Source organism: Eptesicus fuscus, chromosome 1 (assembly GCF_027574615.1).
Source record: "Eptesicus fuscus isolate TK198812 chromosome 1, DD_ASM_mEF_20220401, whole genome shotgun sequence".
Lineage (NCBI taxonomy): Eukaryota > Metazoa > Chordata > Mammalia > Chiroptera > Vespertilionidae > Eptesicus > Eptesicus fuscus.
In genome coordinates this window covers 59,234,708-59,306,796 of record NC_072473.1, presented here as the reverse complement: position 1 = coordinate 59,306,796, position 72,089 = coordinate 59,234,708, and the positions used below count along the sequence as shown (strand labels likewise).

At 39.6% G+C, this 72,089-nt stretch overlaps 2 protein-coding genes across 2 annotated transcripts; both read right to left on the bottom strand.

Moving 5' to 3' along the window:
• Window positions 1–12,109: 12,109 nt before the first annotated feature.
• Window positions 12,110–13,406, bottom strand: LOC103303060 (glycerophosphocholine cholinephosphodiesterase ENPP6-like). The gene is given in 4 exon segments (XM_054716723.1): window positions 12,110–12,407; window positions 12,409–12,902; window positions 12,904–13,238; window positions 13,241–13,406. Coding segments are annotated over 4 exon segments (1,284 nt in total). The 5' UTR covers window positions 13,398–13,406.
• Window positions 13,407–22,722: 9,316 nt separating this feature from the next.
• On the bottom strand, window positions 22,723–40,350 carry RSC1A1 (regulator of solute carriers 1). Its single transcript, XM_054719040.1, is given in 4 exon segments — window positions 22,723–22,931; window positions 22,934–23,990; window positions 39,798–39,941; window positions 40,153–40,350. Coding segments are annotated over 4 exon segments (1,608 nt in total).
• Window positions 40,351–72,089: the final 31,739 nt, after the last annotated feature.

Sequence of the window (72,089 nt, the reverse complement as noted above, 5' to 3'; positions counted from 1 at the left end):
ATCCACAAGCCTGTTTTCAAGCAGTCGGGAGCTCTTTGTTTCTCAGCCTGCCTTTAGTTTTATTTACACAAGAGTAAATTTCTGATATAACGCCTGGGTGGCAGTGTTTCTGTATTGATATCCTGTGCTAAAAGGCCCCTCCCCTACCCAGTGTTTAGACTGCTTTCCTTGTAGCACTCAATACTGGGTTGGAGGGATAGACTGCCCTAGAGCTGGTTTTCTGCTGGTCTCTCCCTGCTCTGAACCCCAGGTTCCACAAAAACAGCTTTCCCCTGCAGTCTCGGTGAGTGTTTTTTTAATTTAAAGATCCTATGTACTGAACTTAGCAATCAAAAGGAAGGATTTAAAAACAAAAAGAAGAAAAAAAAAATCCACAGGACTCACACAGACGCGTGTCTTTTTCTCCTGGCACTCCTCCGCTGGTATACTGGTAGAATTTCAGGCCGCCTTTCTGGGCCCAGCCCTGCTATGGGTTAATTTCTGTAGTCTCTTTCTATCAGCATCCCTGTGCACCCCCTTCCACATTTGAGGGCTACACTGACCCCAGCAGCCGCGGATTTTGTGGGGCATAGTCTTCCTCTGAGACTTTAGTTCCAGCTGCACGCTTTTGGAGAATGTTTCGCCCTCGCTTCTCCCTCTAGCCTGGATGGTCAGAGAGACTGGAGTCTTGGTGTCCCTGGGGGTTGTGGTTGTAGTGTCCCGGAAGGTAACCGAGGTCCCTGGTTGAAGGTAAGTCTGGGCTTCAGATCACCGCCACTCTCCCCTTCAAGATGGCGCCGTCTCTGAGGCAGAGCTGGCCACTGCGGGAGATATTTCAGCCCAGTCCAGCAGTTCCCAACAATTCCTTGGAATATAACTGTCCCTCACTCACAAATACAGACACTCCCCTCACATCCACGCACTCTCCTTTCACTCACACACTATCTTGCAGCTTGCCATCCCATCAGCAGCCATCTTGGATCCCCTTTACTTTTATTTTTAAACTAAATTTATTGGGGTGACATACTTTAATAAAATTATATAGGTTTCAGATATATGATTCTTCAATACATCATCTGTATATTATATTTTGGTTTTTTTCTACACCAAGTCAAGTCTCATTCCAGCTGTTTTCTTTTCTTTTTTTTGAATGTTCTTCCTCTAATCTTTATATGGCTCAATCTTTCTTGCTATTAGATGTCATCTTTTTCAAAATTGTAGTCAACAATACTATCTTATAAATTTCAGTGTTGCTTAGGGATTAAATCTTAATTCTTCCCAACACAAAAATGAAAAATAATAATTATATTATGTGACAGTGGTATTAGTTAACCTTATGGTAATAATCATATTGCACTATATAAAGGTATCAAATAAACATATTATTTACCTTAAACTTATGCAATGTATAGGTCAGCTATATTTCAGTGGGAAAATAAAAGGTAACAGAGCATTGAGTCCTGTGCATCCTGGACTCAAAACTTTGCTGTGACACTTGCTTAGCTATATGACCTTGGGAAGGTCAATTCGGTTCCATACATTTCAGTTTTTTAATCTATAAAATTTTCACAGTCCTATGTACCACATGAAAATGTTTAAGTGTTTTACATTTGTTAACTTAGGATGCAGTGAATGCATATATATATGGTTGATATTTTTAAATGTCAGTTTATAAATGAGGTCTTCTTTGACCACCCAATCTGGAGTAGTTACTCATTCAACCCTTAACATTTATTTTATTATCAGCATACTACTTACTATTATCAACATATTTTGTATACCTGTCTATACATTTCTGTCTGCTGGTCTCTTTCCTTAGTAGAATCTAAACTCCATGAAGTTATTGACAATGTATCTTTCATTCATTACTACAACTCCAGTGCTCCTAAATTGCCTGATAAATAATTGGTGCTCAACAAATTTATGGCTGAATTCATGACTCTTCTAAACTGTCTTCACCCTACTTTTATGCTTGAGTCTCAAAGAAAATAAGTAACTTAGCTAAAGGTAATAGGGTTAGTTAATGTCAGAACTGAGTTTTCTTGATTCATTGCCCAAGCTCAGGGACAATGAATAAAAAACAAATTAAAAATCCCCTCTCCTTTAAAACTTGGTTTATATCAATTGTAATGTCTTGATAGTCATACAATCCCAGAAAACAATAGCATGTATAATTTCAAACAATAGGCAAAAAAAATGTGGTTTAGTCTAATTAGTGTGGTAAATAGTATACAATAATAACTGGATTCATAAAAATAGTTTAAAGTGATTGTTGAGATTTGAAAGCATCATAAAAATGATAAAAGGCATTTTTAAATTAGTACAGCTGCTAGGGATGTAGCAAGAAATACGAAATGTATATATAAATGTTCTATATAATAACTGAGAAGCATAAAATGCATTTTTGTTGAGCTGTCCAGCTGTCCATGCTTTTTCAAACCAAAGGTCATTTAATTACAAATGGTGGGAGTGGTGTCTAATACAATAAGTATTTAAGGCTTAACTAAAATCTTTCCTTTTTAAATATGGAGTAAGAAAGAACAGTGAACACATGAATGTTTGGTCTATTAAACGCATACTTTCTAACCTCATTTTGCACAGTGTACACATGGCTTGAAACATATTATTCCTTTTAAACATTAGTTTTAATATATGAGTTATTTAACAGTGATAAAAGGATTAATACATCATGTATATGTTGAATTATCTGTCCAGTTTATATTTTTGTTTTATCTTTAGGTCATCTACATGTTTGGTACAGTCATTGTTTCCTATCATGGAGTGTAATACATTTGGTTGGTCTGTGAGAGGAATGAGCCCTTAAAAAAAACTCACCAGAGGATATTTTCATTGATTTTTTTTAGACAGAGGGAAAGGGAGGGAGGGATGGAGGGAGGGAGGGAAAGAGAGAGAGAGAGAGAGAGAGAGAGAGAGAGAGAGAGAGAGAGAGAGAAATCGATGTGATGGTGCGTTGCCTCCAGGGATCAAACCCACCACCTGGGCATGTGCCCTGGCCAGGAATCCAACTCATAACCTTTAGGTGTACAGGACAAAACTCCTATTGACTAAACCACACCTACCAGGGCAGGAATGAGGTCTTTTTGATGATTATCTTTATTTCCTTCTCTATAGAGCTTACAACCCATTGCATTTAGGTATTGTGTAAATTAAAGTGGAAAGGAGTGTTTAGAAAGAAAATTATACATTTTATTCAACAATCTGCATGCTGAAGGAAACAAATCTATAAATTAAAAAAAAATTAAACTGCATAGCTGTGGGTTTTTTCCTTCCTGTTCTCAGTATCAGAAACATTTCCTACCTATGCTCAAAGTTAAAATTCACATTTCCAAATAGAGAAATAAAAGTTGAGGAACTTCCTGCTTCTGCAAGAAATATAAAACTCATGTGCTCTTGGATAGCATTAAACTCAGGCCATGTCTGTGTGTTTGGCAGTAACAGGGGTTTTACCATCACCTTGGGTCATACTGAATTACACAGTAAAAGGAGATATCTGTCCAAAACACCTGGTCAGAATAAGTCCTGGAACAAATCTCAAAATCATTTGGCCTCCATATTAGTATTGCCTTGTTCTAAACAAGAGGAAACCAGGCTACTAGGTGAGCATGTTAGGGAATCATCTCAAACGCTGGAACAGTGTTATAAAATATTGAAAGAATTAAGCCTTCTCTTGTGTTGGGCATTCTTGTCAAGCACGGGTTGGTTTCTTTTACTTGCATTAGACACAGCAACATATTTTAGAATGACAATGAATTGTGAGGCTAGTGGTACACAGCAAGAGAAATGACTTGGAATTCTTGAATGCTGATTATTTTGTGCTCATTGAGACAGGTGATGCATTAACATATTGACTTATTATTTTTAATGAAGATTTCACAGATTGCAAAAGCCAACTGGAGAAATGCAGATTAAGTGGAAATATGTTTTTTTAATAAATGAAAGAAATAATAATTGATTTTCACTTTTCAATTGTAACCATTAGAAGATAAAGATAGGCACTAGAGGAATTATAATAAAAATGTGGCAAATTTCCTAGTACTTTGGCAGTAATGGAGTAAACACATGAAAAAAACTGAACCATCTACAATAGTACAGAATAAAAATTATTTATGACATTGAGATGAAAATCAGACAATATATGAGTGTATATATGAAATATATTTAAATAGATTCATATATAAAGCATACATAAATTTTTAAAACAGTAAACCATAAAAAATTTTTAAATGACTATCTGATAAACACTGGAGAACCATTAACAAATATTATATAAGTAAATTCCTGCTACTACCCATTCTTCAGTAGTAGCAGGCATTAACAAGCACTTTAAATTGACATAGAATATAACAGTCTCTTGCTTTGAAATCTGCCATCAGGAGTCCCATAGGAATCCAAAATATATTTGGGAAGATTTGGTGAAATTATATAGTTTTATTAAAAAGATGCAGCATAAGAAAAAATTGCAACATAAATAGAACATTCATTTTTTTTTAAATTAAATAATAAGGTCTAATTTCTACTGTTCTGGAACTTCTTGTGGGAGCTTAACTTTGGGGGAGAAAATTCTGAGAATCTGATGAAAACAAATGTTCACATCTCTAGAAAAATTAGATACATATACATATACTTTTGCATATATTTTCAATTATCTGTGTGGGGCCCTCTTAAAACTATTCCATGGATTCCTAGGGCAGAGATAGACCCAAGTTAAGAAATCCTGGAGTAAAGTGACCAGATACCCTTATCTAGTTAGGATTGCAATCATTTTTGAAAATCTGTATCAAGTGAAAATTTGTCCTGGGTAATGCCTTCTGCAGGGCAGGTTGAGCTTTAGTTCCCACTATGGTTCAGTAGTGAGATGTAGAAAATGCTCTGTAAATTATCTGTGATACTTTGAGAGACAGTAATTGTCAAAGTCATCCCTAATCCACAGTCTACAACTTGATATTGCAGCTCAAATCTTTTTTTAGCCTAGAGGCTGATGTGCTCCAAGTTTGTTTGTTTTAACTGCGAAGTGAATTTTTAGGGACTAAATGGAAGTAAGGAAACTCCTTGGGAAGATGTTTCTCAGCCTCCCTTCACCATGCTGCAGTGACAAGGACACAAAATGGTAATGTGGAGAGGATCCTGCCTTAAGTGTTAACAGACCTCAAGTCCTCAATTTACCTTGGGTAAGTATTTAATATTGCTGAGGCTTTTTTTTTTCCTTTGGTAAACTAGAAATAACAATACCTGTCATCATTTTACAGGACATTTTGAGAATCAGAGAAAATAGCATATGTTACTTTTTATGTAAATCTATTGATTGAAAGATAGAGGGAAACATAACGTATTAGCTTTGACAAAACCGAACCTTCATTCATTCACCATGCATTTATTCTTTAGCAAATACCTATAATTTAACTTGAAAGGGCATCTTTGGTTTTCTTATGCTTCTGGTTGGAAATATGGCTATTTTATCTCTCAAATACCTTTTAGAATTTTTTCATCTTGTACAGGAAAAAAAGAGACTTGAAAGGCATTTAGTTATAGAGAATGAGGAAGTCAAATTATTTCTGTAGTATTTAAGTTGAAAAAATCAGTAATTGAGTAGTTCATATTAGCTCTGAAAATGATATTCAAAGGAAGCAAGATAATTTTAAGCTCATCTTAAAATATTGAGATCTTATCCTGCCCCACATCCTCTCCTGGAGATGATTTGTTATGGGGAAATGATGATAGCTGTCATCTTCTGACAGCTTTCCTCTCTTTAAATATGTCTTATCTCATTTAATTATCACTTGCCCAAGGTCACACCAAGGTTTCTCCAAGAGCTGAAATTCCAACCCTGGTCCTTTTACCTGCATAGTCCATGTTCATAGCTACTTAGAAACAGAAAAGTGGGATGATTTAAAATGAGCTGAATTGGCATTTGCCTTTTCTAAGGCTCATAGGCATCAATGTTAACTCACATTCTTTAATCTTGAAAGCTCAGAATAAATCTTTGAGCATGCTCTTCAGAATTTAAAGGAAGTGGTAATTGCCATCTGAAATCAGGGTGACGCTCAGATAGAATCAAGTTTTAGGTCTAAGAAACAAGGTTTTCATACCTAACATTTTTAAAGTGAAAATTTTTAAATAGAAAGTTTATAGTAAGGAACTTATTCCTATGGCATGGGATACAAATTTTGGGAAGTTGGTGATCAAATAAGGTATACCACTCTTGAAACTGTTTTCATAGTACATAACACTGAATACATATTTTAGTTGAATCCAAAATGGCCAAGGATTAAAATCAGTATTTGGTCAATGTTGAAATTCATCATCATTGAATGAAATTCTGAAATACAACAATAAAACAGTTTTATGTTTTAAAATATGAAGTATTACTAATGGCCCAGAATTCTGTTATAATATTATTCTTTAATTAGGTTCTGAATACATAACTGAAGGGTGCAAATAAAAATTATAAGTTTAGCCGAAACCGGTTTGGCTCAGTGGATAGACCATCGGCCTGCGGACTGGAAGGTCCCGGGTTCGATTCCGGTCAAGGGCATATACCTTGGTTGCGGGCACATCCCCAGTGGGGGGTGTGCAGGAGGCAGCTGGTCGATGTTTCTCTCTCATCGACGTTTCTAGCTCTCTATCCCTCTCCCTTCCTCCCTGTAAAAGTCAATAAAATATATTTTAAAAAAATTATAAGTTTAAAATATCTTAATTACTAAAGTTTTCACAATGTTTACCATCAATGGTAATTGCATAACTATTTTAAAACTTGGCATTCCATTCTATAAACATTTCTTACTATACTGATGCTTGTGGCAAAAACAAAACTGAAGTCACAGGTTAAACATATGCTAGTGATCTCTTTAGAAGAAAAAGGCTGTGTGCTTTCTTTTGGGCTCTTTTGCTATCATCTATTTCTTTCTTTCTTTCTTTCTTTCTTTCTTTCTTTCTTTCTTTCTTTCTTTCTTTCTTCCTTCCTTCCTTCCTTCCTTCCTTTCTTTCTTTCTTTCTTTCTTTCTTTCTTTCTTTCTTTCTTTCTTTCTTTCTATCATCTCCTCCCCTCTCCCTATAGTAATAATATAGGAATAATATAATTTAGTGTTATTCATATTTTGGTATGATCACTTATACTAAACCAAACTGAAATCAAAGGGTCGAAGATATTCCTAAATTAGTGCTGAAGTTTAAATTGTGTGAGAGGTAACAGTCATATTACACACATACACATGCACACAGAAAACAAATGAATATTCATATAACCCTTCTCATAATGGAATCACTAACATGCAGAAAGAAAACCAGTTTGCTAATGATAGCCCTGCATTTAATGAAGAAGAAAAATATGATGGTGACTTTCATGAGAGAATAAAATTTCAACTCTAAAAACATTTTACTTAAACTAATAACTTATTATAATGTACTTCATTCTAAAATGTAGTTATATTATAGTTGAAGATTAATAGGAGATAGTAACTTGATGCTAGTCATTAGTAATATGTCTAAGAAAAACAGTTTCAATGTATATATTGTTCAACTTCCAAAAAGAATTTTCTCAATGAAAAATACATATAGAAGAGCTAAAGTTAAGTGACAAGAGCACATTTCAGAAAGTGAGTTAGAAAAAGTAATTTTAAAAAGTACATAGAACCAAAAAGGGAAATATATTAAGACTTACTGAAAAAGAGTACATGACATTGTCTTTCAAGTTGATAATTTGTGACATACGCAAAATACAATAAATGAAAACATATTTTAAATAAAAGCTAGAAATGTGTTTGTTTTGGCATGGAAAGTGCTCCAAGTTTAAGAAAAATTGAAATAGAAAGCAATACAAATTTAGATCTAGGTTCATAATGAGTAAATTTTATTTTATTTCTATTAAGAGAGGAAAGAAGTACATAGGGGAGGGGCGAATGCCTGCATTGAAGCTGTTAGAAAAATTTTCCTAAGTATTCTAAAGACAAAATTTGTTGGTAAAATTGGAGTGTGAGTGGGTATCCCAAATTGAGAGAGGACAAGACTGCCCTATTCTAATCATAATTTTGCTTTCAGTTTTGTAGATGTATATAATCCCAGCCTCATCATGTAGCCTTCATGGCACTATTAACTCTTTTGAGATGTAAGAAACTGCTTACATAACAAATTAAACAAAAAAAAAAAAACACTGAAAGAATAAAAAAGTAATAGAACTCTAAATATATACTTGTCAGATCTAATTCTTCATTTACAAATTATTAAATAATTTTTAATTGGGATATAATCTATATATATATATATAAAAAGCCAGTGTCTGTGACAACTGTGACGACCAAATGACTGGTCACAATGAGGTGCATTGAGTACTTCCTGGTCCCTCCCCCACATCCCACAGGCTCCAATTGCAGCAAGGTAGGGCTACTAGCACAGCGGACGGGTGGGTGGGGCTGTGAATGCAAGGAGCAGTGGCAGGCGGGTGGGTGGGGCTGTGAGTGTAGAGGGGTGGTGGGTGGGTGGGTGTGGCTGTGAGCAAGGCGGGGTGGCAGGCGGGTGGGCAGGGCTGTAAGCAGCAGTGGGCTACCGAGCGCAATTTCACACGCTGGGCCTCTAGTTTATATATAACATTGTGTAAGATTAAGGTGTATAGCATGTTGACTTGATACATTTTATATTTTGTAATATGATTACCACCTCCATCACATCACATAACTATCATTTATTTTTGTGGTGAGCACCTTTAAGATTTACTCTTTGGCAACTTTCAAGCATATACTACAGTATTAACTGTAATCATAATGCTGGGTATTAGATCTCCAAAATTTATTCTCTAGAACATCTAACTGCAAGTTAGTACACTTTGACCATCATCTCTCCAATTCCCTCACCCCCAGCCTCTAGTAGCCACCATTCTATGAATTGTTTCTTTAAGTTTAGCTCTTTTATTTATTTTTTTGAGGTGTAAGCAAATCGTTTTAATGACATTTATTCTTTTTAACATTCAACACATATTTATGGGACATTTATTAAACATTTGAGGCACCTGCACTCAGTGCTATTTTATGATTTCAAAGCAACACAGAAGTGTATTTTCATGGCATGTAACCGATACCAAGTTTCCCATGTTTATAACCAGTCTGCCACGACTACGCACACCCTCCCTTCCTTCTGGCCAGTAGTGTATGCGCGCTGACTTTGGTCTATCACGAATTGCTTAAAAAGAGTAAACATGCAATCATATTTGGAAATCCTTTGATATTTACAGAACTGCAAACCACTTAGAAAATCCGTAAAATAGATGTGTCTTGAACAAGAGTTTGTCTGATAGCACCACTGAGAATCGCAGACCCCAGGGAGGAGCGGGGTGTGGGGAAACCTACAATGCCTTTTTGGCTCCTGTCTCCATCACTGGGGTGAATAGATCAGCTTTGTTTTAAGGAGGGCTGGAGGCCCCAGGAGAAACTGGTGGGTTATGAAATGACTGTCGGGAGACTCAGGTCTACCAGGGTCATTTCGGCACCATTTCTCCTTAGAGCAAACCCAAACCTTCCATCAGTGTCACGTGGGGCCCCACCCAGGTCCTGCCAGCCTGTGTCTCTGAAGGTGGGTCAGGGGATGCTTACACTCCCAGGACATATGCAAACTGGTGTCTGGGTCTGAAGTCAGATCTGATATGGATTCCCAAAGACACTTTAAGAGGAAAGAGAGCTGGAACTTTATCATTCAGAACTCTTCAAGGTGAGAAAGAATTCTCTGGGCCTGTTCTAACTTATGCTTACATCTTCAGGACGTAATTGGATTGGGTTCTGGAGAGTATGCATAGAGACAGGGAAAGCGGCCATTCATCTCTTCGATTTAAGGATCTTCCTTCCCTTTATCTTTGTTATTGGCAGGTCAATCCAATTATCATTATCATCCTCCTGGAATTAGCCACGAAGTAGTAAAATAATCCAGAAAAAGTTGTCTATATATATTCCTCACAGATTTTACTTCTGTGAAACAAAACCATTTAGAGAAAGTAAAATTTTCCTGGGGAAAAGAATGTACCTTTAAAACAAGAATCAAAGGGGGCGGGGAGGACTTTAGCCAAAGAATCTAGCTACTAAAATGCATGCATTCTTTTAGGAACAAATTTTTTTCTCCATTTAGGGGCTGAATTTTCTTAAATAATTACCAATAGTCATGATTCCAAAAGTTCTTTATTCTCATTCATTGCTTTTAGAGCATTTATTGAGTAACTTCACTTTGTCAGACAACTATCTGAAATTTGATTATGTAACTTGAAGGTTTTAGGCATGAGTGTGTGTGTGTGGGGGGGGGCGGGGAGGTGGGTAGAACAGAGCAGGAAAGAAAAATGCAAGACAGTACACATGTTTAGACCCCTCTTCATTTGATGATCCACTTTTAACCGAGTTGCTTGTGTATCTTTTCAGGATCCTTGCTTCACAGGAAGGTGGGCCGGGCAGTGTTCATCAGAGCTTAGTCCTTTAAGGAGAGAAGAAACTGGAACAATGGTTGCGCACTTCACAACCGCTGCCAATGTTGAGAGCACTGATTTGCTTTCAACCAGACAAAGGCTGGTTTGCCTTCTGTCCCTTGGATCTGATGCTGCATTCTAAAAACACGTTACATAAGCCCTTATGAAGTTTGTGTGGAGATGAAGTGGATGTTTTGAAGCAGGGACCCTTTGCTCTCATGATTCAAGGCACAGAGGGGGCTTGCTTCGCCTTCTGGAGTCAGGGTGAGCGTTGATAATTCGTTTTTCAAGGTCAACACCCTGGAAGGGCTTCATCGTCCCGAGGAGACCTGAGGTTGTTTTCCTGACACAAAAGTCTCACTGGCAGATACGCCTCGCTTAGTGCAAAGGCATTTTTAATGCAATGATGTGTGTCTATGAGTCGGATCACTTAAACATGCAGTTGTCCCTTATTTGTGCAAGATCCCCTGCATCCAACTTGATGATGAACTGAAAACATTTCAGCCAGGCTCAACGGCTCGTCTCGGGGGCTCGAAGACCTCAAGCCTCGCAGGTGGCGGCTGCACCACTTTCTTAATCAAATGGCTTGTTGGTTAGTGATGGGGATTTGACTCCATCAGGTTCTTTCCCCTGACCCCGACCTGACTTTCCTTGGAATTCTGGTCACTCAGGGATCCACTTTGCTGCTGTTGTTTAACAAGCAAAGCTCCAGGACAACAACACATAAAACTTATGCTTAATGCATCACCATTCCAAGCAATGAACTGAGATTTCTGCAAATATGTCCACTCGCTCATCAACCAGATACCTTTCCCAGCTGTAATGTGTGTCGGGCATTGCTATAGTCTACGTTGTGTGTGGTGATCCAAAGAGTGTAGTCTCTGAGAAGGCCTTCATGCTGGCAGGTGGCCGGCAATCCATCAACTCCCCCACAGCACGCAGGGGCTGCTACGGGTGGGGCTTCAGGCCAGGATACCCCGTGAGAAGTCACACAGGAGCCCTGATCTACTCTAAGCCTTTCTTATCCTCAAGGCGAGGGGGACATTTTTGTGCATCCTGACTTTGGGAGGGAAGTCGTGCCTGCCGCCTTATTCTGAGTTCTCCAATCCTTCGTGATTTTGATTGATGGGTGGCCCACGCTAAGATAACACCCTTTTTGGGTCTTTGTAGAAGATGGAAAAACTCCATGAGCTGGGACAGGAACAGATGGCACCACAGCTGTCATGGGGAACCTCCTCTCTCTGGGAAGGAAGGCGCAGTCCAGGACTTGTGGCCATAGATCCCGAGGAGGGCTCCTGGGTGAGCACAGTGCACAGGCGAGGGGCTGCTCTGTGCAGAGCGGGACGGAGTGGGGTCCCGGACTCTCACGCAATATTCTCTCAAAGGCTGCTTGCTAGGGACAGGCCCTTGCTCAGACAGTTCATCTGAATTTCCAAATGAAAAAGAAAGGACAAACTGACATACAGCTGAACAGATTGAGAGCAAGATTTTTCTTATCTTCAGTTCAGATATTTGTTTTTAAGAAGTAGGGATTTTTATGTATAGAATCATCCAAGAATAAAATATTGGCAATTTGTGTGGCCTTGATTGTGTTTAAGAAGCTATTACTCAAATAGGACATAAACCTTTCCCCTGTGAAGGCCCCCTTGGCTGAGTATTTGGGACACCAAGGAGCAGCTACTGGAGGAGCAAGAGCAGAGTCAAGGCCAGGGCCAAACTGCTGGGCAGATGCAGCGGAGCCGTCCTGGCTGGGCTCTTCAACATGCACATCACCCGGGACCAGGACCCGTTATTGGGCAGCGGGGCGAGGCACATGACGTAGACATCCACAGAGCGGATTGGGGAGGCTCTGAAGTTGGATTTGAAATCGGGTCCAAAGGCCAGGAAGATGCCCCTCATGTCCATGAGCTCATTGTCGTATCCGTGCCATCCGCGCTGCCAGCCTTCCCTCTTGCCAGTGCTGTTCATCCAGCACTGTTATGAACCATCCTTCATCCACCAGTAAGGTCAATGGAGAGACAAACTTCCCTTTCTTGTAGTAGAACCTGCTTGGTATGGCTTCCTTCTCATAGACAGTCATGTGTTCCACTGTTTGCAGCTTGTTGTATATCTCAGCATGTTTCCCAGGAGCTGGCCAGAGACTCACAACGGGCCCTCGGTCCTTCACTTGTTGCAGGTCACCCAAGCTGATGAGCTGCTTCAGCTCAATCACTTTGTCCTTCCAGAAGATGTCAGTCATCCCATGGTCAGAAAAGATGATGACATTGAGCTTGTCCTGCAGCTCCCACTCCTGGATCCACTGGGCCATGTACTTGAACACGGTGTCCACGGCCTTCAGGGCATCTTTCCTCTGTGGCGACGAGGGGCCGTAGTGGTGGCCCTCCACATCTATGAGCTGGTGGTATATGGCGGCCAGGTTGGCACGGCCACTCTTGAAGGAGTCGAGAGCATCGCTGACTGCGTTGGCAAAAATTGATATCCGTCAGGGAAGTTTTATATTCCAGGCAGTAAGTGGGTCTGACACCAAGAATCTCAACCTCACAGCCTGGCCAGTAGTACATGTGGACCTTCCTTTTGGCTTTGGTCAGGGTGACCCACAGAGGTTCTGACCCATTCCACCAGAGTGGCATCAGGCTGCCTTTGTTGACACCGATGTCAAATGACTTATTGGTGTTGGAGTCCCACATGTAGTTTCCGATCATCTGGTGGACATCAGAATGTCTGCCAGTCATCAGGGTGTAGTAGTTGGGATAAGAGAGAGTGGGGAAGTCTGGGGTCAAGTAGTCCGCTTTCACCCCCCTGGCTCACAATCTTTCAAACCAGGCAGGGACTCCAGGGCCTCGTCACTGATGTAGTCTGAGTTGAAACCATCCAGCAGGAACACCAGCTGCTTCCGGGGGGCAGAGACTGGCTGGGCCAGGCCCAGTGCAAGGACCAGCAGGAGGGCCCGGAGCAGCACTGCCATGCTTCCAGGAGCCTGCTGAGCCAGCTGGCACAGTCGTCCCCTTGCAAAGGCCGAGAATGGAGAATCTGTAGCTTTTCTCTCTTCTAGGGGCTGGACCTTGACTGCTGGCCTTCCTGAGCCAAGTTCACTTTCAGAATTTAAAGGTACAGAACCCCTTTTTTTTTTTGAGTCCTATATGAGCATTTATTCCAAGCAGCAGGTCATCCACAAAAATCTGCTCTCAAGTTTAGCTCTTTTAAAATACCACTTTTTAATTTTTGCTTTAATTGCATGTGCTTTTGACATACTCCAAAGAAATCACTGCCCAATCCAAAGTCAAGGAGTTTCTTCCCTGTGTTCTTGTAGGAATTTTAAGTTATTAGATTTTAAGTTCTTAATTAATTTTGAGTTAATGTATACTGTTGTGGAGCGGATGCGAGTGAATGACCACTGGAGCCCAGACCAAATTACAATTTAGGGAGCCTTTATTAGCCGGGTGGCCAGGAGACCCGGCGACTGCTCTGCCATTCTCCACGCCGGGAGACCAGAGAGCAGCAGCGACCCTTTGTGTAGGACCGCTTTTAAGCACATTAACCACATCCGGTTTTTGCAGAACAAGTAACCCAAGACAAAACAGTTTTTCCCAAGCAACGTCAGGATCATGCCAATGACGACCATGTTATTCACAGGGTCATCCTGTTCTTCAGAAAGCTGACAGTGTTCTATGAAAGAAGGCCACATGCTGGGAAGGGGCCATGAGACCATATCTCAAGGCTTGGCCTAGTGTCAGCACTGACATCTCTATCTGGGGCATAGTCCACGGCCTCTCTGGAATGCTCAAAAATTCCCACTCTCCAACATTCCCCACTGGTTTTATGTACATGAGTCAAATCGTTGACTCTTTTGGGTCATTGTTGGTGAGGGAGTTATATTGACCCATGAGGACTATAAGCTTAATAGAATTAATTCTCTGCTGAATAAAGTCAGTGGGCCTGTTTATAAGATAAGGGCCCAGAATGAGGGCCAGTACTAATCTTTAGAGGGTCCGAAGAGTTTTGGACTCTCTATTTTGCCTGGGCTATCTTAAGCTGGGTGTGATGAAGCCACGTCGGGATCCCATCGACCTTGACTGCTGTGCAGGTGGTCCTTTCCAGGTAGGAGTTAGTCCTTGTGTGGCAAATTTCTTTACCCAAACAGAGTCACCAGGGTGGAAGGATGGACTGGATCAGAGATGCTTCTGGACTTCTTTCTGGGTAGACTGTAAAGCCTGTAAGAACTTGAGTAAAGATTGGTTATGGATTTCAGCTTTTCTAGATTGGTTTTCTATGTAAGCTGGTGAGGTGGGTAGGTCAGGGTTTGGAAGAGTCACTAGAATCTGTAGAGGCCCCACTGGTTTTAGGGCAGCCTCCCGGGCTGCTTCATCTGCAGCCTCGCTCCCTCTTGCTTCTGGGGAGTTCCCTTGTCTCACATAGGTAGAGATGGAAAGACTTAATTACATCTGGTAGTGCTAGTTGGCCCATTGTCCTTGCTCTGCTCATATCTGTCTAACTGCCTAATGTATTACCTCAAGGATCCTGGCTCTGAATTCTTTTAGGGAAAATGGACGTTGTTAGGCTCTTCTAGCTACTTCCTGCTGAGGCAGGTCAGAAGTTTCTCTCAGAGCCAAGAGATCCTTGCTGTCTGTCAGAGGGACAATGAGGCCTGGGCACAGAAGGAGGTGGGCTTGTGACCCAGCGGAGACAAACTGTAACAAATGGTCTGGTGGAAGGGAAAGAAAACCTTTCAGTTTAATAACTTCTATTGAAATAGAATTTTTCTCCTCAAAATTACCCCTATGTTTATCAAAAAAGCCAAATCAAGACTAATTTATCTAGTGTATTTAATTTGGCCTGATTGTTTGCATAAACATAACAAGAATGGTAACCGACTACCTTTGCCGGAATTTCATGATTGAATCTTAATGTGCCCCATAGGGCCAGGAAGCCAAGCCATCCAGCTGCCGTCAGACCTGCCTTTAGTACCTGCTGAGTTTTTGAATTCTGGGGAGGTGATCAAGCTCCCCCTTCCACTCACTGGGATATGGGAAAGTTGGCCATTCCCACTCACAAAATTTCTGTAAATCAAAAGCATTAACGGAAGCTCCGTAATCATCTGCTTGCCGCTTGAATTCCTGAAAATTTTCAAAAAACATTGCAGGGGAGTACAGACAGAAGAACATGAAGCAGACTGACCCATTCTAATCATAAAGACAATTAGACCACAATAACACAGAATAACAAAGACAACCAAACAGGATCTCCGGGCACCGTCGTGCACCGGGATCTGGTCTCGGAAGTTGCGCTGCGTCCAGCCTTCCAGAGACCCCAGATGGGCACCCACAGAACAGAACCAGAAATAAGTTTCTTACCAGTAAGAACCAGATCCAGGTGGCTCCTATCAGAGTCAATCAGGAAATTTAGCAGGCGGGGTTTCCGACCTCTACCAGTCCCGAGGCTGAGGAACGTCTCTCAGAGATCTCCCCCTGGGTTGGAGAGTCTGGGGACCCCGGTGGGCTCCGGTCACAGGACCAGGCAAAGGCTGGTTATCTCGCTGGGGCATCTCCAAATGTTGTGGAGCGGATGCGAGTGAATGACCACTGGAGCCCAGACCAAATTACAATTTAGGGAGCCTTTATTAGCCGGGTGGCCAGGAGACCCGGCGACTGCTCTGCCATTCTCCACGCCGGGAGACCAGAGAGCAGCAGCGACCCTTTGTGTAGGACCGCTTTTAAGCACATTAACCACATCCAGTTTTTGCAGAACAAGTAACCCAAGACAAAACAGTTTTTCCCAAGCAACGTCAGGATCATGCCAATGACGACCATGTTATTCACAGGGTCATCCTGTTCTTCAGAAAGCTGACAGTGTTCTATGAAAGAAGGCCACATGCTGGGAAGGGGCCATGAGACCATATCTCAAGGCTTGGCCTAGTGTCAGCACTGACATCTCTATCTGGGGCATAGTCCACGGCCTCTCTGGAAGGCTCAAAAATTCCCACTCTCCAACATATACAATTTGTGTATGATATGGGTCTAATTTCCTTTTTCTGCATATGGTTGTCTCTTTTTCCCAATACAATTTTTTGAAGAAACTGTTCTTGCCACATTGACTGTCCTTGATTATCTTGTCAAACATTAGTTGAATCTATATAGATTATTTCTGAGCTCTTGATTCTTTGCTATTTGTCTATGTGTCTATTTTTATGCCAGTACTATACTGTCTTAATTACTAGAGCTTTGTAGTATACTTTGAAAACAAAGAGTGTGATGCCTCTGGATTTATTCCTTTTTCTCATGATTGTTTTAACTATTGGAGATCTTTTGTGGTGACATAAATTTTTAGGATTGTTGTTCTATTTCTGTGAAAAAGGTCTATTTCTGTGAAAATTGGAATTTGATAGGAATTGGAATTTTATAGAGATTGCATTGAATCTGTAATGGATATTTTAATAATATTAAAAATTCAGATTCATGAAGATGAGATATCTTTCCATTTGTGTATTCCTCAATTTCTTCAGAGTCTTGTAATTTTCATTGTATATATTTTTCACTTCTTTGATTGAATTGATTCTTATGTATTTTATTGTTTTTATAGCTATTTTACTGGATAGTTTTCTTTATTTTCTTGTCAAATGTTTTGTTGTCAGTGTATAAAAATGCAATTAATTACTGTATGGTGATTTTATATCCTCTAACTTTACTGAGTTCATTGATCACTTCCAACATTATTTTTTTTTTGGTTGAGTCTTTAGGATTTTTCTCTATATAAGAACATGACATCTGCAAATAAAAATAATTTTACTTTTTCCTTTCTGATCTGGATGCCTTTCATTTCTTTGGGTATTTTTAATTGCTTTAGCTAGGATGTTCAGTAGTATACAGAATAAGAGTAGTGAGAATGGACACACTTGTCTTTTTCCTAATCTTAGAGAAAAGGGTTTTCAATTTCAAAATGTTGAATATAACATTAGCTGTGGGTTTGTCATATATGGCTTTTATTATGTTGAGTTATCCTTTTTTTACCCAATTTATTGAAGGTTTTAATCATGAAAGGTGGATTTTTTTTTTGTAAAATACTTTTTCCACATCTATTTCTTCTTTTTGTTAACATTTTTATATAATATTTCTAATGTACATAAGTGAATAAATATGTTGTGAAACTCATTGTATTCATGAATCCTTTGAACAGTTATTAATACATGCCCATACAGTTTCATCTAATCTCCCCCACCTTCTTTTGCCCTCCACCATTAGATTATTTTGAGGGACTACGCAACATTATTTTATCTATATATATTTCAGCATGATTCTCTATAAAATAAGGATAATAGTATTGTAGTTATGAATCTACATCTATTCTGAGAATCGTGATTTTTATTTTTTATTCCATTAATTTGATATACAACATTTATTTATTTATTTTTATGTGGGCATATGTTTTTTTATTCAAAAGTATTACATATGCCCCCTGTTTCCCCCATTGACTCACTCCAGCCTGCCCCCCACCCCGCCCCAGGCCCTCATCGTCCCATTGTTTGTGGCCATGGGTCATGCATATCCTATATAATAATCCTATATAATAAAAGGTAATATGCAAATTCACCGAACCGGGGAGCGACAGGTCAGTGGCCGGCCTCCACGGCTGCAGTCAGACATCCCCTGAGGACTCCTGGACTGTGAAAGGGCACAGGCTTGGCTGAGAGACACCCCCCACCCAGAGTGCACAAATGTCATGCACCAGGCCTCTTATATGTATACAAGGTTCTTGGCTGATTGTTTCCCACCCACCCTCCCCTGCCTTTCCTCAGAGATTCTGCACTCTGTTCCATGCTTCCATGACTCTGGATCCACTCCATTCATCAGTTTATTTTATTACTTAGATTCCACATATGAGTGAGATAACTTAGCATGATATTCTCTGGGTCCTTTCATGCTGTCTCAAAGGATAAGAGATGCTTATTTTTTACTGCTGCATAGTATTCCATGGCATAAATGTACCACGTCTTTTTTATCCACTCATCTACTACTGATGGGCACTTGGGCTGTTTTCAGATCTTAGCTATTGTAAATTGTGCTGCTATGAAAATAGGGGTGCATGCATTCTTTTTAATTGGTGTTTTGGGTTTCTTAGGATATATTCCTAGAAGTAGAATCAATGGATCAAATGGCAGTTCCATTTTTAATTTTTTAAGGAAACTCCATACTGTTTTCCATAATGACTTTATCAGTCTGCATTCCCACCAGCAGTGTACTAGGGTTCCCTCTTCTCCACATCCTCACCAGCACTTATCATTTGTTGATTTGTTGATGGTAGGCATTCTCACAGGTATGAGGTGATACCTCATTGTTGTTTTAATTTGAAACTCTCTGATGATCAGTGACTTTGAGCATTTTTTCTTCTTTCTCTTGGCCATCTGTATGTCCACTTTGGAGAATTTTCTGTTTAGGTCCTTTGCCCATTTTTTAATTGGATTGTTTGTCTACCTTTTGTTAAGTTGTATGAGTTCCTTATATATTTTGGATATTAACCCTTTATCAGATGTATCATTGACAATATGTTCTCCCATACAGTGGGATCACTTTTCATTTTGTTGAAGGTTTCTTTTGCTGTGCAAAACCTTTTTATTTTGATGTTGTCTTATTTGTTTATTTTCTCTTTAGTTTCCTTTGGCTTAGAAGATGTATCTGTAACATATTGCTATGAGAGATGTATGAGATTTTGTTGCCTATCATTCCTTCTAGGATTTTTATGGTTTCAAGACTTAAATTTAAGTCTTTTATCCATTTTGAGTTTATTCTTGTGTATGGTATAAGTTGGTCATCAAGTTTAATGTTTTTGCAAGTATCTGTCCAATTTTCCCAACACCATTTATTGAAGAGACTCTCTTTACACCATTGTATGCTCTTGCCTCCTGTGTCGAATATCTATTAAGCGTAATGGCTTGGGTTGATTTCTGGGATCTCTGTTCTGTTCCCTTGATCTATATGCCTGTTCTTATGCCAGTACCAGGCTGTTTTGATTATGGTGGCTTTATAGTATAACTTCAAATCTTGTATTGTGATTCCTCCAACTTTATTTTTCTTTCTCAAGATTGCTGCAACTATTTGGGGTCTTTTTGATTCTATATAAATTTTTGGAGTATTCGTTCTAGATCTGTGAGATATGTTGTTGGTATTTTAATAGGGATTTCATTGAATCTATAGATTGCTTTGGGTAGTATGGACATTTTAATGATGTTAATTCTACCAATCCATGAACACAGTATACTATTCCACTTGTTTATATCTTCTACTTCTTTTTTCAATGTCCTGTAGTTTTCTGAATATGGGTCTTTTGCTTCCTTGGTTAAGTTTATTCCTAAGTGTCTTAAATTTTTTGTTGTAATGGTAAATGGGATTGCTTGCTTAGTTTCTCCTGCTGAGGATTCATTATTGGTATATAAAAAAGCCATTGATTTTTGGGTATTGATTTTATATCTCGCTACATTGTCAAAATAATTTATTAACTCTAGTAGTTTTTTTAATGGAGTCTTTAGGGTTTTCTATGTACATATCATATCATCTGTGAATAATGAGAGTTTTACTTTCTCCTTTCCAATTTGGATGCCTTTTATTTCTTCTTCTTGACTGCTTGCTGTGGCTAGGACTTCCAGTACAATGTTGAATAAGAGTGGTGAAAGTGGACCTCCCTGTCTTGTTCCTGTTCTTAGGGGCAATGGTTTTAAGTTTTGCCCATTTAGTATGATGTTCGCTGTAGGTTTCTCATATATGACCTTTATCATGTTGAGATCTGCTCCCTCTATGCCCCTTTTGCTGAGAGTTTTTATAAAAAATGGGTGTTGGATTTTGTTGAATGCTTTTTCTTGGTCTGTTGATATGATCATGTGATTTTTATCTTTCAATTTGTTTATGTGATGTATCATGTTTACTGATTTGATAATATTGTACTGGGCTTTCATCCCTGGAATAAATTACACTTGGTCATGATGTATAATTTTTTTAATACATTGCTGGATTTTTTTTGCTAATATTTTGTTGAGGATTTTAACATCTATGTTCATCAGGGATATTGGCCTGTAATTCTCTTTCTTTGTAGTGTCTTTATCTGATTTTGGAATTAGGATAATGCTGGCCTCTAAAAATATTTTAGAAATGTTCCTTCCTCTTAGGTTTTTTGGAATAGTTTGAGAAGTATAGGTGTTAGTTCTTCTTTGAATATTTGGTAAAACTCCCCTGTGAAGCCTTCTGGACCTGGGCTTTTGTTCGCTGGGATTATTTTTTTGATTATTGCTTCTATTTCATAAGTTGTTGTTGGCTTACTCAGGTTTCCTCATTTTTCCTGATTTAGTTTATGGAGATTGTATTTTTCTAGGAATTTTTCCATTTTGTCTACATTGTCCAGCTTATTGGCCTATAGTTGTCATAGTAACTTCTTACAATCCTCTGTATTTCTGTGGTGTCAGTGTTTACTTCTCCACTTTCCTTTCTTGTTTTATTTATTTGGGTCCTCTCTCTTTCTTTCTTGATGAGTCTGTTCAATGGTTCATCAATTTTGTTTATCCTTTCATAGAACCAGCTCTTGGTTTCATTGATTTGTTCATTTTTTTTTTTTTTAGTCTCTATGTTTATTTCTGCTCTAATCTTTATTATTTCTTTCCTTCTACTTACTCTGGGCATTTGTTCTTTTTCTCTTTCTAGTTCTTTAAGATGTAGGGTTAAATAGCTTATTGTTGATTTTTATTGTTTTTTTTTTAGGTAGGCCTATAGTGTTATGAACTTCCCTCTCAGCCCTGCTTTTGCTGTGTCCCAGAGATTTTGGTTGTTGTGTGTTCATTTTCATTTGTTTACAGGAATTTTTTTTATATCTTTCTTGATGTCATTGGTGACCCATATATAAAAGGCTAAGCGACTGTCCGACTGTCTGACCAGCTGGTAGGTATAATGCACACTGACCACTAGGGGGCAGATTCTCAATGCAGGAGCTACCAAACTATGTTGACTTGGCAGCGGCAGTTCTCAAGTGACACACCCAGAACCCAGAGAGGAGGGAGCCCAATTCTGGGGTGCATCACCTAAGAATCGCCCTCTCACTATCCAGGACCCCTCAGGGGATCTTGGAGAGCCATTTTTGGCCTGATCCCCTCAGGCCAGGCTGAGGGACTCCACCTGCCAGAGGGAGTCTGCTCACTCCACAGAAGCCCTTTGAGCCACAGCCCTGCCTGAGGTGTAGCTGGCCAGGGAGGGACTGGGGGAGGTTGGCTCCAAGGCCTGTCCAGCCTGTCTTGCCCAGTCCCACTCCACGGCCACCTTCTAATTAATTTCCTTTCAATGTGCATGAATCAGTGCACTGGGCCACTAGCTGTTTAGTAACACGCTATTTAACCTCCATGTATTTGAATGTTTGGGGTGTTTTTACTGTAGCTGATATCTAATTTCATTCCACTGTGATCTGAGAAGATGCTTGATATGATTCCAACCTTCTTGAATTTGTAGTTACTTGTTTTGCATCCTAACATGTGGTCTATCTTTGTGAATGAACTATGTGCACTTGAGAAGAATGTATATTCTGCTGCTTTGGGGTGAAATGTTCTATAATGTCAATTAAATCCATCCGATCCAGTGTGTCCTTTAGAGTCACCCTTTCCTTGTTAAGTTTTTGTCTGGTAGGTCTATCCAGTGAAGTCAGAGGGGTGTTAAAGTCCCCTACTCTGACTGTATTCCTGTATTCTTGTCGATCTCTCCCTTAAAGTCCTCTAGAAGTATATATATATATATATATATATATATATATATATATATATATAGAGAGAGAGAGAGAGAGAGAGAGAGAGAGAGAGAGAGAGAGGTGCTGCTATCTATGGTGGGTGCATATACATATATATTTACCAGAGTTATATCCTCTTGTTGAATTGATCCCTTTAGTATTATGTAGTGAACTTTTTTGTCTCTTGTGATGGCCTTCATTTTGAAGTCTATTTTGTTGAATATGAGTATTGCTACTCCTGCAACTTTTTCTTTTCCATTTGCATGGGAAAATTTTTCCCATCCCTTCACTCTCATCCTGTGTGTGTCTTTTATTCTTATGTGGGTCTCTTGTAGACATTATATAGTTGGGTCATGTTTTTGTATCCATTCAGCTACCCTATGCCTTTTTTTTTTTTTTTTTACTTTGACTGAAAAAAAATCTGGCTCAACATTCTGCTTGCAGGCTTCTACATGTACTGTATATGTGGTAAGTGTTTATATATGTATATAATAACTTTTTTCCCCCCAAGGGAATGGAGTATGGTCTAGCCCACTTTTCCATGGTTATATAGGAACTACAATGTTCTTTGCTAGCAAAGTAAGAAGTGTAAGGTCTGCGTTTCCACAAATTTGTTACAAAGCCCCGAGAGCTTCCTAAAAAGTAAAGCCAGCATGGAGAATTCAGTCAATGTCTGCAACAGGAAAAAGTTATGGTGGGAGAATGGAGGGACTTGATGATGGATAGCTGGCAGGTGGCTCAAATTCAACAAGTGGCCCTGAGCATCAGGACAGACATCTTCTCTGGTCTCAGGCCCATCTGTTACTGGATTCTGTGTGCCATGACCCAAACATTTACCCAATATGAGATTTGATGACAAGGACTTAGTTTGCTCCAAAGTCTGATTGAGTGCATCCTCCTCTCCTGCTAGAATTTTAGGGGAAATTTCTATACCCAATGTGCAGTGTAATTGATTAGACATTTTAGTTGAGGCTAGAATGACAGAACTGCTCTCCTTTACTGATTCAGTAGACCGGGGGACACCTTCTGTGTCAGTTACTAGGCCATCAGCTGGACCCCTGAAGTTACTATCCTCTACATCTTATATTCCAGTTCCAGTTGAAGTGTCCACTAATTTTTCTGTCTTTGTTGAAACATATGTGACCTGATTAAAGTAGACTTGTGAACAGTATTCACTCTGGATTCATCTTTCAGAAAGGACCCCCAAACTTTTTTGGCCCTCAGTTACTGTTTCTTATTGACAAATAACTTCTTCAGATGTAATTTCTGAAGCTGGTTTACTACTAGTGACCAGAAGTTCTTGAAGTGCCTTCAAGGCTGCTATGATGGAGGAGCAAGATTCCTCCACTGACTCTACCGAGGGCTGACAACTATCACAGAGACTTACAGTGGGGGAGCAATTCCCATAGTCTTCATTTGTTCCAGACATTTCCATATTACTTTCTGGGAGCAGTAAATTCTGAGTGGAACTGGAACTACTGAAGATTTCAGATGAAGGGTTACATTTTGATGTTTCGTCTTCCATCAAGGGATTATCTCAGGTGAGATCAGATGCATTGACGTTCTTTACATTGGCATTCTGACCTCCTGCCGAACTAAGCACAGCAAGTAGAGGCTGTTCAACTACATCTACTTCCATAGTTGTTTCTGAATTGGAGCAGTCAGAGCACCCAGAAGGTAGACTGCTCTGTGCAGCTGGGAAGTCCATATTCTGCTGCAGCCTGTTTCCTTTCATTGCAGCTTCCACATCAACACTTTTTGGTTGATTCTGTTGCCTTTAACCAAGAAGTTCAAGGTCCCCTGTGTACTGCAGCTGGAGTGGACCCCAGACCAGAGAAAAGTGGTGAAGAAAATATGTAAATTGGGAATGTCATCATTACCAACTTCAGATGGATTAAACCATCAGGCCCGTCCCTCAGGACAGAGTCTTGAAATAGGTTATCCTGCAGGTCTTGCTCACTCTGTCTCTGCTTCAGTCTGCCCTATCAATCCCAGTGACCCAGACAACATCACACTGAAAGCTGTGAAGGCTTCAAAGGCGACAACTGAATTCCAGATACCCTCTGAAAAGAAAGAGCATCTTCCTCTGCAGGATCTCTCTGGTCATGCTTCTCAAGCAGACTGGAGTCCGGCTATGCCTTGGCAGAATTCACCAGAGGAAGACACTTTTGAAGATAACCTGGAGCCATCTACTGCTGAAAGAAACACTCAGGGCCTCAACTCTCATCTCCAACCAAGACAGGAAGTGTCTGTCACAGCGACTACGATGCAAGAACCACAGAGGTTTCTAGGTGAAAAGAGTTGGCATCCAGAATATCAGAATCTGAGTCAGGTGAATGGCCTACAGCAGCACGAGGAACCAGGGAATGGACATCATGAGGTTGTGAAACAGAATGCACCTCATGACCAAGAACACCCATGCCTTTTGATTGGAGCATTAGATCCATTTTCATTTTAGTTTATTATTTTTTTCTTTTTTTTCATTGATTAAGGTATTATATATGTGTCCTTATCCCCCACAATCTCCCCCCACCCCCCAGTCCTGCCCTCACCCTCAACCCCTGTTGTCAGTGTCCATCGCTTATGCATATATGCACGCATACACGTCCTTTGGTTGATCTCTCCACCTTACCCCAACCTCCCCTACCTTCCCTCTGAGGTTTGAACATCTGACCGATGGTTCTCTGACTCTAGATCTGTTTGTGTTCATCGGTTTATGTTGTTCATTATAATCCACAAATGAGTGAGATCATGTGATATTTATCTTCCTCTGACTGACTTATTTCACTTAGCATAATGCTCTCCAGCTCCATCCATGCTGTTGCAAAAGGTAGGAGTTCCTTCCTTTCTACAGCAGAATAGTATTCCATTGTGTAGATGTACCAAAGTTTTTTAATCCACTCATCTGCTGATGGGCACTTAGGCTGATTCCAAATCTAAGCTATTGTAAATTGTGCTGCTATGAACATAGGGGTGCATATACCCTTTCTGATTGGTGTTTCTAGTTTCTTGGGATATATTCCTAGAAGTGGGATCACAGGGTCAAATGGGAGTTCCATTTTTAGGTTTTTGAGGAAACTCCATACTGTTCTTCACAGTGGCTGCACCAGTCTGCATTCGCACCAGCAGTGCACGAGGGTTCCTTTTTCTTCGCATCCTCACCAGCATTTGTCATCTGTTGGTTTGTTGATGATAGCCATTCTAACAGGTGTGAGATGGTACCTCATTGTTGATTTCATTTGAATCTCTCAGATGATTAGTGACTTTGAGCATGTTTACATGTGTCTCTTCGCATTCTTTATGTCTTCTTTAGAAAAGTATCTATTTAGATCCTTTGCCCATTTTTTGATTGGGTTGTTGATCTTCCTTTTGTTAAGTTGCATGAGTTCCCTGTAAATGTTGGAGATTAAACAGTTATTGGAGATATTGTTAGCAAATATGTTCTCCCATGCAGTGGGTTTACTTTTTGTTTTGTTGATGGTTTTCTTTTGCAGTGCAGAAGCTTTTTATTTTGATGTAGTCCCATTTGTTTATTTTCTCTTTAGTTTCCATTGCCCTAGGAGCTGTGTTGGTGAAGATATTGCTTTGACATATGTCTGCAATTTTGCTGCCTGTGTAGTCCTCTAATATTTTTATGGTTTCCCGTCTTACATTTAAGTCCTTTATCCATTTTGAGTTTATTTTTGTGGATGGTGTAAGTTTGTGGTCTAGTTTTATTTTCTTGCATGTGTCTGACCAAATTTCCCAGGATGATTTATTGAAGTGATTGACGAATCCATTGTATATTCCTGCCTCCTTTGTCAAATATTAATTGAGCATAGTGGTTTGGATCGATTTTGGGGTTCTCTATTCTATTCCATTGATCTATATGTCTGTTCTTGTGCCAGTACTAGGCAGTTTTGAGAACCGTGGCTTTGTAATACATCTTAATATCTGATATTGATATACCTCCTACTTTGTTCTTTCTCAGGAACGCTGCAGCTATTCGGGATTTTTTTTTTAAATCCCAGATGAATTTTTGGAGAGTTCTTTCTAGATCTGTGAAATATGCTGTTGGTATTTTAACGAGGAGTGCATTGAATCTATAGATTACTTTAGGTTGTATGGACATTTTATTGATGTTGATTCTACCAATCAATGAACATGGTATGTTCTTCTATATGTTTATGTCTTCCTCTATCTCCTTTTTCAATGTCCTGTAGTTTTATGAGTAGAGGTCTTTTACCACCTTAGTTAACTTTATTCCTAGGTATCTTATTTTATTTTTTTTTTTGTAATGGTAATTGGGATTGTTTTTTTAATCTCTCTTTCTGTATGTTCACTATTGTTGTATAAAAATGCCACAGATTTTTTTAAATTTCTTTATTGATTAAAGTATTGCATATTTGTCCTCATCCCCCCATTCCCATCCCACACCCCTCCCCACACATGCCATAGATTTCTTGGCGTTAATTTTATTTCCTGCTACATTGCCGAATTCATTTATTAAGTCTAATAATTTTTTGATGGAGTCTTTAGAGTTTTCATGTCATCTGCGAGTAATGAGAATTTTTCGTCTTCTTTTCCAATGTGGATGCTTTTTATTTCTTCTTCTTGTCTGATCGCTTTAGTTAGCACTTCCAGTACTATGTTGAATACGAGTGGTGAAAGCAGGCATCCCTGTCTTGTTCCTGTAGTTAAGGGAAATGGTTTTAGTTTTTGCCCATTGAGTATGATGTTGGGTGTAGGTTTGTCATATATTGCTATTATTATGTTGAGGTATGATCCTTCTATTCCCACTTTGCTGAGAGTTTTTGTTTGTTTTTTTTTTTTCAGAAAAGGGTGTTGGATTTGTCAAATGCTTTTACTGTATCAATTGATTTGATTATGTGATTTTTGTCTCTCAGTTTGTTTATGTGATATATCACATTTATTGATTTGTGGATATTGTACCAGCCTTACATCCCTGGCATAAATCCCACTTGGTCATGGTGTATGATCTTTATAATGTAATATTGGATCAGGTTTGCTAGAATTTTGTTGAGGATTTTAGCATCTAAGTTCAGGAGGGATATTAGCCTGTAGTTTTCTTTCTTTGTGGTGTCTTTATCTGGTTTTGGGATAAGGGTAATGCTGGTTAGCCCCTCACCTATGGTGGTATAAGACCTGCACCCACACCATTAACACTAAAGGCTGAATTACAGCCTTTTATAGAAAACCTAGATCTGGGGAGCACTGTGATGCTTCGATCAATATATTATAATATTGATCAGATGTAATTATCATCTATATATCTTGCACTTATTATCTCCTAAAGTTGGTCAACAATCTATTGTGCTAATATTACCAACTCTACTTTTATTTATTTATTTATTTATTTTTTAAAATTTCTTTATTGATTAAGGTATCACATATTTGTCCTCATCCCCCCATTCCCATCCCACACCCCTCCCCACACATGCCCCTACCCCCCTGTTGTCCTTAACCGCTGGTTAGGCTCATATGCTTGCACACAAGTCCCTTGGTTGATCTCTCCCCTTTACCTCTACCCTTCCCTACTCTCCCTCTGAGGCCCGACAGTCTGATCCATGCCTCCTTGTTTCTGGGTCTGTTTTTGTTCATCAGTTTATGTTGTTCATTATTTCCCCTAGATGAGTAAGATCATGTGCTATTAGAAATACACTTATAAGATCCGAAAATGAGACAAGTAATAATGGTTATGGTGACAGGCAAATGAATCAGTCTGTAGTGAGTTTCTTTCTGGGCCAACAGTTCTTTTGAGACCCAATTTCAATTTCCAACAGTTCCTTATGTGTACATGTCAGCACTGACATTACAGTTCTGGATGGTGGACAAATGGTGGTAATGCAGGTCCGACTGTCTCTGGTTTGGTCCTGGGCAACCTGCAGTGATGCACAGCTGTTAACTGCTAGTATGGGAAGGCCACATCAGCATCTTCTGTCTCTGGACTGCTTCTCTTCTGCCTTCATGGCTGGAGTAGTCCTGTCGATTCCTCTCTGTTGCTGGAATCCACATGGTCTTGGAGTTGTTTTCTGAAAATATACAAACATATTCTCGACCAAAAGTTAATAAAGGAATATTTTCTATAAATTTGACTTGGGATCCTATTTCATTTTTTGCCCAAATGATTTTCCTCTGGCTTGTTTTGTCACCTTGTGTGTTTTTCATGGGTGTCTTGCTTTTAGCCTTACAATTAATTTTCTAAAGTATTAATTTTCTAGATGTAATTTACTTACAGGATATTTTTCCTTACATGATATTCCTCTACTATCCCCTCCTTTTTTGATTTAAATGTTAGGAAGCTTTTGAAAATTTTATAATGTAGTCTTGATGGCTTTTACATTTTAATTTTTTGCACTATAATATTACTGTTTTAGGTTCATTACATGGTGAACAATTTTATCATGAGATGCAGTACCAATAAAAATTTTAGTTAACACTTTGGGAACACCTTTTTGTCCAGTACAATTAATTTTTCTAGAATATTCGCTTATTTCAACTAGCCAATTTAAATTTGCCTGAAAACTTGACTACTATTTTACTGTCAAATTTATTACTCTAACAACAATCTTATTTTACCCTGTAAATATTGGTGGAAGGGATTATTTGCCTTCTTGAGTATGTCCTGAGCATTCCTGGTGGTAGGCTGGATTTAGATATCGTAAACCCACTTCCCCACACCATGGGTACAAGACAACTCAAACAATTCTTGTTGGAGTGAGAGGGCAGCTGCTGTTGGCCAAGTCTCTGTCGGTCACCTGGGTCCTGATCTGAGCTGGGCATGGGAAGCACGAAGCAGCCATGTGGGCAGCAGACCTCCCTCAGAAGGGGCTAGGGTTCAGGCCCCAGCAATGTTGGGGGGGTGAGGATCTGTGCCCCACCTCTGTTGATCCCCAAATTCTCTCCTGCTGGCCCCTCTGCGACTGTGCCTGTCTTAGGTTGTTCCTTCCTTGAGGAATCTTACCCGTCTCTGGCTAACCAGCCATCCTCCGGGGCCAAGCAGGGTGACGTGAGGTTCAGTTTTGTCTCCTTGGTAACCTATGCCCCCGTGGCCTCCATGCCCAGAACCTGCCTTGGGATCCCCTCGCCTGTTGGCGGGGCCCCAGCACTGATCACATATCTTGTGGAACCCGGGTTTCTTCTCCAGGGAGGGCTCAGTTCGCCCCACTGGGTGAGAGACAGATCCATGGCACCAGCCATCACGAGATTTCAACTTCGACAAGAACAGAGAGCTCATACAACAGCTGTGAGCAATTGAATTGTGAGAAGAGGGTCTCTCTTGGCCTAAAGGGTAAGAGGGATCAATATAGAATGCTCAGTTGCCTTCCCAGGAGGCCCTCTACACAATGAAAAGGATTAAATCCTTACATGTCCTTTTAAAATTGCTGCCAGACATTCAAAGAATTAGTTTGTATGTTTGCTTGGGATAATTGTATATTATGCTATTGTAATTCTAATGTATCAAGAGATGTGTTAAGTTTGTCTCCAAGCACCAAACAGATGATTTTTTTTTTTATCCCCAAGGGTGCGAGGAACTATTATAAGTACTGGGGGTAATCCAAATCTGGGAAAAATTTTAATGATAGTGTAGAATAATATCATGTAAGGATATTCTTTGTTCTAGTCCATGGCAATTCCCTTTCAAACTGGCCGTCCATTTCTTTTTATATAGACAAGGTCTTAGTTACATTTTCTGCACCTCTACCGGGGGCACGTAGTGATAGTAGTAACACCCTTTCTTTGGTGTCCATACAAGCCAGAAACCTCTCTTTAATTGTACACACAAAGGGGCATTGTTCTGATTTCGTGTCATACAAAAGGGAAGCTGGGTGGAGACCCCTGTGTATTTATACTTTCTTGCCCCACCCATGGACCTCCTGGATGTCCAGGGTGTTTGGTATTATTGGTAACTACATTAGTCAGGGGATCAGCCCATGTAAGGGGTCTTACCCATGAAGGGTCAGGAGCATCAGACCAAAATACTTACCCTCTTGTCCCAGGTAAAATTACCGTACATCTGATGATTGCTAGCGTGGCTAGAAAGGCATTCTCAGGCATTCTTGGGTTTCTGGTTACCTCACAATTTCTTCCCTGAGGTTTGACGTTCTGATTGATGTTTCTCTGTTTCTGGATCTATTTTTCCCCCCCATCAGTTTATGTTGTTCATTATATTCCACAAATGAGTGAGATCATGTGTTATTTATCTTTCTCTGCCTAGCTTATTTCACTAAGCATAATGTTCTCCATCTCCATCCATATTGTTGCAAATGGTAAGAGCTCCTTCTTTTTTACCACAGCGTAGTATTCCATGGTGTAGATGTACCACCATTTTTTAATCCACTCATCTGCTGATGGGCACTTAGGGTGTTTCCAAATCTTAGCTATGGTGAATTGTGCTGCTATGAACATAGGGGTGCATATATCCTTTCTGATTGATGTTTCCAGTTTCTTGGGATATATTCCTAGAAGTGGGATCACTGGGTCAAATGGGAGTTCTATTTTTAGTTTTTTAAGGAAACTCCATACTGTTCTCCCCAGTGGCTGCACTGCGACTGCATTCCCACCAGCAGTGCACGAGGGTTCCTTTTTCTCCACATCCTTGCCAGCACTTGTCATTTGTTGACTTGTTGATAATTGCCATTCTGACAGGTGTGAGATGGTAATGCATTGTTGTTTTGATTTGCATCACTCTAATGATTAGTGATTTAGAGCAGGTTTTCATATGTCTCTTGGCCTTCCTTCTGTCTAGTTTTGAAAAGTGTCTATTCAGATCCTTTGCCAATTTTTTGAATGGGTTGTTTATCTTCTTTTTGTTAAGCTGCATGAGTTCCCTGTAAATGTTGGAGATTAAACCTTTATTGGTGATAACATTGGCAAATATGTTCTGCCATACAGTGGGCTTTCTTGTTGTTTTGTTGATGGTTTCTTTTGCTGTAAAAAAGCTTTTTATTTTGATGTAGTCCCATTTGTTTATTTTCTCTTTAACTTCCATTGCCCTAGGAGCAGTATCAGTGAAGAAGTTCTTTTGGCATATGTCAGAGATTTTTCTGCCTGTAGATTCCTCTAGTATTTTCATGGTTTCCTGTCTTATGTTTAAGTCCTTGATCCATTTTGAGTTTATTTTTGTGTATGGTGTAAGTTGGTGATCTAGTTTCATTTTTTTGCATGTATCTGTTCAATTTTCCCAACACCATTTGTTGAAGAGACTGTCTTGACTCCATTGTATGTTCATGCCTCCTTTGTCAAATATTAATTGAGCATAGTGATTTGGATAGATTTCTGGGTTCTCTATTCTATTCCATTGATCTATATGTCTGTTCTTTTGCCAATACCAGGCAGTTTTGAGAACAGTGGCTTTGTAATACAGCTTGAAATCTGTTATGGAGATCCCACCTACTTTGTTCTTCATTCTCAGGATTTCTGTGGCTATTTGGGGTCTTTTTTTATTCCAGATGAATTTTTGGAGAGTTCTTTCAAGGTCTGTGAATTATGCCGTTGGTATTTGAATGGGGAGTGCATTGAATCTATAGATTGATTTGGGTAGCATGGACATTTTGATTATGTTGATTCTACCAATCCATGAACATGGTATGTTCTTCCATCTGTTTATGTCTTCCTCTATCTCTTTTTTCAGTGTTGTGTAGTTTTCCGCGTATAGTTCTTTTACCTCCTTAGTTAAGTTTATTACTAGGTATCTTAATTTTTGTGGTGTGATGGTAAATGGGATTGCTTTTTTAGTCACTCTTTCTGTAAGATCATTATTGTAGTGTAGAAATGCCATAGATTTCTTAGCATTTATTTTGTATCCTGCTACTCTGCTGAATTCATTTATTAAGTCTGGTAATTTTTTGATGGAGTCTTTAGGGTTTTCTATGTACAGTATAATGTCATCTGCAAATAAGGACAGTTTTACTTCTTCTTTTCCAATTTGGATGCCTTTTATTTCTTCTTCTTGTCTAATTGCAATGGCTAGTATTTCCAACACTATGTTGAACAGGATTTGTGAGAGGGCATCCCTGTCTTGTTCCTGTTCTTAGGGGAAATGATTTTAGATTTTGCCCATTGAGTATGATGTTTGCTGTGGGTTTGTCATATATGGCTTTTATTATGTTGAAGTATGATCCTTCTATTCCCAGCTTGCTGAGAGTTTTTATCAAGAAAGGGTGTTGGATTTTGTCAAATGCTTTTCCTGCATCAATTGATATGACTATATGGTTTTATTTCTCAATTTATTTATGTGATGTATCACGTTTATTGATTTGTGAATATTGTACCATCCTTGCATCCCAGGGATAAATCCTATTTGGTCATGGTGTATGATCTTTCTGATGTAGTGCTGGATTCGATTTGCTAGAATTTTGTTGAGGATTTTGGCATCTATGTTCATGATGGATATTGGCCTGTAATTCTCCTTCATTGTGTTATCTTTATCTGGTTTTGGCATTAGGGTGAGGCTGGCTTCATAGAAGGAGCTTGGAAGTGTTCCTTCTTCTTGAATTTTCTGGAATAGTCTGAGGAGGATAGGTTTTAGCTCCTCCTTGAATGATTTATAAAACTCCCCTGTGAAGCCGTCTGGCTCCGGGCTTTTGTTTGCTGGAAGCTTTTTGATGACTGCTTCAATTTCTTCCATAGTTATCAACCTATTGAGATTTTTAATATCTTCCTGAGTAAGTTTTGGAAGGTTGTGTTTTTCTAGGAATGTGTCCATTTCCTCCAGGTTGTCTAGTTTGTTGGAATAGAGTTGTTCATAGTATTTTTTGACAATTTTGTATTTCTGTGGGGTCTGTTGTTATGTCACTTCTTTCATTTCTGATTTTGTTTATTTGGGTCCTCTCTCTTTGCTTCTTGGTGAGACTGGCTAGAGGTTGATCAATCTTGTTTATCCTTTCAAAGAACCAGCTCTTCGTTTTGTTGATCTTGTGTATTGTTTTTTGGGTCTGTATGTCATTCATTTCTGCTCTGATCTTTATTATTTCTTTTCTTCTGATCACTGTGGGCTTTTCTTGTTGCTCCCTTTCTAATTCTTTGAGTTATTGAGTTAGATGATCTATTAACATTTTTTCTTGTTTTTTGAGGTAGGCCTGTAGAGCTATACATTTCCCTCTCAGGACTGCTTTCATTGTGTCCCATATGATTTGCAATGTTGTGTTTTTATTGTCATTAGTCTCCAGGATGTTTTTAATTTCTTCTTTGATCTCAGTGATAACCCAATCATTGTTTAGTAGCATGCTATTCAGTTTCCAAGTGTTTGAATTTTTTGGAATGTTTTTATTGTAGTTTATTTCTAATATTATGCCATTGTGGTCTGAGAAAATGCTTGATATGATTTCAATCTTCTTGAATTTCTGGAGACTTTGCTTGTTACCCAATATATGGTCTATTTTTGAGAATGTCCCATGTGCACTTGAGAAGAACGTATATTCCATGGCTTGGGGTGAAATACTCTGAAGATGTCAATTAGGTCCATCTGATCTAGTGTGCCATTTAGAATTGCTGTTTCTTTGCTGATTTTTTTGTCCAGAGGATTTATCCATTGATGTCAGTGGTGTATTAAAGTCCCCTACTATGATTGTATTGATGTCGATCTCTCCCTTGATATCTTCCAGCAGATTTTTTATGTATTTGGGCGCTACTGCATTGGGTGCATATACGTTTATCAGAGTTATATCTTCTTGCTGGATTGTTCCCTTTAGTATTATGTAGTGGCCTTCCTTATCTCTTATTATAGCCTTTACTCTGAGGTCTATTTTATCTGATATAAGTATTGCAACCCCAGCTTTTTTCTCATTTCCATTTGCCTGAAAAAAGTTTTTCCATCCCTTCACTCTCAGTCTGTGTGAGTCTTTTGCTGTAAGGTGGGTCTCTTGTAGACAGCAAATATATGGGTCATGTTTTCTTATCCATTCAGCTACCCTATGTCTTTTGATTGGTGTATTTAATGCATTTACGTTTACTGTTATTATTGATAAGTACCTGTTTGTTGACATATTTTTCCTTAGTGTTTGTGTTTCTTCTTGCCTTTCTCTTTCTTCTTTTTACAGCAGCCCCTTTAGCATTTCTTGCATTGCTGGTTTGGTAGTGATGAACTCTCTTAGCCCTTTTTTGTCTGTGAAGCTTCTTATTCCACCTTCAATTTTGAATGATAGCCTTGCTGGGTATAGTATTCTTGGATTCAGTCCCTTGTTTTGCATCACTTTGTATATTTCATTCCATTCCCTTCTGGCCTGGTGTGTTTCTGTTGAGAAATCAGTTGATATTCTGATAGGAGATCCCTTGTAGGTAACTTTCTGTTTCTCTCTGGCAGCCTTTAAGATTCTTGCTTTGACGTTGGTGTTCGTCAATTTAATTATGATGTGTCTTGGTGTTGGTCTTTTGGGGTTCAACTTGTTTGGGACTCTGTGTACTTCTTGGACTTGGATAGTTTTTTTTCTTGCCAATATCAGGGAAGTTTTCTGTCATTATTTCTTCTAATAGGTTTTCTATTCCTTGCTTCTCTTCCTCTCCTTCTTTTATCCCTATTATTCAAAGGTTGTTTCGTTTTGTGTTGTCCCGAAGCTCCCTTAGGCTCTCCTCTTGCTTTTTAAGTCTTCTTTCCAGTTGCTGCCTGTGGTTGTGTGTTTTTTCCTACCTTGTCTTCTAATTCTCTGATGTGGTCCTCAGCCTCTTCTACTCTACTCTCTAAGCCTTCCATTGTGTTCTTTATTGCAGCTATGTCGTTCTTCATCTACTCTTGGTTTCTTTTCATGTTGGTGACGTTTTCATTCAGTTCCTTATAGTTCTCATTGAGTTGTGTGTATTTGTCATCCATCCATTTAAATATCCTTATAACGAATACTCCGAATTCTTTCTCTGTTAAGCTGCTAGCCTCAAGTTCATTTAACTCCCTTTCAGGTGATTCCTCTTTTTCCTCCCTTTGGGAATTTCCTTTTTTCCTCCCCATGTTTTCCTGTAATGTTTTAATTGTAGATCCGCTTGCTTTGCTACCCAGGTTCTTTTGGAGATGGTGCTACTGGTGTAATCTCTCAGTTCTCCTGGGCTTGGTAATCTAGTGTGGCTCCCTACTTGAGCTACTTGGGTTCTCTTGATGTAGGCCTGCAAGCTTGAGAGACACAACTGTGGTGTCTAAAAGTCAGCAGCTATGGAGTGAAGTGTCCCAGTCTTTGCTGTCTTGCACCCTTAGTTGAAATCGCGCTTGTCCAGTGGGGACTCACAGTGGCACCCAGGAACTGTCTGTTGGGCGAGCTCCCAGTGGCTCCCACTATCACCCTGTGTGTAGATGGGCTCATGGTGCCTGCCTGTTGTAAATTCGCTTCTGTGGAGGTGTGTTTGCAGGCGCAGAGCTCTGATGCACTCTGAAGTTAAACAGCTAGGGTGTATGTGGGAAGTTATTCAGGAGAAAGGAGTTCAGAGTTTCTGCTGTGGGGCAGCGTGTCCTTAGCTATACAGAATCACAAGCAACAGGGGCTCAAAGCAGCTCCCCAGAAGACCCTGTGGATATATGGGCTTAGGGCACCTTCCCTTGTTGTAGCCATGAGTTTGCCCGCCCTTGAGTATGCGCGAACTGGTGGTGCGCCCGCCGGAGCAAAGCTCTGACGCACCCTGGCACTGAAGTTGCACCACAGAGGTGTCCGTGGGCAGTTATTTCTGAAGAGGTAGTTCAGAGATTCTACTGCAGGGCCGAGCACCCTTGACTGTGCAGAATCACCCCCTCAGGGGCTCTCAGTGGTTCCCAAGCACTGCCTGGGTAGTGGAGTGCCTGGGTGCCTATGGGCTGGGGACATGGAAAATCCTGAGTTCTGGTGCTGGGGAGGTGGAGGTTGTACTTACTGCTTTCAGCGGCGCACTTTTGGAGGTGGAGGTCTCAGGGTTTGCGCATCTGCAGCTGGGGTGGCAGGTCTTCTACCAGAGTGGCTGTAGTGACCAGGTTTGCTTCCGAGACCAGACTGGGTGGTGGTAAGGTTAGGATTCTAGTCTCTAGCAGTTCCGTTCTTAAAGATGGCGGGGTCTCTGTGCCACTGGTGTCTTCCCCAGAGTGTTGGCAGTGGCCACGGGGTTTTGCCAACCAAGACTGCCTGGATTGGAAGCCCCCTGGAAGAGCTGCAGGGTCTAACTGTCCCTATTTCACTCACATACACACCCACACATGTGCACACACACCTCTATCACTCTTTCACTCGATCACACACTCATCCTGCCTACCTTCCTGCCAGTCGCCATCTTCCAACTCCTCCTGGAAGCTTTTTGATTACTGTTTCAATATCATCAGTATCAGCCTATTCAGGTGTTTTGATTCTTCCTGATTGAGTTTTGGAAGCTTGTATTTTTCTAGGAATGTGTCCATTTCGTCGAGGGTGTCCAGTTTGTTGGAGTAGAGTTGTTTATAGTATTTTTTTTTTTACAATCCTTTGTATTATTGTGGGGTCTGTTATTTCACTTCTTTCACTTCTGGTTTTGTTTATTTGGGTCCTTTCTCTTTGTTTCTTGGTGAGCCTGGCTAGAGGTTCATCAATCTTCTTCATCCTTTCAAAGAACCAGCTCTTGGTTTCATTGATCTTTGTGATTTTTTTTTTTTTTGTCTCTATATTGTTTCTTTCTGCTCTGATTTTTATTATTTCCTTCCTTCTGGATACTGTGGGCTTTTCTTGTTTCTCTCTTTCTAATTATTTAAGTTGCAAGGTTAGATAATTTATTACCATTGTTTCTTGTTTTTTTGAGGTAGGCCTGTAGAACTATGAACTTCCCTCTTGGGACTGCTTGCATTGTGTCCCATAGATTTTGGATTGTTTTGTTTTCACTGTCATTTTTTTTCCACTATGATTTTCATTTCCTCTTTGATTTCTTTGGTAAACCAATCATTGTTTAATAACATTTAGCCTCCAAGTGTTTGATTTTTTCATTGTTTTTATTGTAGTTGATTTCCAGTTTTTTTGCCATTGTGATCAGAGAAGATAATTATTATGATTTCTCTCCTCTTGAATTTGAAGAGACTTTGCCTGTGTCTTAATATGTGCTCTATCTTTGAAAACGTCCCATGTGCACTGGAGAATAATGTATATTCTGTAGCTTTGGGGTGAAATGTCACCCCAAAGATGTCAATTAAGTCTCTCTGATCTAGTGAGTTATTTAGGATTGCTGTTTCTTTGCTGATTTTTTGTTTAGAGGATTTATCCAGTGGTGTCAGTGGGATATTAAATTCCCATACTATGACTGTATTACTATTGATCTCTCCCTTGATTTCTTCCAGAAGTTTTTATATGTATTTGAATGCTCCTGTATTGGGTGCATATATGTTTACCAGAGTTAGATCTTCTTGTTGAATTGCTCCCTTTATTATTATGTAGTAGCCTTCCTTATCTCCTGTTATCACCTTTACTTTGAGGTCTATTTTGTCAGATATAAGTATCACAACCCCAGCTTTTTTCTAATTTCCATTTGCCTGAAAATTTTTTTCCATCCCTTCACTTTCAGTCGGTGAGAATCCTTTGTTCGGAGGTGGGTCTCTTACAGACAGCAAATATATGGGTCATGTTTTCTTATCCATTTAGCTAACTTATATTTTTTGATTGGAGCATTTAATCCATTTACATTTAATGTTATTATTGATAAGTACTTGTTTGTCGTCATTTTTTTTATTAATGTTTGTGTTTCTTCTTGCCTTTCTGTTTCATCTTTTTACAGCAGTACCTTTAGCATTTCTTGCATTGCTGGCTTGTTGTAATAAACTCACTTAGCACTTTTTTGTCTGTGAATCTCCTGATTTCACCTTCACTTTTAAATTATAGCCTTGCTGGGTATAGTATTCTTGGATTCAGTCCCTTGCTTTGCATCACTTTGTATATGTCATTCAATTCCCTTCTGGCCTGTTGTGTTTCTGTTGAGAAATCAGTTGATATTCTAATAGGAGATTCCTTGTTGGTAACTTTCTGTCTCTCTCTGGCAGCCTTTAAGATTCTTACTTTTTCATTGTTCTTTGCCAATTTAATTATGATGTGTCTTTGTGTCGGTGTATTGGGGTTCATCTTGTTTGGGACTCTATGTGCTTCTTGGACATGTGTAGTTTTTCTGTTGCCAATATCATGGAAGATTTTCTGTCATTATTTCTTCAAACAGGTTTTCTATTCCTTGCTCTCTTCCTCTCCTTCTGATACCCCTATTTTGCAAATGTTGTTTCATTGTGTTGTTCCAAAGCTCCTTTAGGCTCTCCTCTTGCTTTTTAAATTTTCTTTCCAGTTGTTGCTGTGTTTGTTTGTTTTTTCCTACCTTGTCTTCTAATTCGCTGATGCGGTCCTCAGCCTCTTCTAGTCTACTGTTTAAGCCTTCCATTGTGTTCTTTATTGCAGCTATGTCATTCTTCATTTCCTCTTGGTTTCTTTTCATGTTGGTGACATTCTCATTCAGCTCCTTATAATTCTCCTTGAGTTGTGTGTATTTGTAATTGATTTGTGTGTTTTTGTCATCCAGCCATTTGAGCTTCCTTATAACCATTACTCTGAATTCCTTCTCTGACAAGTTACTTGCCTCAATTTCATTTAACTCCATTTCTGGTTATTCCTCTTTTTCTTTCCTTTGAGGATTGCTTTTTGTCTTCCCATGTTTTGCTGTAACATTTTAACCCTTTGCACTTGCTTACTTTTTTCTCGATTCCTTTATTCTAATGCTAACCGTGTCGAGTCATGCTCGACATCCGAGTGCAAAAGGTTAATTGTAGATTTGATTGATTTGCTACCCAGGTTCTTTTGGGGATGGTATTACTGGTGTGATCTCTGAAGTTTCCTGGGTTTGGTAATCTAGCATAGCTCCCTACTTGAGCTATTTGGGTTCTCTTGATATAGGCCTGCAAGTTGGAAAGGCGCAATTGCAGTGTCTAGAATTCAGCAGCCATAGAGGGGAATGTCCCAATTTTTGCTGTCTTGTGCCCTTGGTTGAAGTTGCGCGTGCCCAGTGGGGACTCCCAGTGGCACCCAGGAGCTCTCTGTTGGGGTGGTGGGGCTCAGGAGGCCTGTGCTCTGGAAAGGCATGACTGTGGTGTCCGGAGTTTTCTAGTTGTGGGGTGAGCCAACTCAGCTTTTGCTACTGCCCTTGTGGTTGGGTACACATGCCCCCAATGGCAGCTCACAGGGGCACCTGCAGTGTGTTTGCCCGTAGGGTGTACTGATGCACTCTGAGGGGCCCTGGCGCTGAAGCCACACCATCATGGTGTTTGTGGGCAGGTCTCCCAGAAGAGGGAATTCAGAGTTTCTACAGCCCAGCAGTGCACCCATGTTTGTATAAGTGTTCACCCAACTGGGGCTCACAGTGGCGCCCAAGGGATGCCTGTAGAACAGCGGGCTTGGGAGGCCTGCATGTAACTGTAGTGTCCAGAGTTCTGCAGCTGTGGGGTGGGATGACTCAGTTTTTGCTGCTGTGCCTGTGGTTGAATACACAAGCTCCCAGTGGCAACTCACAGGGGCACCGGCAGTGTGTTTGCCAGCGCTGCACACTGAAGCACTATGAAGGGCCCTGGCACTGAAACCGCACAATTGAGGTGTCTGTGGGCAGGTATCCAGGATGAGTGAATTCAGAATTTCTACTGCCGGAGTGCATCCCTGTTTGTCCAAAATCACACCCAGTGGGGGCTCACCGCGGCTCCCAAGAGCGCCCTGTGGATCCATGGGCTCAGGGGGTCTGCTTGCTGGAAATGCATGACTGTGGCAGTGCGTTTGCCTGCGCAGAGCTCTGATACACTCTGAGGGGTCCTGGCGCTGAAGTTGTCCAGCTGGGGTGTCTGTGGGCAGTTATTCAGGAAGAAGGAATTCAGAATTTCTACTGTGGGGCAGCGCATCCTTGTCTGTACAAAATTACACCTAGTGGGGGCTCACAGTGGCTCCCAAGAGCAGCTTGTGGAGTGGTGTGCCCTGGAGGCCTGCGTGCTGGAATCAAGCATGTGACTGTGGTGTCTGGAGGTCTGCCACTGGGGAGGGGAAAGTCGCACTTACTGCTACGGGAGCAGTGCACCTTTGGAGGTGGAGGTCCCAGGGTCCACGGGTCTGTGGGTAGGGCAGCAGGATTTTGGCTGGAGTAGCTGCCAGGTCGCAGGCAGTGTACAAGGCCTGTCTGGGTGGTGGTGCTGATGAGTTCCTAGAAGAGGCCGCTTTCCCCTTCAAGTTGGCGTGGGTTCCCTGCCCGAGTCCCATAGTCTGGGGAGTGCCCGCAGTGGTGGTAGTTTCTCCCTGTCCAAGAGGGACTGGTCTGCCAGCCCCTGCTGCTCCTGCTGAATTTAACTGTCCATCACTCACTCACACACACACCACACACATCCACAACTCTCCTTTCATCCCCTCACTCACTCACATCCTCTCCCTCACCTCCATCCTGCCAGCTGCCATCTTTTTTCCTTCAAAGGTTATTATTGATAGGTATTTATTTATTGCCATTTTAATTCTGTATGGCTAGATTTCTCTTTCTATTTCTTCTTCTCATTACAGAAGTCCCTTTAGCATTTCTTGTAATGCTGCCTTGGTGGGGTGATGTACTCCTTTAGCCTTTTTTTTTTTTTCCAGGAAGCTCTTTATTTGACCATCTACTTTGAGTGATAACCTTGTTGGATATAGTAATCTTGGTTTCAGATCCTTGCTTTCCATTACCTTGAGTACTTCATGCCATTCTCTTCTGGCTTATAGGGTTTCTGATGAGAAATCAGGTGTCAGCCTTATTGGAGGTCCTTTGTAGTAACACTTTTCTTTTCTCTTGCTGCCTTCAAGATTCTCCCTTTTTGCCCCTTCTGGAACACCTGCTATTCAAATATTGTTATGTTTCACATTTTCCCACAGCTCCTTTAAGCTGTCCTCCTCTTTTTTAATTGTTTTTTTTTTCTTTTTCGTTCTTTGATTGAGTTATTTTTTTAACCCTGTCTTCTAATTCACTGATTTGATCCTCAGCTTCCCTTAATTTCCTGTGTATTCCTTCCAATGTGTTCTTTGTGCTATGTCATTCTTTATTACTGTTTTCATAGTAACTATCTTATGTTGTTGAGCATCTTTACCATCATTATTCTGAACTCTGTTTCAGATACATTTCTTATCTCTGCTTCATTTATCTCTTCTTCTGGATAATTCTTTTGTTCTTCCATTTGGGGGTTTCTTTGTTTCCTCATTTTGGCTGCCTGTTTGGGTTTGTTACTATGTATTAGGTAGCTCTGCTATGTCTCTAAATCTCTAGTGCAGGACAGTGTCAAACACTGTTTCTGAATATTTAGATCAGGCAAAGACTCAAAGCCTTCAGTGACCAAATCTGCCTACAGACTGATAGGATTACAACTTGAATTGCCTTCAGGCAATTATCCTCAGGTGTGGGAGACTTTTTCAACAGGATGGGGTAGTTGTTTCTGTCTGGAGGCTAATTGTTATTTTTAGTCTCTTAAGTGTCCTCAGGAACTCAGCACCATGGGGCAAGGTGTTTTCCAGTAGTATGGGTCCACTGTCTTCCCCCCAAGCAAGGCTCCTATATAGCAATTGTCTGTGTGGGAAAGATATCCTCTGTTTTGTGAGGGACTGACTCAGCAAAGGAAACCATGGTGTGTGCCTTCTGAGCTCTAACCCCAGAATCCCTGATCCTGGCTTCTGCTCCCACAGCTGCAATCCTCGGCCCTCCCTATGCCAGAGCACAAGGTGGGTGGCTCCACAGGGAATTTTGTGTTTTGGCCCTTTAAGAGGGTGCCTGAATTTCCAGCCTTTTCTCCCTGGCAAACAGTAACACTGCTGATTTTCACAGCCAGATGTTATGTGGGTACCCTTCTCAATTCTGGTGCTCTCTACTGAGAGTTCCATCTTGGGGATTAGACCCCAGAGTTCTCAGTGGCAACCCCCCACAGCTGAGATAGCTCTTTGGAACTTCAGTTGCTGTCTGTTGGTGCCAAGCCAGCCCTTCCATGCATCCACCCCTGCTACTAGTCTCTATGTGGTCTCCACTTTCGGTCTTCGGTTACCAGAGTTCTCTCCAGCAAGTCTTCCATTGGTTATTTAGGCAGTTTTTCTGTATTTTAATTGTAATTCCAGTTTATTCCTGGGAGCATGTCCGTGCAGCATCCACTTACCCTGCCACCATTTTTAATCTCTCTATGCATATGTTTTTATTTCTTTTGGGTAGATAACTAGGAGTAGAATTATTGGTTGATGTGTTAAGTTTGTTTATTGACCTTTCTAAGAAACTCCAAACTGTTTTCCAACTGACTGCACCATTTTACATCCTCACCAGCAATGTTTGAGAGTTTTAGTTTTTCTATATCTTCACCATTTAGAACCTTTGATTATGATGTATCACATTTATTGATTTGTGTGTGTCGAACTAACCTTTCATCCCAGGAAAAATCCAATATGGTCATATAATTCTTTCAATGTGTTGCTGAATTTAGTTTCCTAATATTTTGTTAAGAATTTTTGTATCTATATTCATCAAAGAGACTGGCCTATAACTTTCTTTTCTTCTAGTGTTCTATCTGGCTTCAGGATAATGCTGGCCTTATAAAATGGGATTGAGAGTATCCCTTGCTTTCAATTTTTAGGAAAAGTTTGAGAACGATTGGCATTAAATATTTTAAAAATATTTGGAATAATTCACACGTGAAGCCATGTATACTGGGCTTTACTGGGTTAAGAGGCTTTTGATTGCTGATTCAATCTTCTTACTCATTATTGTCCTATTCAGGTTTTCTGTTTCTTTTTTCTAAGTCAGTCTTGAGAGGTTGTATGCTTCTAGGATCTTATCTATTTCTACTAGGTTATAAAATTTGTTGGCATATATATATATATATATATATATATATATATATATATTTTTTTTTTTTATTTTTTTTTTTCCCCATGGGAAGCTCTTATGGTCCTATACATGTCTGTGGTCTCAGTCGTCTCAGTCGTGTGTCTTCTCTTTCATTTATGATTATATTTGTTTCACTCTTTTCTCTTTAGGTAGTGAAGGTAAAGTTCTGTCAGTTATGTTAATCTGTTTTAAAAATAGGTCTTACATTTATTTATTTGTTCTATTGTTTTTTTCTGGTCTGTATTTAATTTTGTTCTGATCTTTGTTATTTCCTTCCTTCTGCTAACTTTGGATTTAATTTGTTCTTTTCATAGTTTCTTGAGATGTAAAGTTAGGTTGTTTATTTGCTATCCTTCTGTTTTGTTAATATTACACTTACCACTTATTTGCAGTTTCATATTCCACAATTTTAGTTACACATGGTTAACTGAGCTCCAGAATATTAAATGAAAAATTTCAGAAATAAAAAAAATTCATAGGTTTTAATTTGCATGCCATTTTGAGTAGTTTGATGAAATTTCACACCATCTTTATCTCAACCAGAATGTAAATCACCTTTTTGTCCAGCACATTCACACTGCATAATTACCTATTCATTAGTCATTTAGTAGTCATCTCAGTTATCAGATTAACTGTTGTGGTATAGTAGTGATTGTGTTCAAGTAACCCTTATTTTATTTAAAAATATTCCCTAAGTGCAAGAGCAGTGATGCTGGCAATTTTGATATGACAAAGAGACCACATTCACATAATTATATTACAATATATATATATTTTTTTTTCTGCTAGTTGTTGTTAATCTCCTAGTAGACCTAATTTATAAATTAAAGTTTATTATGGTTATTCATGTTTAGGAAAAAACATAGTATATATAGGATTTGATACTATTCACAGTTTTAGTCATCCACAAGGGGTGTTGGAACATATTTCCTGCAAATAAGGGGGGCTATTATACATGCATTAAACACTATAAAAATCCCTCTCAAAACCACTTTTGTAGTATCCCATAGATATTTATATGCTATGCTTACATTTTCATTTGTGTCAAGATATTTCTTCATTTTGCTTTTGATTTTTTCTTTCAGTCATTGGTTGTTCAGGAGTGTATTATTTAATTAAATGTTTTTAGATTTTCCAGCTTTCCTCTTGTTATTGATTTCTAGTTACATGCCATTGTAGTCAGAAAAGATACTTGGTATATTTTTAATCTTCATAAATTTGCTAAGACATGTTTTCTGTCCTATCATATGGTCTATTCTGGAGAAATGTCCCATGTACACTTGAGAAGAACATGTATTTTGCTTCTGTTAGATGGAATGTTCTATAAATGTATATAGGTCTATTTGGTCTAAAATATGATTCAAGTCCATTGTTTCCTTATTGATTTTCTGTATAGATGACCTATCCATTTCTGAAAGTAGCATATTGAACTCCTCTATTACTGTAATACTGTCTATTTCTCCTTTCTGATTTATTAGTATTTGCTTAATATATTTAGGTATCCCAATGTTGGGTTCACATATTTATGATTGTTATATGTTCTTGATGAATTGACTCCCTTATAGTTATATAGTGACCTTCTTTGTCTCTTTTTATCATTTTTGGCTTAAAGTATATTTTGTCCAATGTAATGTAGCCAGTCCCGCTTTTTTTTTTCACTTTCTACTTGCATATGATACCTTTGTTCATCCCTTCGTTTTGAACTAATTTGTGTCTTTAGAGCTAAATTGTCTCTTGTAGGCAGCACGTAGTTGTGTCTTCTTTTTTATTATCCAGCCAGCCAATCAGATGCCTTTGAGTAATGAATTCAATTTACATTGAGTTATTATTGGTATCTGAGGACTTACTAATGGCATCCTATTAATTAATTTCTGTTCATTTCGTATTTCAGTTGTTTCTTTCTCTCTCTTTTATTTTTGCTTATCTTTGTAAATTGGTGATTTTTCATGATGGTATGATGTTTGACTCCCTCCTTTATTTTTCTTTTATGCACCTGCCCTAACTTTTTGCTTTGTGCTACTATGAGGCTTACGTAAGACATCTCATAGTTTAACAAGTAAAATTTTAGCTGATATCAAGTTGACTTGGATCATCTACAAAAGCATTACTCTTTTTTTCCCTTTTCATATTTTGACATCATCATTTACTTCTTTTTATATTGTGTATTCATTACTGCGGACCTGGTACGCAGATTCTTCATGTGTGATACGCTCAGAGGTTATTAAGCAAACATCCTGCTGCAATCCCTTTAATGCACTTTGAAATTCTTATCTGCTACTTTCCCAGTCTCCTCCCGCCCCCACCAAGTTGTGGGGATCCTGCCTAAATACTCTAGGTGCTGCTGTAAAGAAATGAATTTTTCAAACCTCCTTCCACACCACTGAGGTAACCTGATATTCGCTCACAGCTATCTTTGTACCTCATGAGATAGGTCACTGCAGGAAGAGGGGCAGTGTCAACACTGGGAAAGTTTGTGTTACCATCACCTCTGCTGCTAGAAAATGCATATTTATTATATTTATTTATTTATTTATTTATTTTTGTTCTAAAAACATGCTGGAATCTTACTTTAGGAAGACTGGGCTTCTGTAAATTTGTTCTTGAGCATGCATATTTGCCAAGGTCAGTACTCTCTAGTGTCTTTCCCCAACCACATCAAGAGAGGTCTGGGCAGTTTTGCTGGCTTTGTTGGTTGTGCAATTTGTATCAATGTCTGTCTGCATTACTGTATGCACAGGTAGAAGAGACTCCTCCTAGGTTCATTGGTGTGTGGTGCTAGATCTCAGAACACTCACAAAGCTACTTCTGTTTTGAAGGATGTCTAATTTATTGCTCAATAAAGGATATAAAATGACCCATGATGCTGACATCACTCCTTGTTTTCTTTTGCTGTGCAGATGCTTTTTAGTTTTATGTAGTCCCACTTGTTGGTTTTTGTTTTTGTTGCTTTCTTAAATTATTATATTCTTAAGTTTTTGTGGTTGTACAATATAGTGGCATATAAAATTAAAAATAACACGTTGATTGTTGTCATGAGAACAATATTATATATACTGTGCATAGCTAATACATTACATATTTATAAATGTTACAAATTGCTTTAAGCTGACATCTTTGAATCTGATTAGAAAATAATTTTTCTGATAGTGCACCTAAACCAACAATTTGTTTTTCTTCCTTCTTCTTTACCTTTTTTCTTCTCTCTCTTTCTTCCTCTTTTTCTGCCCTTTGTTCTTTTATGTCTTGAACTTTGCTCTACCATATTTCTTCTATTAGCCACATAAAATCATTATTCAAAAAAGTAATAAATAAACAAATGTTTCTTTTTTAATGAAACAATCTGCTAGTTAGCTAGAGATTGATAGTTTGAATTACAGAATATTGTTTTTATCTCTTACAAAATATTATATTTGTAAAAACTATTTTATTTATAAATGTGTAGTTAAAAATGGGTATACTTCTCAGTATGATCTGCAAAATAATAAATATATTTATTCTTAAACAGTTCAAACACTACGTTTATAGCAAATTAATGCAAATAAGCCCCCAAATTACTGAAGTAATTTTACTGTGCTGATTGGTTGTAAATGGAATTTGCAGTAATAAATGCAAAATAACAGTTTCAGCAATAATTATGACACAAAATTACAACACAAACTGTTTTCCAAAACATGATTTTATTGAAAGCTCTATTTAAGAACTTGGTAAAGATGGCATACAAAGCCTATGCCATTAAAGAAAATGTTAACTAAAGAATAGCATGTCCCTTTTGTTCTTGTAGCATTTCCACTTATTCATTACACCATTACAGGTTTATTCTAGAGAAAAAAACTAGTGAAATTTATGTATATTCAAGATATTTAAAAATAATTCTTCAAAAGTGAATTTTACATTTGTTACTGAACCAAAGATTACGTATTTTGGTTTAAATAAATATATCCTCAAATCTTATACCTAGTTTATTCTTTATGCTTCTGCTATAAGTACCCACAAGTATATTATCTGTAAATAAAATAATATGGTGATATATAACCAAATCATGTTTTAATGGGATGCAATTTTAACATACTACCATGCTAATTAAACAAAATGTAAAAGAATAGCCATTTAATATATCTATGTATATTTAATTTTACATGTAAATTCATATTTTTAAAATTATACAGAAATATTTTCTATAAATTTCACAGAAATGTTGCTAAGGCTACATCACAATGCAAACAAAGAACTTATGTATTCTTATATTAAATGTTAGTGAGGTCATTGTATGATTAATCAAGGCATCTATGACATAAGAAGGAAACTATTATGTATACTATAAGCATGTTAAGGGTGTATCATAACACATTTACCACGAAGAAAAGTAACTACATTATTCTTATTAGCATTTTATACAGACTGATAGTGAAGTTTATGAAAATGTCAACTCTAACATCTATGAAAATCCACAACAGTAGCTCATGAACTCTGTTTGGCACAGTAATAGGAGTTTCAATTACTTGCCTTTTAGATGTCTAATGTCAACTCTGAACAGTGAACCTGTCAAACTGTCAAAAATATATATTATAAGCATTTCCTATCATTGTTAAGAAGTATGCAAATATAGCACAGCAATTCTCTTCATAGGGCTAGCACTTTTTCTTCCTACTAAGTAATATTTTTCAGAGCTGAAATGAATTCTGTATTTAAATGCAATTTTTCTGAGATTGGTAAGAAGAAGAATCTCAGATCTAGTGGTGCATTTATTTCTTTATTTAGTATTTCTTTTTCTTAGCATACAAATACATCTGAAAGTATTCACTTTGTTGATATTGCAGGAGGAAAATTAAGATTAGGAAAATTATTCAGCCTGTAAACAAATTTCCAAATGCAATACCCACTATATCCTAGAATTGGCATGGCTGATGGCTCAGATAATATTTATGTGAAAAGAAATGATATGAACATCGGACTTATTTTGAGTTGGATCAGAGTTCTCTTAGGCCCTAGGTACTTGAGCTGAGTCCAGTTTCACTAATAATGGGAATATATAAATTTTTATGTTACCTAGATAAACAGTGAAATTCATTGTTTCCATAATATTAGGAGGCATAAAAATAGAGATAGGTAAAAAGAAAAGGGATTCCTTTACCTTTTTAGTACTAGTTATGAATTTTGTTATTGTTAAAAGTATTATATGTCTCCTTTTTTCCCGATTGATGTCCCCCACAGCCACTCCCACCCACGAGGGCAAGTCCCCATTGCCCCAGTGTCCGTGTCCATTGGTTATGCTAATATGTATGCATACACGTACTTTGGTTGATCTCTAACACCCGCGCCCTGCCTTTTCTCTGAGGTTGGACAGTCTGTTCAGTGCTACCTTGTCTCGGGATCTATTTTTGTTCATCAGTTTATGTTGATCATTATATCTCACATATGAGTGAGATCATGTGATATTTATATTTCTCTGACTGACTTATTTCACTTAGCATATAGCTCTTCAGTTCCATCCAAGCTGTTGCAAATGATAGAAATTCTTTCTTTTTTATAGCAGCGTAGTATTCCATTATGTAGATGTACCACAGTTTTCTTTTTTTTTCTCAATTTTTTTAATTAAGGTATTATATGTGTACATATCTTACCATTGTCCCCCCCCCCCAACCCCACTCCCATACATGCCCTCACAACCCAAAGTTTTGTGTCCATTGGTTATGCTTATATGCATGTATTCAAATCCTTCGGTTGATCTCTTATCTCCCCCACCTCTCCCTAACCTTCCCCCTATAATTTGACATTCTGTTGGATGCTTTACTGTCTCTGTATATATATTTTTGTTCATCACTTTATAATGTTCTTTTTTATCCATAAATGAGTGAGATCATGTGGTATTTTTCTTTCATTGACTGGCTTATTTCACTTAGCATAATGTTCTCCAATTCCATCCAGGTTGCTGCAAATGATTAGAATTCCTTCTTTTTTATGGCAGCATAGTATTCCATTGTGTAGATGTACCACAGTTTTCTGATCCAGTCATCTGCTGACAGGCACCTAGGTTGTTTCCAAATCTTAGCTTGTAAATTGTGCTGCTATGAACAAAGGGGTGCATATATCCTTTCTGATAGGTGTTTCTAGTTTCTTCGGATATATTTCCAGGAGTGGGATTACTGGGTCAAATGGGAGTTCCATTTTGAGTTTTTTGAGGAAACTCCATACTGTTCTCCACAGTGGCTGCACCAGTCTGCATTCCCACCAGCAGTGCACGAGGGTTCCTTTTTCTCCACATCCTCGCCAACACTGGTCGTTTGTTGATTTGTTGATGATAGCCATTCTGACAGGTGTGAGATGGTACCGCATTGTTGTTTTGATTTGCATCTCTCGGATAATTAGTGACTTTGAGCATGTTTTCATGTGTCTCTTGGCCTTCCTTCTGTCATCTTTTGAAAAGATTCTATTTAGGTCCATTGCCCATTTTTTTATTGGATTATTTGTCTTCCTTTTATTAAGTTGCATAAGCTGCCTGTGGATGTTGGAGATTAAACCTTTATCAGTGATAGCATTTGCAAATATGTTCTCCCATGCAGTGGGCTTTCTTGTTGTTTTGTTGATGGTTTCTTTTGCTGTAAAAAAGCTTTTTATTTTGATGTGGTCCCATTTGTTAATTTTCTCTTTAGCTTCCATTGCCCTAGGAGCAGTGTCAGTGAAGAAGTTCTTTTCGCATATGTCTGAGATTTTGTTGCCTGTGGATTCCTCTAGTATTTTTATGGTTTCCCGTCTTATGTTTAAGTCCTGTATCCATTTTGAGTTGATTTTTGTGTATGGTGTAAGTTGATAATCTAGTTTCATTTTTTTGCATGTATCTCTCCAATTTTCACAACAACATTTATTGAAAAGACTGTCTTGACTCCATTGTATGTTCATGACTCCTTTTTCAAATATTAATTGAGCATAGTGGTTTTGGTCGATATCTGGATTATCTATTCTGTTCCATTGATCTATATGTCTGTTCTTGTGCCAGTACCAGACTGTTTTGAGAACAGTGGCTTTGTAATACAGCTTGAGGTCTGGTATTGAGATCCCTCCTACTTTATTCTTCTTTTTCAGGATTGCTGTGGCTATTTGGGGTCTTTTTTTTTATTCCAGATGAATTTTTGGAGAGTTCTTTCAAGGTCTGTGAAATATGCTGTTGGTATTTTGATGGGGAGTGCATTGAATCTGTAGATTGCTTTGGGTAGTATGGACATTTTAATGATGTTGATTCTACCAATCCACGAACATGGTATGTAATTCCATCTGTTTACATCTTCCTCTATCTCTTTTTTCAGTGTCCTGTAGTTGATCGTGTATAGGTCTTTTACCTCCTTAGGTAAGTTTATTCCTGGGTATCTTACTATTTTTGGTGTGATGGTAAATGGGATTGCTTTTTAGTCTCTCTTTCTGTAAGTTCACTATTGGTGTATAGAAATGCCATAGATTTATTCGTGTTAATTTTGTATCCTGCTACATTGCTGAATTCATTTATTAAGTCTATTAGTTTTTTGATGGAGTCTTTTGGGTTTTTTATGTACAATATCATGTCATCTGTAAATAAGGACAGCTTTATTTCTTTTCCAATTTGGATGCTTCTTATTTCTTCTTCTTGTCTAATTGCAATGGCTAATACTTCCAGTACTATGTCAAACAGGAGTGGTGATAGTGGGCATCCCTGTCTTGTTCCTGTTCTTAGGGGAAATGATTTTAGTTTTTGCCCATTGAGTATGATGTTTGCTGTGGGTGTATCATATATAGCTTTTATAATGTTGAGGCATGCTCCTTCCATTCCCACATTGTTGACAGTTTTTTATAAAGAAAGGGTGTTGGATTTTGTCAAATGCTTTTTCTGCATCTATTGATATGACTGTGTGATTTTTTTCTCTCAATTTGTTTATGTGATGTTTCACGTTTATTGATTTGCGGATATTGTACCATCCTTGCATTCCTGGGATAAATCCTACTTGGTCATGGTGTATGATCTTTCTGATGTACTGCTGGAGCCGATTTGCTAGAATTTTGTTGAGGATTTTGGCATCTAGGTTCATGAGGGATATTGGTCTCTAATTCTCTTTCATTGTGTTTTCTTTATCTGGTTTTGGTATTAAGGTGATGCTGGCTTCATAGAAGGATCCTGGAAGTGTTCCTTGCTCTAGAATTTTTTGGAATAGTCTGAGGAGGATAGGTTTTAGTTCTTCCTTGAATTTTTGGTAAAACTCTCCTGTGAAGCTGTCTGGTCCCGGGCTTTTGTTTGCCGGAAGATTTTTGGTGACTGCTTCAATTTCTTTCATAGTTACTGGCCTATAGAGCTGTTTCGATTCTTCCTGATTGAGTTTTGGAAGGTTATATTTTTCTAGGAATGTGTCCATTTCCTCCAGGTTGTCCAGTTTTTTGGAATAGAGTTGTTCATAGTATTTTGTAACAATCCTTTGTATTTTGGCGGGGTCTGTTGTTATTTCACCACTTTCATTTCTGATTTTGTGTATTTGAGTCCTCTCTCTTTGCTTCTTGGTGAGCCTGGCTAGAGGTTCATCAATCTTGTTTATCCTTTCAAAGAACCAACTCTTGGTTTTGTTGATCTTTTGTATTGTTTTTTTTTTGGTCTCTATGTTGTTTATCTCCACTCTGATTTTTTTTTATTTCCTTCCTTCTGCTTACACTGGGCTTTTCCTGTTGCTCTCTCTCTAACTCTTTGAGTTGTTGGTTTAGGTAATTTATTACCATTGTTTCTTGTTTTTTGCAGTAGGCTTGTAGAACTATGAACTTCCCTCTCAGGACTGCTTTCGCTGTGTCCCATAGATTTTGGATTGTTGTGTTTTCATTGTCATTTGTTGCCATGATGTTTTTTTATTTCTTCCTTGATCTCTTTGGTAACCCAGTCATTGTTTAATAGCATGCTGTTTAGTCTCCATGTGTTTGATTTCTTTGGATTGTTTTTATTGTAGTTGATTTCCAGTTTTATGCCACTGTGATCTGAGAAGATGCTTGATATAATTTCTATCTTCTTAAATTTGGAGAGACTTTGCCTACGTCCTAACATATGGTCTATCTTTGAAAATGACCCATGTGCACTTGAGAAGAATGTAGATTCTGTGGCTTTGGGGTGAAATGTTCTGAAGATGTCGATTAATTCCATCTGTTCTAGTGAGTCATTTAGGATTGATGTTTCTTTGCTGATTTTTTGTTTAGAGGATTTGTCCAATGGTGATAGTGGGGTATTAAAGTCTCCTACTATGATTGTATTGCTGTAAATCTCTCCTTTGATATCTTCCAGGACTTTTTTATGTATTTGGGTGCTCCTGTATTGGGTGCGTATATGTTTATAAGAGTTATTTCCTCTTGTTGGATTGCTCCCTTTAGTATTATGAAGTAGCCTTCGTTATCTCTTGTTATGTCCTTCACTTTGAAATCTAATTTGTCGGATATAAGTATTGCTACCCCAGCTTTTTTTTTCATTTCCATTCGACTGGAAAACCTTTTTCCATCCCTTCATTCTCAGTCTATATGTGTATTTTTTTCTGAAGTGGGTTTCCTGTAGACAGCAGATATATGGGTTTTGTTTTCTTATCCAATCAGGTACCCTGTGTCTTTTGATTGGGGCATTCAATCCATTTACATTTAAAGTTATTATTGATAGGTACTTATTTGTCGCCATTTTTATTCTATACTCTTGTGTTTCTTCTTCGCTTTCTAGGTCCTTTTTTTTTTTTTTTTTTTTTTTTTTTTTTTTTTTTTTTTTTTTTTTTTACAGCAGACCCTTTAGCATTTCTTGCATTGCTGGTTTGGTGGTGATAAATTCCCTTAGTCCTTTTTTTGTCTGTAAAGCTCTTGATTTCACCTTCAATTTTGATTGATAGCCTTGCTGGGTACAGTATTCTTGGATTGAGACCCTTCCTTTGCATGACTTTGTATATTTAATTCCATTCCCTTCTGGCCTGATGAGTTTCTGTTGAGAAATCAGTTGCTAGTCTGATGGGGGTTCCTTTGTATGTAACTTTCTGTCTCTCTCTGGCCGCTTTTCAAATTCTTATTTTGTCGTTGGTGTTTGCCAATTTAATTATAATGTGCCTTGGTGTCGATCTTTTGGGGTTCATTTTGCTTGGGACTCTGTGAGCTTCTTGGATTTGTGTGAGTTTTTTCTTCCCTATATCAGGGAAGTTTTCTGTTATTATTTCTTCAAACAGTTTTTCTATTCCTTGCTCAGTTTACATTCCTTCTGGTACCCCTATTATTTTGATGTTGCTTGTTTCGTGTTGTCCCGAAGTTCCCTTAGGCTCTCCTCATGCTTTCTAATTTTTTTTTCTAGAAGCTGTTCTATTTGGGTATTTTTTTCCATCTTGTCTTCTAGCTCACTTATGCTGTCCTCTGCTTCTTCTAGTCTACTGTTGATACTTTCTATTGAGTTCTTTACAGCAGCGATGTCATTTCTCATTTCTTCTTGGTTCTTCTTCATTTCCTCTTGGTTCTTACCCATATTGTCGAATTTGTCTTCCAATCTTTTCAGCCACCTTATGATCATTTCTCTGAATTTTTTCTCTGATAGGTTGTTTTCCTCTAATTCGTTCACTTCTTTTTCTGGTGATGCCTGCTTTTCTTTCCTATGGGGGCTGTTTCTTTGTCTCCCCATGGTCTCTCTTCTCTGGATGTCTGGTTATATAGTTCTCTCTCTCCTTTTCTTGGTGCAGTGAAGAGTTCCTTTGAATCCGCCTGTTTGTGCAGATTAGGGACCAGAGTTCTGTTGCTCACAGCTGTTCAGTGTTCACCGTTGTCCCGGTAAGTCAGGCCTCCAATAAAACCCTCCTTCCCTTGCAAGATGGAGAGGTTTCCTCCTCTGAGCCCGCAGCTCCTGGAGGGGACCCAGCCGATGTGGTTGCTGCACGGTCAGGGGAACCCTGCCTAGCACACCTCCACCTTCTTCCAGAGTTTAGCTGTCCCTTAGCTTGCCAACAGACACTCCCCGTGAAAATCTCAGCTGTTCTTACTCTCTGCCCCAGGACCAGGCTTATAACATGTCTAATTCAGCCGCCATTTTCTCCCCCGTTGTGTACCACAGTTTTCTAATCCACACATATGCTGATGGGCACTTAGGCTGTTTCCAAATCTTAGCTATGGTGAACTGTGCTGCTATGAACATAGGGGTGCATATACCCTTTCTGATTGGTGTTTCTGATTTCTTGGGATATAGTTCTAGAAGTGGGATCACTGGGTCAAATAGGAGTTCCATTTTTGGTTTTTTGAGAAATCCCCATACTGTTCTCCACATTGGCTGCACCAGTCTGCATTCCCATCAGCACTGCTCAAGGGGTCCTTTTTCTCCACATCCTCGCCAGCACTTGTCCTCTGTTGATTTGTTGATGCTAGCCATTCTGACAGGTGTGAGATGGGACCTCATTTTTGTTTTGATTTACATGATTAGTGACTTTAAGCATGTTTTCATATGTCTCAAAGCCTTCGGTATGTCCTCTTTTGAAAAGTGTCTATTTATATAATTTGCCCATTTTTTGACTGGATCATTTATCTTCCCTTTGTTAAGTTGTATGAGTTCACTGTTAATTTTGGAGATTAAACCCTTATCTGAGATAGTATTGGCAAATATGTTCTCCCATGAAGTGGGTTTTCTTGTTGTTTTGTTGATTTTTTTCCCCCTGTGCTGAAGCTTTTTATTTTCATGTAGTGGCACGTGTTTATTTTCTCCTTAGTTTCCATTGCCCTAGCTGCTGTATCCATAAAGATATGACTATGACATATGTCTAATATTTTGCTGCCTATGAACTCTTCTAAGATTTTTATGATATCCCATCTTATATTTAAGGCCTTTAACCATTTTGAGTTTGTTTTTGTGTATGGTGTAAGTTGCTGATATAATTTCATTTTTTTGCATATATGTGACCAAATTTCCCAGCATCATTTATTGAAGAGACTATCTTGACTCCATTGTATACTCTTGCCTCCTTTGTCAAATATTAATTGAGAAGAATGGCTTGGGTCTATTTCTGCATTCTCTGTTCTGTTACATTTGTCTATATGTCTGTTCTTGTACCACTACCAGGCAGTTTTGAGAATGATGGCTTTGTAATACAGCTTGATATCTGGTATTGTGATCCCTCAAACTTTGGTCTTCATTCTCAGGATTTCTGCAGCTATTCGGGGTCTTTTTTCTTTCCAATTGAATTTTTGGAGAGTTCGTTCTAGGTCTGTGAAATATGCCATTGGTATTTTAATGGGAAGTGCATTGAGTCTGTAGATTGCTTTGGGTAGTATGGACATTTCAATGATGTTGGTTCTACCAATCCATGAACACAATATGTTCTTCCATCTGTTTATGTCTTCCTCTATCACTTTTTTAGTGTCATGTAGTTTTCTGATTACAGGTCTTTTACCTCCTTAGTTAAGTTTATTCCTAGGTATCTTATTTTTTGATGCAATGGAAAGTGGGATTTTTTTAAAAAAAAATCTCTATTTCTGTATATTCACTCTTGATGTGTAAAAATGCCATAGATTACTTGGCATTAATTTTGTATCCTGCAATTTTGCTGAATTGATTTATTAAGTCTAATAATTTTTTGCTGGAGTTAGTGTTTTCTATGTACAGTATCATGTCATCTGCAAATAATGACAGTTTTACATCTTCTTTTCCAATTTGGATACCTTTTATTTCCTCTTTTTTAATTGCTATGGCAAGCACTTATAGAACTATGTTGAACACGAGTGGTGAAAGTGGAAATCCCTGTCTTGTTCCTGTTCTTAGGTTAAATGGTTTTAGATTTTGCCTACTGAGTATGATGTTGGCTATAAGTTTGTCATATAAGGCTTTTATTATGTGGAGATATGATCCTTCTATTCCCATTTTGCTGAGGGTTTTTATCAAGAAATGGTGTTGGATTTTGTCAAATGCTTTTTCTGCATCAATTGATATGGATATATGATTTTTATCTCTCAATTTGTTTATGTGATGTATCACATTTATTGATTTGCAGATATTGTGGCATCTTTGCATCCCTGGGATAAATCTTACTTGGTCATGGTGTGTGATCTTTCTGGATCTGATTTGCTAGAACTTTGTTGAGGATTTTGGCATTTATGTTCAGGAGGGATATTGGCCTGTAGTTCTCTTTCATTATGTGTTTTTTTTTTTTTTTTCTAGTTTTAGTATTAGGGTAATGCTGGTTTCATAGAATGAGCTTGGATGTTTTCTTTACTCTTAATTTTTTTGGAATAGCCTGAGGAGGGTAGGTTTTAGTTCTTCCTTGAATGTTTTGTAAAACTCCCCTGTGACGCCCTCTGGCCCCAGGCATTTGTATGCTAGAAGCTTTTTTATTACTGCTTCAATTTCCTCCATAGTTATTGGCCTATTGAGTTTTTAGGTTCTTCCTGATTGAGTTTTAGAAGGTTGTATTTTTCTAGGTTTATGTCCATTTCCTCTAGATTTTCTGGTTTTTTTGGAATAGAGTTGTTCATGGTATTTTTAAACAATCCTTTGTATTTCTGTGGGGTCGGTTGTTATTTTGCCCCTTTCTTTTCTCATTTTGTTTTTTGGGTCCTCTCTCTTTGCTTCTTGGTGAGCCTGGCTAGAGGTTCATCAATCTTGTTTATCCTTTCAAAGAACCAGCTCTTGGTTTCATTGATCTTTTGTACTTTTTTTTTAAATGTCTCTATTTTATTTATTTCAGCTCTGATCTTTATTAAGTCCTTCCTTCTGCTCACTCTGGGCTTTTCTTGTTGCTCTCTTTCTAATTCTTTAATTTGTAGAGTTAGATGATTTAATCTCATTTTTTCTTTTATTTATTTATTTATTTATTTATTTATTTATTTATTTATTTTTTGAGGTAGGCCTGTAGAGATATGAACTTCCCTCTTAAGACTACTTTCGCTGTGCCCCATAAATTTTGGATTGTTGTGTTTTCATTGTTATTTGATAACAGGGTGCTTTTTATTTCCTCTTTTATCTCTTTGGTAAACCATTCATTGTTTGATAGCATGCTATTTAGCCCCCAAGTGTTTGCTTTTTTTTCCCTTTGTTTTTATTGTAGTTGACTTCTAATTTTATGCCATTGTTGTTTGAGAAGATGCTTGATATGATTTCTATATTTTTGAATTTGAAGAGACTTTGCCTATGTCCCTATATGTGGTCTATCTTTGAAAATTACCCGTGTGCCTTGAGAAGAATGCATAGTCCATACCTTTGTGGTGAAATGTTCTGAATATGTCAATTAAGTCCATCTGATATAGTGAGTCATTTAGGATTGATGTTTCTTTGTTGATTTTTTTGTTTAGAGGATTTATTCTGTGGTGTCCAAGAGATCTTAATGTCCCCTATTATGACAGTGTTGCTCTCTATCTCTTTCTGGATATCTTCCAGAAGTTCTTTTACGTATTTGTGTGCTTCTGCATTGGGTGCATATATGTTGTCCAGGGTTATACCCTCTTGTTGAATTGCTCCCTTTAGGATATGAAGTGGCCTTCCTTATCTCTTGTTATGGCCTTTACTTTGAAGTCTAATTTGTCAGATATAAGTATTGCTACCCTAGCTTTTTTTCATTTCCATTCTTCTGAAGAATTATTTGCATCCCTTCACTATCAGTCTGTGTGAGTCCTTTGTTCTTAGGTGGATCTCTTGTAGACAGCAGATGTATGGGTAATGGTTTCTTATCCATTTATCTACCCTATGTCTTTTGATTGAATCCTTTAATTCATTTACATTTAAGGTTAATATTGATGGTTACTTGTTTGTTGCCATTTTTATTATTCATGCCTGTGTTCCTTCTTCCCTTCTTATTTCTTCTTTTTACAGCATTCCCTTTAGCATTCTTTGCATTGCTGGTTTCATAGTATTAAACTCCCTTAGTCCGTTTTTATCTGTGAAGCTCCTGATTTCACCTGCAATTTTGAATGATAGCCTAGCTGGTATAGTATTCTTAAATTCAGTCCCTTGATTTGCATCACTTTGTATATGTCATTCCATTTCCTTCTGGCCTGTTGTCTTTCTGTTGAGAAATCAGTTGATAGTTTAATAGGAGATCCCTTGTAGGTAACTTTCTGTCTCTCTCTGGCAGCCTTCAAGATGTTTACTTTGCCATTGGTGTTTGCCAATTTAATTAAAATATGTCTTGGTGTCCGTCTTTTTGGGTTCATCTTATTTGGGACTCTGTGAGCTTCTTGAACTTGTGTGGGGTTTTTCTTCCCAATTTCAGGAATTTATTTTTGTAATTTCCTCATACAGATTTTCTATACCTTGCTCCGTTTCCTCTCCTTCTGAAACCCCTATTATGTGGATGTTGTTTCATTTCTTATAGTCCTAAAGCTTCCTTATGCTCTCCTCCTGTTTTTTAAGTTTTATTTTCCCAGTTGCTGCTCTGCTTGGGTGTTTTTTCCTACCCTGTCTTCTAGCTCACTGATGCAGTCTTCAGCTTCTTCTAGTCTACTGTTGAGGCTTTCTACTTTATTCTTTATTGCAGTGATGTCATTCTTCATTTCTTCTTGGTTCTTATTCATTTCCTTTGGATTCTCACACATGTTGTTGTATTTGTCTTCCATCCTTTTCAGCATCCTTATGACGATTGCTTTGAATTATTTTTCTGACAAATTGCTTACCTCCATTTTGTTTACTTCCTTTTCCAGTGATTCCTCCTTTTCTTTCATATGTGGTCTGTTTCTTTGTCTTCCCATTTTTGCTCCTCTCTGGGTGTCTAGTTATGTGGCTCACTCTCTACCAAGTGGACCAAAAAGCACAAAATACAACTCAACAATACACAACACAGAGGGAACAAAAACATGAGTGTATTCATGACACCGATAACCCCAAATAAAGGTGACCACCAGAGAAAAGAGTCTTAGGGGAGAGAAATAGCACTATATATATAGTCTAAACCAACAACTAAACCAGAAAATGCAAATAACAAACACCCAGAATAAAAGGAGCAGAGGTGAATCTGAAGAGGCAGAGCTTATTTCCAGAAGGTAATATAAAGGAATTGAATGAATGGGGGAATGGCCATGGTTCAATGTAGAGGAGGTAGAAAAAGAATGTGTGTTATAAGAAGAAAAGTAAAACAACAAAATACTCAATAAAAAAAGATTTCCCCTTTCTATAATCTATCTATCTATATATTCATCTATTTTTGGAAATTGAAAAGTAGGGAGCAGATAGGCCTGAGTTTGGTGAGTGAAACTAATTAAGCTATTAGTAGAAGAAGAGAACAAGTGAGGAGAGGAAAAACAAAAGCATTAAAAAAAAACAACTAAGAAACAACAAGAATAAAATTGGCTAACAGAGAAAGAGAAAAGAGAAGGGTGCATGAACTTGGATCAGAGGTGGGGAAATTAGATATATGAGTAAGCCAACAGAGACTACTATAATAGTAATGCACCAATAGAGCAGATAAAGAAGATCAATTTTTATCAAGGGGTAAAAAGAGAGAGAAAAACTAAAGCAGGAACAGGAGAAGAGAAACAGGATGAAAAAGTGGGAAGTGAGGAAGAAAGGGTTGGCATAAAGGAAAAAATGAGATAGAGTAAAACAATGAAAAAAATAAGAAAATAAAAATAGAATGTAGAACACTAATCCAAAAAAATAAAAAATAAAAAATCTATATATATAAAGGCCTAAATGACCCTCTAGCCATGTGACCAGCCAACCTGCCAGTAGCTATGTCACACACTGACCACCAGGGGGTAAATGCTCAATGTTGGAGCTGCCGAGTGACAGCAACTTTACAGAGTGCCCTCTCACAGTCCGGGACCCCTGGGGTATATCAGACTGCTAGCCTCGGCTTGATCCCCGCAGGCCAGGCTGAGGGACCCCACCAGTGCATGAATCTGTGCACCAGTCCTCTATTAATAATAATATAATATTTAAAATAATTAAAACAATAAAATAAAGAAAATAAAAAAAATAGTTTCTTAAGTAAAAGATTTTAAAAAGTGAAGTTCTTGTGCTTCCACTGAGTATTTACTGTCTCATGGGGGCTCGTCTAAGACCCCTCTCCACTGTTCTGTCTACCACGTCTCAACTTCTTCCTACATAGTCAGCACCATGTTGAATCACCAAGGGATCCACCACTCTTCTGTGTCAGAGTGCACAGCCTTGGTTTCAGGCAGGCTGGATCAATCTGCCTGCTTTGTTTTTCTGCCTGTTTTTATTCCTATTCACACAAGCGTCTATTTCTGACATGGCCTCTAGGTGGAGGTGTTTCTGTATTAGTTTCCAGGACCAAATGGCTCCACAACCCAGACCCAAGGGCTCCCTGGGGGTATTTTGAATCTTTGTTTCCCTACTGAGCTCAAGGCTGTGTGCAGCTGTGCTGCTGAGAGGGGCCTGGTCTCCAGGAGAAAAATGTCTGTTCAGGGTTGGAGGAATCAGACTATCCCAGAGCTGTCTTCCTGATTGCCTCTCCCTATTTTGTTCTCCAGCTTCCACAAAGCCACCTTCCCCTGCACTGCAGCCTAAGTGAGTGTTTTTTATTGGAAGATCCTGGGTTTAGCCAGTAAAAGCAAGGAAATTATAAAGACAAAACAACTGCGCAGCTGCATGTTTCTCTCCCCCCAGCACTGCACAGTTGGTGAAGAACTTCAGGCTGCCTTTCTGGGTGCAGCCTCCCAAGGTTGTGGGCTTAGATCTAGAGTCCCACACTGCCACCAGCCCTGTGGACCCCCTTCCACAGTCAAGCGTTATACATGTCCCCAATGTATGCTGACTTGGTGCAGCACAGTTTCCCTCTGATACTCTAGTCCCAGCTGTGTGCATTTTTCCCTCCAGCACAGGTCCCCAATCCCACTGGTCTCCCAGCTATTTCTGACCTTTCCGTCCGTGGATTGCCTCACCAGCTGTGTTTAATTTGCCAATTCCCAGTGGATGTTATTCGATTCAGCTATTTCTTCTATCTACCACCATGGCTTCCTGCAGCATCTTCTTATTTGAGGGCACTCCCTGACCACACAGGGAAGAAGGTCACAGACTTTAAGTACCAGGAAGCGAATGCTCCAGGAGCAAACCTTAACTGATCTATCTCTGAAGTTTTGACTTGCATTATTGATATTACATTTTTTAGTAATTAAGAGCAAATAATATGTGGGCTTATGTATGGAGTGTTGGTGATTCCAAGACATAGAATATTATCTCCTCAATAAACTCACTATCTTCAGGCAAGTAACCACTTTGATCCAAATCACTTGTGTGAATAACATGTAGTAAGTTATAAGAATATACTCAGTACTATAAACTTTTTTCTGGAATACAGCCACCAGAACCAAGTTTAGACTCCACTTAATAGAAAATAGATTCCTATCATGGTTGGCAGGAATGGGCTAGACTTGGAAACTTTCAAATTAACATTTTTAAATTGGTAAGCCATGTTATGAGAATTATGCCCAAGGCTATATTTTAACTTTAATCCTGTCATTAGACTTTCTATCAAATTATTATTTTTTTTCATTCTGAAAGTTCTAGTTCTTCATTTCTTTGTCTCTTAATTCATATTCTTGTCTTGCATGCTCAGGAAGTTATATTATAATACTAAGTGTGTGACATTCTTTTTACTGTAGTTCTGATTATAATTATAATTCTGTAAGCTGAGATTTATGAACAGTGATCAGTATAGTGTTCAGTATGAACAGAAAAATTAGCAAATGAATTTTTAAAAAGTCATCAATAAAAGTTCTATAATTATGAATTAAATTAAACATAATTCATATATTTGACATTATATAGTTTATTCCATATTACAGAGGAAAGTCATTGAGTATATTTAGCATTTATAAGTAAGATATTGACTAAATCTAAAACAGTACCTGATAATTATAGCAATTTCCCACTGTTTGCTGGAATTGAATAGAGTAGGGAACATTTTTTATGTCAATCCCAGGTAACCCCTTATTTTAAAAGTATCAGTGGGATGAAAATGGTCAGGTCATTTAAATATTTATTCTCAAGTATCTTTTTTGATTTTCTGAATTTATTAATTATTATTCTTTTAGTTTTTTACTTGATCGTGCTTAAAGAAATAAGTAAATAAAAATATAGGTGCACGTAACATTTCTAACACAAATAAATTTTTCTAAGATTGACAATGTATTTTCCCTTTTCATGCACTCCCATGAAAGAGAAGATTAATTAAAGCACACAAGAATACCAGTGATTACTCAAATAACAAATATACAAATCACGTTTTTCTCTCCTCAGGACAGCTCCTGCTAAGGTAACCTATCAGACACATAGAAGCTCAAAAGAGATGCAATCCTCTCTAATAAAAGAGTAATATGCAAATTAACCATCACTCCTCTACATAAGCCATGCCCACCAGCCAAGCCACGCCCACCAGACAATCAGGGCGGGTATGCAAATTAACCCCAACCAAGATGGCTACCAGAAGGGAGGCTTGGTTTTCCCCGCAACAGAGGAAGCCAAGATTTCCACACACTCTGGCAGGCCCAGGCCTCCACTCAAGGATACAAACTTTCAATTATAGAAGGTGAACAAATCCAAATGGTGGCAGCCACGGAGCTGGAAAGAATGGGAGGCTTGGGTTTCCCAGGCAATGGAGGAAGCTAAGCTTTCTGCACACCCTGGCCGGCCCAGGCCTCTGCTTAAGGCTACAAAGTTTCAATTATAGAAGATACATCAATCCCAAGAGAAATGGCTGCCGGCCACGGAGCGAGCAGGAGGCTTGGCTCCGCTCCAGGCTACAAAGTTTCAATTGTAGAAGGTAAATAAATTCCAGATACCAGGGCCTCTGCTTGGGTCGCCAGGGGCATGGTTGGCCTGCAAACCACCACAGGCCCCTCGCCCAGGCCTCTCCATGCCCCAAGGGAACCCCACCCTGATCCAGGACACCCTTCAGGGCAAACCAGCTGGCCCCCACCCATACACCAGGCCTCTATCCTATCTAATAAAAGAGTAATATGCAGATTGACCATCACTCCAACACAAAAGATCAAGATAGCTGCCCCTATGTGGTCAAAGATCCTGCCCCCATGTGGACACAAGATAGCCACCACAAGATGGCCAGCAGGGAAGGTCAGTTGGGAGGGACCAGGCCTGCAAGAGAAGGCAGTTGAGAGGGACCAGGCTTGCAAGGGAGGGCAGTTGGAGGCGATCAACCTTGCAGAGGAGGGCAATTAGGGGTGACCAGGCTGGCAGAGGAGGGAAGTTTGGGGCAAGCAGGCTGGCAGGGGAGCAGTTAGACAGCAATCAGGCTGACATGGGAGTGGTTAGGGGGTGATCAGGTTGGCAGGGAGAAGCAGTTAGGGGCAATCAGGAAGGCAGGCAGGAGAGCAGTTGGGAGCCAGCAGTCCTGGATTGTGAGAGGGATGTCCCAGATTGGAGAGGGTGCAAGCTGGGCTGAGGGCCCCCCCTGCCCCCATGCACGGATTTTGTGCACCAGGCCTCTAGTTAGACTTATATTACAAAGGGCCTTCATATACATATTTAAAGTAAATAACTCATCATAGAGTTCAATCTGTTTAGGAAGCCATTAGAACCATTAATATGATTATTTATACTGTTTTATTAAGTTAAGTAAGCTTCACTACAAATGGAGCTACTTGAAATGTTTTATGCTTGAGCTAAACCATGAAAATATTTCATTGATTTAAATAAAATCATTTATTTAGGCAATTATTATGCAACTAATTCAGCAAATTGTTAAGTAAAAAAGCCTTCATAACATTGTTGACTCCTCAGGCTTGGACAGACTTAAAGCATAACAGAAAGCCTATTTTTTAGTTCTTTAATCAATTTCACTTGTGTATACTGGACAGTCTCAAAATTATCCAATTATCCAGGTGTCAAAGCATATTTCCTTAAATCACTCACAGGGGCTTATTTTTGTGAGAAAGTAAGAGTTCTGGGGTAAAAGTCATTCTGCAAAATAATATAGCCAAGTTTAGGCTCTGGCCAAACAATATGGAATATAAATATTTCAGCAGGCTGTTTATATTCTTCTGATTTATTAAAACATGTGCATGTGCACACATGTGTGCATGCACACACACACACACACACGCAGATGAATTAACATAATAATACTTCTAGTCTCCACCCACCTGAGTGCCACACTTGAATCCAAATTAGTGCAAACAATCTGTTTTCAAAAGTACTAGAAAATGGATATATTTTAGGAAGAATGAGAATCAGTTAAGATGTCATGCTATAATTGCAGTCTTAAACTATCTTCATTGGAATTAAGGACAATTTATAATTTTCTACTGGTGATCATTTTTCCTTTCATCATGATGATAAATATTGTGCTACTTATTTTTTTTTATCTTTAGGCTTAATAATTGCAAAATTTTAAACAGTTCTTATTTTCCCTATTTTTTTTTTTTTTTTTAGTTCTTTCCTTAGTAGGCGACTCTTCTCTGAATTGCTCTAAAAGCCTACAATTTTTTACTTAAAGAATCTTAGCAAGTGCTTGCTTATCTTTTTTGGGTTTGGCAAAGGATGAATAAAATTTAGGGTTAGCTATTATAGATTATTTCATTGATTAATGGTTACATAAAATCTACTTTATTTTAGGAACTATTCCAGGGGCTGGGTATACAATAATGAACAAGCCAGATACATGCATAGAGTTTACAATTAACTGGGACTTGCATGTATTGTAGTTCTTTAAAATTCTTTATTAAAAAGACAAAAAAATTGTGATTATAATCCAGTATTTTATCCATCTGATCTCCTAGCTGCTACTCCCTTTCTTGAATCTCTGATGATAATGAATTGGAAGAGGAAAAGTGTGACACTACTGAATTTACTACACTGAGTGATGGTTGAAAATGTGCTGGTAGTAATAGAAAATTCGTATAATGGAAAGCCTTATGGTCATATGCCTTTATGTTTGTCAGCCATTACCAATCCTTTGCCATTACTGAACTTAAGTAATAGTGTGTGGTCTCTGAAACTATGTTTAATACAGCTGGGGGAAGGGAGAAACATACATTTATTTCAAAGGGGGAGAAAATTAGCTTTATAGACACTTTTAAAAATATTTATTATTTTATTATTGACAGTATGACATATGTCCCTTTTCACCCCCTTTGCCCACCTCTACCCAGCTGCTACCCTATCCCAAGCCTTTGCCACACTATTGTCTGTGTCAATGGGCCATGCATATCTATATCTATATCTATATCTATATATATATAAAGAGCCAGGATCGTAATATCCAAAACGACTGAAGGTGTGACTGAACACCATGCTGCGCTTGCAGCAAGGGAGTGGGCTGAACTGCTGACCTCTCAGAGAGAGAGAGAGGCAGTTCAGCCCACTCCCTTGCAGCTGCTAGAGAGGCCTGGAGAGAGAAGCAGGGTGATCAGACCTTGCTTCTCTCTCCGGGCCTTGCCCGCAGCCAGGCCTCTCTCTCTCCCAAAGGTCAGCAGTTCAGCCCACTCACCAGCAGCCTGGGGCAGCTGCTGATCAGTCCAGCCTCTACCATCAGGCCCATAGATAGGCCTGGAGATGCTGACTGGCATAGAAACTGACCAATCAGAACCAAATCTGGGTGAACTGTGAGGAACCAATGGCTGCCTAAGAGGCAGAGCTTTTGATGCTGACTGGCATAGAAACTGACCAATCAGAACCTACTTTGGGCAAACTGCAAAGGCAGAAACTAAGGTGGGGGCTGAGGACGGGTTTTAAGGGCAACAGCTGTTTGGTGTAAGGTGTAAGAAAGTGATTCAATTTTTTAATGACCAGTTTTGCAGTATAGTGCATATGGCTGGCTATCAATCCAGATATAGGGATTATGTGTTTTTGTCTGCCAAGAGCATCTCCTCCTGCTGAAAAAGGCTTCTCCCACCCATTTGAAGCAATCCTATCCTATATAATCTATCTATACTACTAAAAGGGTAATATGATAATTTGACTGGATCTACCAGACATCTTTCAGATATCCGACTTCTTTCCTGACAAAGCCATGGTTCTGGGGGCCAAAGCAGAGGTAATTAAGGGTGATCAGGCCTACAGGGGAGGGCAGTTGAGGGTGAGATCAGGACAGCAGGGGAGGGCAGTTGGGGGCGTGATCAGGTAGCAGGGGAGGGCAGTTGGCGGTGACCAGGCTAGCAGGGGAGGGCAGTTGGGGATGATCAGGCCAGCAGGGGAGGGCAGTTAGTGGTGAGATCAGGCAGGAAGGCAGAGGCAGTTAGGGGCGATTAGGAAGGCAGGCAGAGAGGTTAGGGGCGATCAGGCCAGCAGGGGGGCAAATTACGTGTGATCAGGCCAGCAGGGGGCAAGGTAGGGGTAATCAGGCCAGCAGGGGGGCAAGGTAGGGGCAATCAGGCTGGCAGGCAGAAGAGATAGGGGCGATCAGACAGGTATACAGAGGGGTTAGGTACAATCAGGCAGGCAGGCGAGTAGTTAGGAGCCAGTCATCCCAGATTGCGAGAGGCCTCTAGTTTTTTCTATAATGCTGTACATTTTTATGTAGAAATGAGTTAATGATCTATATTATTTTTTCTTGCAGAATAACTTTTTAAAAATATCTTTTGTATATATGTGGGTACATATTATTTTTTCTCTTAATTTTTTAGTTCCTTTAAAATGCACAGTAATACTTAAGGGATTGGGCCTAAACCAGCTGTCGGACAACCCCAGAGGGGTCCTAGATTGGAGAGGGTGCAGGCCAGGCTGAGGAACCCCCCTCCGTGCATGAATTTCATGCACTGAGCCTCTAGTCTATCTATAAAAGACTAAGTGACCAAACAACTGACCGATCCATCAACCGGTCACTATGATGCGCACTGACCACCAAGGAGCAGACACTCAATACAGAAGCTTACCCTGGTGGTCAGTGCGCTCCCACAGTGGGATTGCCACTCAGCTGACCGACAGGCATCAGATGCAGGACTCACAGCTGGGGAGCATTGCTGAAGCGTCGCAAGCCTCTCCCACTAGGGGACTGACTGGGTGCAAGCCTTGGGCAGGTGCAGCAGGGCCACGATGAGCGGAAGCGGCAAGCAGGAGCAGCAGGCGGCATTGGATTGCTGGTTTCAGCCCAATCCCTGCAGACTATGGCAAGGGACCCCATCAGTGCATGAATCCGTGCACCGGACCTCTAGTAAGTATGTAAGTTCTTTGGTAAATCTCTTCTCATTCACCTGCCCCTCCCCTCTGGGATATGTCAGTCTGTTCCATGTCTCTGGATTTATTTTGTTGGTCAATTTATTTTGTTTATTAGATTCCACAAATAAGTGAGATCATGCAATATTTGTCTTTCTCTGACTGGCTTATTTCACTTTTTATATATGATTTTAGAACTGCTGCCTGAAATGATTTCTCCAAGGTGCTTAAAGACACTATCTTGAGCATCTCAGTAAAAGCTTTAAAGTGCATTGTGCTTTTTCAAAAATGTTATCTTGCACATATCTTTTAAAATATTTTTATAAAAATGGAAAGGCCAAGAATATTAGTGCTTTATTAAAGGCTTTTCAGAGTAAAAGTTCAAATGCACTCCAAAGGGAAACATTCCATTTTAAAACTCTATTTATTTACCAGAAGCCTGGTGCATGAGATTTGTGCACTCAGGGGCAGGGGGTCCTTCAGCCTGGCCTACAGCCTCTCACAGTCTGGGACCCCTCGAGGGATATCCAACTTCCAGTGTAGGCCCACTCTCGGGGGGATCGGGCCTAAGCTGGCAGTCAGACATCCCTCTGGCAGCCTAGGAGCCCTCAGGGATGTCCATCTGTCAGCTTAGGCCTGCTCCCTGGGGGTTGGGCCTAAGCTGGCAGTCAGACATCCCTCTGGAAGCCTGGGAGCCCTCAGGGGATGTCCACCTGCCTCAGTCAGATATCCTTAGTGCTGTCAAGGAGGTGAGAGATGCTCCCACCACCACTACTGTGCTCGCAGCCATCAGCCCAGCTTGTGGCTGAGCAGAGCTCACCCTGTGGGAGCGCACTGACCACCAGGGGGCAGCTCCTATGTTGAGCGTCTACTGCCTGGTGGTCAGTGCACGGCATAGTGACTGGTCGTTCTGCCATTAGGGTCAATTTGCATATTACCCTTTTATTATATAGGACTAGTGGCCTGATGCATGAAATTCATGCAAGGGAGGGAGGGTGTCCCTTAGTTCAGCCTGCACTGTCTCCAATCTGGGACCCCTCAGGGAATGTACGACTGCTGGTTTAGGCCCGATCTTTGTGGGACATCCCTCTCGCAATCTGGGACCGCTGGCTCCTAACCACTTGCCTGCCTGCCTGCCTGATTGCCCCTAACTGCTTCTGCCTGCCAGCTTGATCACCACCTAATCGCTCCCCTGCTGGCCTGATTGATGCCTAACTTCTCCCCTGCCAGCCCAATCACCCCCAACTGCCCTCTCTGCCAACCTGATTGCCCCCAACTGCCTTCCCCTGTCGGCCCTATCGCCCACAACTGCCCTCCCCTGCTGTGAACCGCCTCCTCCGCCGGGACCCGCCTCCTCCATGTGAGGTGTCAGAGATGCCGGGAAGGGCCTCCACTGTGCTGCACGGAGCTGTGGGATCCCCAGGCCACACTGTGCAGAGTGACAGCTGGGCCCCAACTCCACTGCGCGCACAGCCATCTTGTGGTGGCCATCTTGTGACAACGTCACATGTGAGGGCCACCTAGGCTTTTATTAGTTTAGATTAATGAAAAATAAATTAAGTTAATATGTATATACTTTTTTAAGTTAATTAGTATATACTAATATGTATATATAAGTTATATGCACAAAATACATGCACGGTTGGGTACCCTCCGCCTGGCCAGCGATTGGGGCCAATCAGGGCTATCTCACCCAGTTCTGATTGGGGCCAATCGGGGCCAGTGGCTGGGGAGGGACTGCAGGAGGGACCACAGGAGCTCTCCAGGGCATGTCTAGCCCTTTCTTGCCCAGTCTGATCAGCCAAACCCCAGCAGCAAGCTAACCTACTGGATGGAGCATTTGCCCCCTGGTGGTCAGTGCACATCATAGTGACTGGTCGATCGACCACTCAGTTAGACACTTAGCATATTAGACTTTTATATCTATAGATTATAACTCATGGCACAGAATGCTTGGCACACACTTTCCCTCCAGCCCCTGGTCTTGGAGACCTCATGTCCTTCCAAGGCTCTGCTCACCCTCTTCAGCTGCCACACAAAGTAAATTGCATCTTGTGCATGGAAACCCTTTGCAGGCTCCATGAGTGTGTCTTTACTTTGCTGCAGTTCTGATTACCCCAACATAATGAGAGACACCCTCACTATCAGGTAACACCATTGTGGTAAGACCCCTGCTCAGCCTACTACAGTGGTTTTAAATAGGCCATGTGTCGCCCTAGATGGTTTGGCTCAGTGGATAGAACCCCAGCCTGTGGACTCAAGCATCTTGGGTTTGATTTTGGTAGTGGGCACATTCCTGGGTTGCAGGCTCAAACCCCAGTAGGGGGCATGTGGGAGGCAGCAGATCGATTCTCTCTCATCGTTGGTGTTTCTATCTCTATCTCCCTCTGCCTTTCTCTCTGAAATCAATAAAAATATATTAACAAAAATAAGAAGAAATAGGCCATGAATCAAACATCGCTGCTCTCCATCCACCCAGTCCCCTCCAACCTCTTTTGCCTTCACCCCCACCACACACACACTCTGCTGGGGTCTGTAAAATGGGGTCAGGATTTCTACTTCAACCAAGGCTGACACTTCTGCATGGCCATCCTTCCCCGCCCATCTCTGTCTCCAGTCCTGTGGGGGTCTCTCTCTCCCTCCCCTCATTCTAACTTGGTGGGCCCTGCTCTGCTCCCTCCTGTGACCTCCTGTCTGCAGCCTCCCCCTTTCTCCTCCAGGGGCAGAGCTTCCCAAAGGCTTGCAGGGTGGGGCAGGACTGTGCTAGGTGGGGCTGTGTGGGGCGGGACATGTTGTGCAGGGTGGGTGAGACTGTGCAGGTGAGGTAGTGCAGGCAGGGGTGTGTGGGCTGTGCTGCTGTGTAGAGCTGTGCAGTGCGAGCCCAGGCAGGGACTCTCGGAGGAGAGCTGGGGTGACAGGTCACAAGGAGGAGGAGGGAGGGCGTGGAGCCTGTCCTGTGGGATAGTCACCGGGCTCCTTGGCTGCCTCCTCCCAGCAGCTTTTCTAGGCCCCTGTGTAGCTTTCACCTTCTGCCCCTCACTGCCTCCCACTTCCTTTCAAGTTTTGGACTCAGTTTCTCTGACTCAGCCCCACCCCACCTCCCTGCTGCATCCACAGGAGCCCATGGCTGCCCTTGGCCTTGGGCCTGCACACCTGGCCTGTCACCCCCATAATGGTGCTACCCACTCTCCTGGAGTTGTCAGTGAAACGTAACAAATAAAAAGCAGTTCTGAAGATTATAAATTGTGCACTGAGAATGCCACAGGCTGCAGAGGGCTGCCCAGCCCTTGGCTTTCAGTTCATATGTAGCAGCCTCCCATGCCACCCAGTCCCTCCTGCCTCCCACCCCCGCCTGCCTCCTCCCGGAGCTCAGGTCAAACCCTGGGAACTTCCTGATGTCTCTCACCTCACACCTCACTTTCCAGTCCAGCCCACCAGTGCCCACAGCAAGCTAACCTATTAGTTGGAGCATCTGCCCCCTGGTGGTCAGTGAACATCATAGTGACTGGTAGAGCGGTCGAACTCCCAGAGGAACTCCAGTCAAGAGGACAATTTGCATATTAGGCTTTTATTATATGGGATGAAAAGAAATATGATTCAAACATAAAGTAGGAAACCAACAAACTCCCTCATATTCTCTACTATAGGCTGGTGGAAGGGGGAATTTGACAAGAGGAAAATGTGAAATGCCATCTATAAATCATTTGCTCAATTAATTACCAAACCAATAACTTTTATTTAAAATTAAGCATAGCCCTAGCTGGTTTGGCTCAGTGGATAGAGCATTGGACTGCGGACTGAAGGGTCCCAGGTTTGATTCCAGCCAAGGTCACATGTCCAGGTTGCGGGTTCGATCCCCAGTTGGGGGCATGCAGGAAGCAGCCAATCAATGATTTTTTCTCATCATTGATGTTTCTATCTCTCTCTCCCTCTCCCTTCCACTCTGAAATCAATAAAAATATTTTTAAAAAATAAGTAAAATTAAGCATAATATTTCACTAGCTTAAATAATTACTGTGAGAAAACTAGATGGATTGAAAATTTTATGTAAAACATTTGTTTTATTTTTATATTTTATTATTTGTTTATAAGATGACAAAATTTATAAGTTAAAGTAAAATGCACATAAAATTATCAAATGTATCATTAAGCATAAAGAGTAAGAAATTCGAACTATTGGGGAGGGGGTCATAAACTGTTAAAAAGTAAACAAAACATAATCATGATAATTTTAGTTAGCTATAAAAGCTTTCAAATAAGCCCACAAGAGATAACTTTAGATAAATAAGGCTTTTAGAGAGCAAATGCCACAGTCAAATGAGATACTGAGTTATGTAGGTGCCTAGAAGACATTGTTCATGTGCTCAAGGAGTTTCAATACAGCTGACTTGGTAAAATGCTGCAAGTCAAAAAACAATGCACACCATTAATTGACAATGCTGTTAATACTTGGTCAATTATGCATTTCAGTTTTTATTACAATCATCTAAAAAGAGAATTACTTGAATAAAAAAAAGAAAAGAAAAAGCATAATGTGCACCTAGTTCTTAGATTCTGATCCCAAGCTTCAAAGCATATGATTGCTCTTAAAATAGATACCTCAGAAGAATGGAATTAAGACCCAACATTCACACTCATCCAGTCTGTTTTGTTTCTGTCTTTCTCTGATTTCTCTATTGTCAAGAAACCTGTACTTAGTATCTAGATTGTAAAATTTTAAACATTTTAAGGATGAAACTTATTAATTAAAGCATCTTTTATTAATACTAATGCTAATAATAATATCAGCAGCCACTGACTTTTACTAGATGGATACTCTGTAGTAGGCACATTTACTTATTTTATTTAATCCTCACAACTTTCATGCAAAGGTAGGCATTATTATCATGCCAATTTTATAGTTGGTGACATGGAAACTCTGAGAAATTAGATCATTTTTTAATCTTTATTGTTGAAAGTATTACATATGTCCCCTATTTTCCCCATTGACCCCTTCTAGCCCACAGCTGCCCCCTGCTCCAAGCCTTTAGTACCCTTTTGTCTGTGTCCATGGGTTATGCATAT